This window comes from Polypterus senegalus, chromosome 17 (assembly GCF_016835505.1).
Source record: "Polypterus senegalus isolate Bchr_013 chromosome 17, ASM1683550v1, whole genome shotgun sequence".
NCBI lineage: Eukaryota > Metazoa > Chordata > Cladistia > Polypteriformes > Polypteridae > Polypterus > Polypterus senegalus.
Genome location: NC_053170.1, coordinates 18,930,832 through 18,986,035, shown reverse-complemented (window position 1 = coordinate 18,986,035; position 55,204 = coordinate 18,930,832). Strand labels below are relative to the sequence as shown.

At 39.6% G+C, this 55,204-nt stretch overlaps 1 protein-coding gene across 6 annotated transcripts; it reads right to left on the bottom strand.

Moving 5' to 3' along the window:
* Positions 1-1,938: 1,938 nt before the first annotated feature.
* Positions 1,939-45,032, bottom strand: cacnb1 (calcium channel, voltage-dependent, beta 1 subunit). Of its 6 annotated transcripts, none has more exons than XM_039739575.1 (14): positions 44,861-45,031; positions 26,105-26,224; positions 25,791-25,913; positions 25,552-25,688; positions 23,153-23,229; positions 22,779-22,939; positions 20,176-20,256; positions 18,591-18,649; positions 18,397-18,506; positions 16,837-16,845; positions 11,745-11,896; positions 11,408-11,503; positions 9,812-9,997; positions 1,939-8,081 (listed from the first exon to the last, which is right to left on the bottom strand). In XM_039739575.1, exons 1-14 carry the CDS (start codon positions 44,894-44,896, stop codon positions 7,569-7,571), a joined length of 1,860 nt encoding a protein of 619 aa, XP_039595509.1. In that variant the 5' UTR covers positions 44,897-45,031; the 3' UTR covers positions 1,939-7,568. The 6 variants fall into 6 exon arrangements, with proteins under 6 accessions (XP_039595509.1, XP_039595511.1, XP_039595510.1 ...); XM_039739577.1 differs by lacking the exon at positions 22,779-22,939 and adding an exon at positions 22,390-22,418; XM_039739576.1 differs by lacking the exon at positions 16,837-16,845 and having other exon boundaries at positions 44,861-45,032.
* Between the last annotated feature and the right edge of the window lie 10,172 nt (positions 45,033-55,204).

Genomic DNA, 55,204 nt, shown 5'->3' with positions numbered 1-55,204 from the left:
TGAAGTAACACATAACAGTGATTTTATGACCAATCTCAAAAGAAAGCTGGTTAGTAGAAATGTGGGATAGTGGGTGCCTCTGCTTTTTTGATTCTAGAGTGTAGGTAATGGTTGCAGGGTAACTAACTTGAACAATGAGACAAGCTGTTCTGCTGTTATTGCTGTTGGAAGTATTAAATGGAATGCCATATTGTTTTACAAATATGTACTAGAAAGGTTGTCTTTTTCATACTGTAATGGTAGTCATGACTCTTGCAAATTACATTTCATGCTCTAAGTAATCAAATTTCCCAGTAGGTAGGATTTTATTTTATGAGAGTAAACGTGAAAAAGTCATCAATGAGACAGCTACTAATCCTGATGTGACTCTCTGGATTTGGACAGAAACAGAACACTATTTTGACATCTGCCAAACTACAAATGCTATCAGTATTGTGAAAGTACAGCGTCAAAAACAAAGTCCTGTACATGTTCTTGAAAATAAAATTGAAATGTATTTTTTAATATTTACATGAAGTTGAATTTTTCAGGTGGCGTTGTCTTTACACCCTGTATACCAATCAGCCATTCTTTCCAAGTCACAAATTAACCTGAAAGAAATTCCAGTCCATTAAAAGGCGCGCTAGTTTATATAATGGAATTTAGCATTTATATTTCAGTTTACTGAATGCCTTTGGAATATGGAATTAAGCTGCAGTCCTTTTGTATCATGATGGGTGAGGTAAAAATATATACTTAATAATGAAAGGAGGGATTTAAAGCACAGGCTGCCCTTCCGACTTGACTGAAATGATACATTATTTGGCTTAATCAGGATGAGGATTCATCTTGTTTTGCATGTCATAAATATTATCCACACATAAATATAACAGTGGTGCTGTAATATTTGTGGAAAGTATTCCTTTGCAGAAAAAGCAGACATTTTGAACTTTCACTAACATAGTTGTCTATACAGTACAAGCTTTGTAAATGGCAAACTTTTTCTAGAATTGCAACTTCTGTGCATGCATCCTGTTACTATTTACAAATGCAATGTTTTTGATAGTGCTGAGCCTTTATGAGAGCACCCAAGAAGTAAACTAAATGGGTCTTCCAATAAAACACATGTACAGAAGGTGTTAGTCTAAGAATGGACATGTATGCAATATACCCACCTGTAATGAAACATGGTGAAAGGTGCTATTATGTGATGTCTTGAAGCCTGCAAGCACACCCTATTTGTTATCTTACTTTGAGGAACCCTTTTAATAGTTCAGCAGTGAATCCTTCTGATCCGTTTCTGTTACTTTGCTTAGTGTCTGTGCCATCTTTTCTGTGCCAAAAGTTGACAAATTTATCATGCTGTTAGTGCAATTACACTCTGTCGATCAAGAAGTTTGGATAGACCTTTGGTGCCAGCTACCGATATTTCATGTAAGAGAAGATGGAGTTTCCACATTGCACAGTTTAGCCATCTAAGCTATTGAGATGTTGCTCCAAGTATGCAGAAATGTCATTGCTTCAGCATTTGTGGGGTTTGTAAAATTTGCATGGTAGTAGTGAAAAAAAGGCTATTTCACATTGAAGTTGGGGATTTCAGTCTTTTGAAACACTTGATCTGGCCATTTGTAAAAAGTGCTTTTTCTTTTGTATCTTTAGTTTACAGGTGTTACTGACAAAGGGGTGTACATTATGTAGGTTAAACATTTCTAAAACTAAGTCAGCAAGTTTTAATTGGTTTTTAACTGTTTTTTAAATGAGTTACCAGCGCAAATGTAAATGCGCAATAGAGAGAGACAGAGCCAACAGAGTGACGTGTTATTTCTGATAAGAGAAGTGAGTTATGGGTAAAGCACCCAGGAGTTGACCGGGAAACAGACTAAAGAAGTTCTCGCCTGACATGAATGCATCTCCTTGCATGAGACACACTGAAAACATGCATTTCTCATAGTCACAACATAGCAGCTACCAGCTTTAATACATTCACCATTTCAATAATTTATCAGTATAATACAAACATTTAAGCACATTTTAAACATTCCCAAAGAAAACAAAAATGGCATCCCAAAAGTTTGCTTTTTCACATTAAATAAATCCTGTAAGTAATAATTTTATATACATACATATATACACACTTTGGATTTCAGTAACACACATAGGAACAGAGACAGAAAAACAGCATTTTGCAGCAATGATCAAAATGTCCAGCAGCACCAGTGAATTGTTGGCAGCAGAATGCAACAGGGTGATGTATTGTTGGTGGTAGAACAACGACATGGGCAGTTTCAATCTTGTACCCTGCAGTGTTCTTGGTTTTGAAGCACACATAGTACACACACAGTATTCTGTCAAGTAACCCACAGTACTAATTTGTCATTAGCATACCTTCAAAATACTTTCAGTCTGTCTCTCTTTCTGTGTGTGTTATTAACATCTAATGGGTGTACACTGCATGTACCATATATATATATCTATATATTTAAATTTTGTATACATATATATTCATATATATATATATTTATATAGTTTTACGTGTTTGTGAGTGTGAATTCAAGGTATATTTGTATATGTTTGTGTGTGTGTGTGTGTATGCATGCGTGATAGTGCATGACACTTGCTACTTTTGATTAACTAATTAATTACATAGCCACTGGGCTTGTAAAACATTGATCAGAGGGTTTCTGAAGCAGCATCCAGCTCCATGCTGGGGTTCGGTACTCTTCTGAGTGTAAAGCAGAGGTGTCAAATTGCCGTCCTCAAGTGCTGTAGCAATTTCTGGTTTTCATTCCAGTTGAATCATTAAATTGATTCACCTAATTATTTATTTATTTAAAAAGTATTATTTGTTTAGTTACCCTTGTGATTACAGCACAGCCTTGTAAAATTTGACTATTTATCAGACAGAGCATAACTGTACATACATACAGAAGAAGAGGAGAATGAAAAGCAAATGACACTGCAGCCCTCCAGGAATTTAGCATGACAACCCTGGGGTAAGGACTTATCAGTGGGCAATATGACGCTGGCACTTTGTTTGGGGACAAGGCCAAAACCTCTTTAGCTTGAAACAGAAGAGAGCTTGGCATGATTTACAGAATGTCCATTCAAGTCCGTTCCTTTAGTATAAAAGATTTAAAAAAGTGAAATAAAAAAGCTATTAATAAGCTACCGTTACAGCTTCAATCAGGTGCATCAGATAAAAGACTACTAATACACATTATACAGAATTGCTGCCCTCCCTTAACAATATAATTTTGACCTTGCCCCACAAAAGCAAATATATTTTACAACCAAATAGTTCAGAACCAACTTCAGCAAAAATAAAAGTAATGGTAATAATTGGCACCAAAGTGATGAACTTTAATAGCAAACTTTCCAGGACAGGGCAGTATAGATATGGCAGAATTGTAAGGTTTGTCCCAAGAATATCATGGGTTATAATCACCTTATTGGAGGCTTACAAAATTTAGGGACATCTGTTCAGTCCTTTTTGATTAGCATGCATGCAAAGGCCAAATTAGGTAAACATTTTCAGAACAGGCTTGGGGGTATCTAAACTAATGTCAGACGGACAACCTTAAAAATGTGATTTAGTGCAAGAACGTATTGTCTCTATAGAGAGTGCTAACACTGAGAGCCCAAATTGTCCCTGACTAATTTACTAATGAGTTGTCTGTGTCAACAGATGAAACTAGTGTACTGTTTCATCTCAGGGCCTGCATTTTCTAAATTACTGTATGATCAAAGATCACAAAGAACCATAAGTCTGGGTTCCTAATTTTTTCAATCATTTAGAATTACATGAATCCATGTCACTGACATGACCCCTGTTGTTTTTTCAAAGATCTGAGGATCCTGAGGCTACTTTAAATAGTCAAGCAGTCTGGGTCTCCTAGCAAGGTAAAGTTTGGGCTTTGTATTACATTGACTTAAATTGGTAACGGTGCTTTGAGAAACTCTGAGTATATTCTGAGTCAGTTCAGCTGCTTTAGCTAAGCTTTCCCTCAATAGTAAAGAATTACCCTGCTCTCTGAAGGAGGGCAAACATGCTAAGACTCGGAACTTCCCCCGTCCAAGACAGGGGTTTGAGTGTTTGTTTCAACCTAACATAACATAATATACCACCCTGTCAGAATGCAGCAGATGTGCATTTGTAATGTGGGTACAACAAACCCACCACGCCATGTGCATGGCTTTCCAGGGAAAGGCACCAAATTTAGAAACACTCTACTCTCCCTTCAGGTTCACATACAGATACCTATGCAAGAAGGCAGCTATAGGGTCTTGAAAGGCCGTTGGTGGTAGCAGACACTCCCAGCCTGCTGCAAGAGCCCACCATAATCTCAAGGCTATCTTGCATATCTGCCATTCTCTACATTCAAGGACATTTTCCTATAGACTGTTTCCTTCTAAATTCTGCTTTGTGTGAATGTTGCTGATTACTGGGGAGGTATGGGCTGTTGTAATATTTAAGCACATGGCCTTGGTGTTTTTCTGTACATATGCAGGACAACCTGAGTGCACTTCAGCAAGACTTCTTCATTTTCTACCATGCTTTTAAGGACCTGAGTAAAGGAACCCTGTGTTACAAGTGCACCATGCAGGCTTTTTCAAGACATGCCATTTACAGAAAAGGTGTCCCAAGGCAGCTGGATCAGCTTTCTGGTAATAATCAATGGGTATGCCCAGTAAATGTACAGGAAAGCTTTATCCTTAAATGTGGCTATGACACTACTAATTTACAGGGAGATGAAACAGGAACGGTTAGTGTTCAGGCTTGGCTCTAGCTTTTTTTTTATTAATACCACCCTCTTGAGCAGAGGCCAATTTATGCCATTATTTGAATGCTTGGTTTAATTGGCGCTTAATGTGGTGTTAGAGACACCCAGCAATGTGTGGTCCATGAAGGTTAGCACTCCTCAAGTTGGTTGTTAGAATTTTTCTGTCCTTTTTTGTTAAAAACGTTTTAAAAGTATTTATAGAACTGACTGCTCATTTGCATGATTCATAGTTACCCATCTTCTATCTGCGTATTGTGAGATAATGCTTAAAAGTGCAACTTTTAAAAGAAATATTTATAAATGGGAATTGTACAGGATTTAAATCTTAAAATTGACCAAAATTACTTATAGGACGACTCTGACTAGCTTTCTAGAATTTGTTAGTTTGAAGGCACAACTTTAAAACTTTTTGATGAGGTAAAATCATGTCAAGTAAAAGGAAAAAAAAGGTATCAAATGAAAAAAGGATTGGGATCAATTTCTGTTAAGCAGTGACAGCAACACTCGTCTCTAGCTTAATTCCCCGCAATCAGTATCCTTCACTTAACAAACTGAGAGTATTAGGACATCAGCCAATAAACAGTTGTCAAGTTTCAGGCATAATTAGCCCTATTGTTATGATACAATTATTATTTTCTCGCCATTTGTTTTAATAGTTAATTTGGTTGTTTATGTGTTTATGTTACTTTGGCGCTTTGCAATAATGACATCACCATGTCTTTGTTTTTGTAGCAATTGCTAGCTGCTAGGCAAATGGTTACACATAATGGTGTGTCATTATAGTAGCTGTCTATTTTTAATGACCAGCTTCATGTGTGTATTTTGTTAAAAAGGGAAAGAGTTTAATTAAAAGATTAAGGATTTCACCCTATAGGAGATAAACTGGGAACAATGTGGGATTTTGAGTCTGGGTTCTCCCTTTCATTTTGAACTCTAATTGTTAATTATTTACAGTTTAGAACTTTGTCTCTTGATAGAGAGTTTTGCTAAGCATCTTTCTTTATCTCTGCCCGTTGTATTCAAAAGTAACATATTAGTTCTGTTTAATTAAAGTGGCAGATGTATGAGGATACAGAAACGATAACACAATTTGGCCCCTGTTTAAGACATTGGTTAGAACGAATTAGAGCTTTCACTTGGGCATAAATCAAGACTGAAAGTTGTTGCCCTGTGACATCAGTCCCGTGCCCATCAAATCAAACTTTTCTGATTTATCGCCACCCAACACATGACAGCCAAAGTACACATCTTGTAAAACTGGGGGGTGGTGGGGTTGATATTAGAGGAGCTAGGCATTAATTTACATTCCTTTCATGCAAAGAGCAGTCGTAGTATAAAACAATATTGGGTCATTTGGTGGATTACAAAGGTGACTTCTTTCAAGGTCCGGCTTAATGAGCAGCATAAGGGTAGCCTTCTGCAAAAAGCAAAAAAAGAAAAAAAAGTCTTCCTTTACTCCTCCTCTCCCTGCTGTCGCTGGCAGTGTTTAACTCCATATTGAAATGAGGCACTGTGAGGCTGCCACAAGGGGGCTCCATAGAAAGTCACTCCATCTCATGCTGAATGCCCGCTTGCACATTGCTGTTGAAGCCACAGCGACTTTAGAATCCAGCCAGAAGTAGCTGTCAGGTTTGAAAGCAGCTGGTTGTACGCTTACATGTTAACTCAGTAAGAAAAGTTGTAAAGAATTAAAAACTTGCTACAATCAGGCACCAGAAATTTAGTTGAAAAGATACGAAGACAAGCATGATGTCACACTGGACAGCTGTCACTGACCCAGGGTTGAAGTACTATTGAAAAGGATGTGAGCTTGCTGCAGCATCCAGATCTATCTGGAAAGGACCAGAATGGTCTGACCGATATGTGTAGGCAGTTTCTGGGCTTTGACATCCCTGAACATTGCTCACAGGAGCAGAGGAGCCTACGAAAGAAGTGGCTAGGTAAGCTTGTACAGAGTGCAAGAAGGGAGCTTTAAGGAGCAGGTCCAGATATCCGAACGGCAGTGAAGACGAGGCTGGTGCCAGCTCATTAGATAAGTCCTAAAGGCAATGTACTACTATTTTGTGTTCGTGGCACAAAAGCTCCTTCGGCCTCTGGTGACAAAATGGAAGTACCGGAAGCCAAAGTGTTGGCAGTTTTTTCAATGTCAGGAATTTGAGGATGCAAGAGTAAACAGCACTGTCCCTCACATGGGTGCTTTTGCTTTTGTATGTTACCAGCTGACAAGAGCAAACCCAGATTGTGAGCATGTCTTGACAAAACTGATTTTTCTTTGCAACACATTCTTTGTTTTTGTCACAAATCAGGGAATAAGTTCATGTACATAAGTAATGCACCAGGTCCACGTGCAAGAGGAACAGTTTACAAGAAGTTCACCCATTTAATAAATCCAACAAACCGGGGTGCAGATTCTCATAATGATATAGCTTGGTCACGTGACCACTTTCCATGGTTTTGTCCAGGGTTAATTCTAGATATTTAAAGGCTTATTAGATGGCAGGTGACTGTCAGTGGGTACCTGATCCCAACAAAAGTAAAGATTAGACAGACAGCTGGTCAAGAGGCATCTCCTTTATAGATTTTCCTTTGTTTTGTTTTTGCTGTCTTATTCTGCTGAGGTTTGCTTTGGACATAACTAAGGATGACCTGAAGCTGCATAAAAATAACCCTATTTGCTTCAAGGCTGTTTGTATCTGTGTCCAAGTGCAAGGCAGGATGAGTATTAAGGTTAAACGGGGAATTTGGAAAACATTTTATCTCAGCAACCATTTGTTGTTAATCTCCAGCTCCTTCCCTGCATGGAAGTGCTTAACGGATGTAGACATCATGTCCCCAGTCTTCGACACTTTCATTCTTGTTGCGATTGAGCATTGGCTCCTGACTCTGGCAGTACCGATCCCGGGCCTTGGACCTGGACTGTTGTCGCTGCTGGCTCTGATGTGAGGTTCTGTTAAGATTTTCCTGCTCTGGTTCAGCCCCTTCATCCTCCCAGGATGCCTGACGCTGTTTGTGAACATGTAGTTGATGACGGTGCTGTCCACTTCGATATGGGCCGCTGCCATAGGGCTCTGGTTCCTCATACGGATCAGTTTCAATGTCCATGCAGGAATCCCCTGCCTCTGTGTATGCTGAATCTCGGCTACCTTGAGTTTCAGAATCAAAGGTGTCTTGTCGGGAAAGACCTCTACTAGTTCCTCTGCCTGGCGCTCTCACAGAACGGAGGTAGGGCTGCTTCTCTGGGTCAGTCTGGTACTCATGTAGTCCAGTCCGGTCTGAAAGTGGGCCATCTCGATTCTGCTCCCCGTGCACCAAATACTGGCCCTGGCAGGGTTAGTAACAGCAGCCAGAACACAGCAAACCCAGGCAGATGTAGGTGAGTGTTCACGCCATGCATGGTGATTAACAAGGGAAATAAAAAAGAACACATAAAATGTTTAGGTTGAAGCACTCAAATGTAGACTTTAGGCACAATCATCAGGGAGTATCTGCTGTTTGGCTCACCTAGAAGAACCTCACAGCAGGGCCTCCAGCAGGGAGGACATCATTCACAGTACCAAGGAAAAAACAGCAGAGCTGACAAACATGCATGATTTCATGGCAAACCTACAACAACTCATTAGAATTTTTGGAAAATTTCCCCACTATAAGGATCCTCTTGGGCTATGAGGTTAAGATTACCAAGACAGACATGCGGGCAGGCTCATCAGACAAGTTCACTCTGAAAGACAGAACCACCCAGCCTAGACTATCCATGCAGGCTTACCAGCTGGATCCACCTAGCTTTGCCTTTTTAAGACAGGCTAGTAGGATGTACCAAGCATCTTCACATGTTAAAACACACAAGGATGATCTCCTGGACCACCAAGAAGAGCATCCAGGCTCATGTCTCTACAGAGTAAGCTTTCATCAAAAGTAAAGAAGTGGTGCTGTGAGTTATATCTTGACAGCAAATAGCCAATTGTTAGAGTGACAGTCCAATCAACTGCGCATCACATTAAGTGCATAGTGCAACTAAACTTTGGGTCAAGTGAAAGATGATTAATATAAGCAGACATGTGTGAGACAATCAAGGCTCGGGTTAAAATGTGGCTAAACACAAAGTGTCTAGCAGGATACTGCATGGGGTCCTGTAACCTGAATGGAGGTAAAGCTCCATCACAGGACAGGACTACCCCATGTGGTCAGTCACAGCAAATAATAGCAGACAAGACTTATTGCGAGTGAAAAGGAAGGAAAAAACAGGACAGGCCTCAGCTGGGATTCAGTGGGGTTTAGATTAGAAAGTGACATAACTAGACTATCAGGAAGCTTTTGTTTTTGGCTAATTTTTCTTCTGCCTAATCAGCCAGAAAATGGGTGTCCACAGTCATCCAGACTTGATCTCTCTGAGAACAGGCTTGCTTAAGTGCTGTTGTGTCCACAGTATGTGGTGCCCAGCAGGTGCTCCTGTCCTGTTGTTTCAGCTAACTGTGGGCATGCATTGTACCTAGAGCTAGAGGGTGGCAGCACTGGGGAGCAGAGAGATGTTAAGTAAACTTGGCTGTGTCCTGCCCTGTCCCTGGTGTATAGCAGCGCTGTCCCATGGTTGTATGGACTGTTGAGGAGACAGATATGTATCTGTCCCTGTGCTACTTTGAAGTCTTCACTTTTAAGCAAAAGTCGGGGTACACAACTGTTGCTCAGTGTATTGAGGCACCTGGCATATACTGAAAAAAATGACTTTGCCTTCTGCCAGGGCTGCATGGCAGCTTACATTAATTGCACAGCCAACCTGTATGCCCTGCAAGTTTTTTTTTGTTTTTTGTTTTGTTTTTTTTAACATTAGTTGCGCAATTAAGTAGAACAAACTTTGGATCAGCCTGTGTTTGTGCAGTGCAGAAGACATGGCCGCAAGATGCACTGCAGCTTCATGGGCTCTAAAGATTCTAGACTGAATGTTCCTCCTCCTCCTCCTCCTGTGGACGGTTGCCTCTCACCATCTCCTCCTCTTGGAGCTCACTGTGAGGTCCCCACAGGCCAAGGTTTCTGCGCAATGAGGTCAGCACCTGTACCTGCAGGTTTGAGACGGGCGCTGGGCTGGAGGCTAAGGCTGCCGTGGCCATGGTGCGATTCAACAGTGGATTTGGAGGATTGCTGCTTGGGGGGTGAGTGGCCTTCCAGTATGCCTCCAGGTAGTCTGCCAGGTGTTCACAGGCATCCTCCAGCTGGTTCTCATCAAGGATAATGTCAAATAACTCCTGCAGAAAAAGGGAGGGTAAAACAGCTGACAACATGATCTGACAGATAGGAGAGGTCTAAAATATTGGAAATTGTTTGGCACTGAGAAGCCAACAGAAAGTGCAAAGACTGTGAATGGCTTTGTTCTATGTGTGCTATGGTCACTATGAGCTAATTTCACACACATCTCTTGAAGTGCCTAGTGAGAAACAGCAATTGACATGTAGAACAGCATTGGGCTTTTTATACATTTCTCCATATATCTATACATATAAAAGGCAAAGCCCTCACTGACTCATCACTAATTCTCCCACTTTCCATATAGATGGGAAGCTGAAATTTCGTCACTAATTCTCCCACTTTCCATATAGATGGGAAGCTGAAATTTCGTGTGCTCATTCCTTGCAGTGTACTTACAAAAGTTATGTATGTTTCATGTCATATTGGGCGGGGAAACAGGTGTACCCCATAAACTTATATATAGATAGGGGAAACCCCTCCTCACTATTTCTGTGACTTCCAATATACATAGGAAACCCACATTTCCCATGCTCATCCTTTACACTGTACTTACAAATGTTAAGTATGTTTCATTTCACGCCGTGCCCCGTAACGAACTTTCCAAAATAAGTCTTCTTTTTGGCGGTTCTCACCATTATGCCATAAGGAACTTTTGAAACTGACCTCTCCTTTTGGCGGTTTCTTTTCTTATTTCTGTTAACAGACGATTTATTTCATGGCAGAGATGCACAAGGGCCACCCCTGGTCCCTCTTCCTTTTTCTGCATGGCCGCTGTCCGCGCACCTACCACGTAGTTGGCTCCCGGCCTAAAAATGTGCATTTCTCATACACAAAATCCATCCATCCATTATCCAACCCGCTATATCCTAACTACAGAGTCACGGGGGTCTGCTGGAGCCAATCCCAGCCAACAGAGGGCGCAAGGCAGGAAACAAACCCTGGACAGGGCGCCAGCCCACCACAGGGCACGCACATACACACCAAGCACACACTAGGGACAATTTAGAATCGCCAATGCACCTAACCTGCATGTCTTTGGACTGTGGGAGGAAACCGAAGCACCAGGAGGAAATCCACGCAGACACGGGGAAAACATGCAAACTCCACGCAGGGAGGACCCGGGAAGCGAACCCGGGTCTCCTAACTTCAAGGCATACACAACATTTACAATCATAAATTAAACTCTTTACAATCATCAAATTCACTCTCAATACTAAAATAAGCCTATGACAATTACATTGACAATCATGTTACATTATTTTTAAAATGTTTCCTTTTCTTTTTCATAACTTCTTTAACACACTACTGCTCTGCTGCGAAGCCCGGGTATTTTGCTAGTTGGGTATGAATAGACCTGATAACAAAGATGCATTAATTTCTAATAGGTGTAAATGTGGTCATTAACTCACCGGTGGGCATTGTGCCAGCTTGTCTGCTGCTACCATCTGCACATTGAGGTGTTTAGCTTGAGACTTGCCTCTGGACTTGATCAGCCTCTGCAGCACCTGTGCAGGCCAAGGAGATGGCATGAGAATTAACAGCAGGTTTGATGCTCTAGATGCCAAAAGAATAAGGCTAAAGATATATAAATGTCTAACTTAAGATAGGAATATTACAGGGTTATGACATTGGTAGCCTACTGCTATCCATGCTCAATAAACTCCACTTGAAAAAACGTCAAGGAGCAGATGCCCAAGAAAAGGGTGCAAATCAGATGACAGACTGACATTAGCAAAGCTTTGTTACCTTAGGAGAGGCAATTTTTATGTAAACAATGATTGGTGCCAGGGATGTCTTATTTAGTTGAGATGGGTGGTTGATAGTGTCTGCATCCAAGGCTACAAGCTGCAGAGTCCGGGCTAGCTCAAAGATGCGCTCAATCTCGCTCTGCACCTCAGCTGTGGGAGAATAAAGAAACACAAAACTGAGACATTTGAGGCAAGAAAGATTCAAAGTTGTATCACAGCTGGCTTGACACTTTTCCAGCCCAATTTCTAATAACATCTGGAATGTGCATTGTTATACATAAAATGTCTTCCTCAGATAATGACTTGTGTAAGTATACAGGATCGTGTTCAACAGGCAGAGATTTGTGCACATCTACCATGTAGGTCTTTCGGCTGGTACTTTCTTTAAAATTAAACATAGTTTTCCAGGGCTGTGGCCACACTGAAGGATGTTACTGTGGTCACATGCTGGCACAGGGTCCAGTGAACAATGACTGTGCCAATTGATAGTGTAATGGCTATATCCAGAGTAGTGAAAATGATTTGGCTAAGCTCAGTGAGTAATGGCAATAAACGAATCAGAGAGCAATGAGTGAGGAACAACAGCATCAAGGTTTAGTGATTAATCACTATCCACCTGTTCAACAAACATGGACTGGGTACATGGCTATATTAGTAAGCAATGTCTGTGCCCAGTTTAGTAAGTAGTGACTGTATCAGGCTCTAAAAAGAAAGACAGAGTTCAGTTTTATTAAGCAGTTGCTGCCAATGGGCTCATCAAACAATCACTGTAACCATTTAAGAGAACAGTAACTGTGAGTTTTGGAGAGTAAGGACTGCATCCAGCCTATAGCAGAATAATAGGGCCTGGGGTTAGTGAACAATCACAGCTCCCTAGGTTAATCAATGACTGTACCCTGCTCAATAAGGAGGGAGTGCATCTAATTCATTGGACAAGGGCAGAATTGATGGTTTACTCAGCTTACTGAGCAGTCAGTGCAAAACTCATCAAAGGACTGGGCCCATTTCAGTAAGAAGTAACTGTGTGCCATTTGATAAACAATGACTGCATCCAGCGTAGTGAAGAACAGAAGTGCTCTGTATAAGTGAACTATCACTGCCCTCACATACACGTTATTGGCTGTTCCTAGGTTGGTAAGCATGGAATGCATATGGCCATCTCACCACAGAGTGGTAGTAACAGGGCCAGCCTGTGAAGTGAGGTAAAAAAATAAGTATGAAATTTAAGAGTTACATACACACCAGTGCCTTATTTATATACTACCTTTAAAAATTGTGAGAAACATTTTCATTTTAAAAGATTTAAATTTTGCATAATACACTTTGCAACAAGTTGTTACACTGCTAATGTCCAAGAATCAAAATCATGCAAGTGCATTTCAAAGCCACATATTGGCATATTGTATTGGTGTTTATTTTCCTTATTTTTACATATCAGCATAGATAACATTTACAGGGCAGCAATCCTGGACCATTGCTAGAAAAACGTTGCAACGGTAAAAATGAGTTGAAAAATCACACTGGCTTTATTTGACTGTATATGTTCCTAGTGCCTACTCTAGCATCATTCATACTGCAGTTAAAAGTATCTCAGGTGTGTTTTTTGGCTCATACGTGATTTTCTCCTTTGACTGTTTAAACTAATTTTACAAGCGATTCAAATCTGATATGTCTGTGTACCAATATCTCTCCTAAAAATGCAAAATTAATAAAAATAAATTTATCAGACAGACACAACCTAAAAAAACAAACAGCTACATACTGACTTCATAATGATCAACACATGATGGCAAGTGTTCAAAGGTGTTTTGAGTGGAATCATCACTGCAGAATCTGTTTGCAAGAAAAATATGTGTTTGAGGCATGACATTGCAGAAAGTACTTATTTAAGCTGTTTTTGGCAGGTTTTCTCGAAAATGTTTGAATCTATGTTACATGATTAAAAATATATGTTGAATGGCAGTATAAATGAGTACTGATAGGGTAACTCACTATTTAATCCACCAGTCCATCAGGTAGCTTAAATGATAGTGACAGCACAATTATACGTTAATCATACAGCCCCATAAACTATCATCATATAGATTATATTTAAACCCTTGAATTAAACTGACTATCTTAATACTGTATAATCAGAAAATTCACTAAAATTGTAGTGCAATGATTGTCTTTACACATTTACCCATGATTCCTGTTTGTTATATGCTTGCTAATGTATGCAGAGAATGCAGAATCAACATCCAGTCAATGCACAGTGTCAGTTTTTCCAGTGAGTACTTTTTTAGCATGCCAGGGGCAAATATGAGGAATATTTTTTTCATTTTTATTACTATTTATTTTAATATTGTTTCTTTGTATCAGTATACTGCTGCTGGATTATGTGAATTTCCCCTTGGGATTAATAAAGTATCTATCTATCTATCTATCTATCTATCTATCTATCTATCTATCTATCTATCTATCTATCTATCTATCTATCTATCTATCTATCTATCTATCTATCCTCAGTATCACAAGTCATTGACGGTGGTGAACAACAGAGGTTGGTATTTTGTGGAGTGTTCAGTCAAGATTTAGGCCCATCTGAGAAATGCTTAAACTTTGAATCAAATCAGTATTTAGCAATGCAAACAAATCCTATATTTGTAGTCCTGTTGCTGTGTTTATCGTTTAGTTTTCCTTTGCCACTTGTCTGTCTCCTATACTATGGCAGTTTGAGGATTATTATCATTATTATTGCACTATTTCATATGTTGCAAGTGTTAATTAAAACAGTCTATATGGTAGTCATATTGTATATATATGGATTGTGTAATTTTGTTAAATTTTCCTAATTGCTGGAATCTATTTAAGGTGTCAGTCACAATGTTTGCTAACAGTCTCCTAAGTTCACATCACGTGTGTTTAGTGTGAAAGAGTAGGCCCCTATAAACTTGCAGAACAGTGAGAAACAGACAAGGTATTTAGAGAAGCGTGCAGGAGAAGCAATACAGCTGACTCTCATTTCGCATTCAGTTTCAGATTATGCATCACTATTGTTTCTAATACCTATTTTGTGTTTTATTCTTTTAAAGCTAATCTTTTTAATTTTTTAAAATGTCCCCCAAAATAATAGCATTTATTTATTTATTTATTTGTTATTTTCAGATTTATTCTGTATTGCAAAGCTTGTATAACAGTATGTATAGCATGTGAATTAAGTGCATTATCCTATGCCTGGTAAGGATATATGAGGGTGTTGGTTGGGCTTTGAAAATGTATCTTGCCAGCACTGTCAGATAAGCGTATGGAGCAACTTGTGCCAGGTTCATCATACGACTGGGCTCTCCTCATTGAGTGATGACTGTGCCTCATTCAGTGAGCAATGGTAATATACAATCTAGTGTCAAATGATAGCACCCAGTGTTATTGTTCAGTCCCACCTATAAGACTTATCAAATAATGACTATGTCCAGGTCATTGTGGAGTAAGCACATCTAAGTCAAGGAGGAACAAGTATGACTATGCACATTTCAATAACTGTTACTAGTGTCCAGTTCACTGAAATATCTACAAAGTGTTCAATTAGCACTGACGTTTTGTAAATTACTAGGGAGTGACTGCAGCCACCACAGGAAATAGCGTCAGCCTCCAGTTATGTAAGAAATTATGATGGTCAGCTTAGTGAAGAATGGCAGCAGCCATACTGTGAGTGATGAATGCATTAGCTTAGATTAATAACTGTATACTGGTTTACTGAGGAATGACATCACAAGTTCTCCAGGAAAAATAGCTAAACCTGAGCACAATATCAGAGCTTCCTTTAAGATTTTTCCCAATTGCTTTCCAAACCTCAACTATGTTCTCTGTATTTGTCATTTTGTCAATTGCCTAAATCCACATTCATTTTGGCAATAAAACATTAAAAACTGTTTCTTCTACATGTTGCATATTGGTGGCACTGTTTCTAATTTTGGGGATTAGGTGAAGTTAACTGTGTTTCAGCCCAGAATAAATAGTAATTGCAGGAAAATGTAAACTTTGAAATTAAAAAAATTGCAAAATGAACTTATAAGGCCGGGGAATCACTTCAAGAATTAAGATCCATCCACAAGACCTTTGCCAAGGATTTACCAACAGCATGGGATCTGTGTAGGTGTCAGTTACAGCTCACCCTTGACAACAATTCTTAACGAAATAATAAAACAGACCTGAATTTAATTCTTTTTCAATTTGGTGCAAAAATTCAGAATGAAAGAAATATAACAGAAGTAGGAGTCATAGTAAATAGATGACAAAAGGTAGATCATGCATCATGAAAAATAACACCTGTCACGATGAACACCAGCTTTGTACTTAAGCAATGTGATTCATTTGCATTCATTTGCATTTTCTTCTCTGGTGGAGAGCAGGCATGTGAAGTGACTTGCTCAGTGTCATGCAGTGAGCTAGAAGTGAGATTTGAGCCTGCATCTCTGTGCTTTTCAGTCACGTTCTTCAGCCATTAGGCAACACTGCCCCAGATAAGACATTGTCTTCATTCCTGCTGTTCTGGAGCAAGTATTCATTTGTGCACCTTGCCATGCTCATGCCCTTAGAATGGCTCTTTGCCAGCTACACACAGGAGTAACAAAACCATAATGCTTCTAAAATGTACTAAATTTGTGCTAGTAATATACCAAGAAAAAACACCTTGACTAACACTACTATCAAATGTTTGGGATACAGGGAAGAAGAGGGTCAACCAAGCAGTTTTCTGTTGAGCTTATAAATGTTTTAAATTAAATAAACCACACAGGCATTGGCACCATGCAAAGCCATCAGAGGATCTCAGATGGAGCTGCACATTTCTTAGGGCTGTCAATATCACTCATACAGGGAGGACTACTGCCACCCTGGCCCATTGTGGGAGTTGACATGCAGCTCAAATCCATTCTTGAGGGCTTTTCTAATAATAAGCAACAGGCAACAGGGTGCAGCATCGCAGGTTGGCATACAGGGAGATTGAAAGACAGGCAGGAAGACAGACAAGCAAATAGGTAGGGTGCGTTCAATGGAGAATGCAGGGTAACACTGGGCGACGCTATTCTATATTAGGGATCGATACATACCCAGAACATCTGAGTCAGAGAGGGAGGAGCAGGAAGGAGGTGAAGGGTTGGGTAAATGGGAGTAAAGGGATGAGAAAAGAGAAAAAAAAGCCAAAAATCAGACAGTCAGTCATTCAGTGAAAATGGTAATAATGGCTGCAAGCCAGTTACAAACACAGAAAGACCATTCAGTGCCCTGAAGAAGTAACTGCTTTGAATTCTGTTGATTGTTTTATCAGACAGTCCTGACTTAGGGGTAACGTCTCAAACTCTTCGGGAGTATTAATTTTGTCTGGTGCATTAAAATTGCTGAACGCTACCTGACTTAAAATGCATTTGTCTTGGCTAAAATTAGCTGGGTGAGTTAATCCTTAAAAAGATTATGTCCTCATTATGGGCAAAACTGAAAGATGGAATGCTCAGCATGTTGGATGAACTTGCTTAATAAGTTGCACTCGATGAAGACCACCCTATTATCATGATGAACTTGCTTGACAAATTGCTCCCAATTATGACCACTATCTAATGCCAGCTTGGCTGCTGTAGTCAAAGAACACACTCATATCTAGACCCTATTTGCTTTCCATGTGGACTATGATTATGATGATTTGATTATATACAGTAGGTTAAACCTGTCTGCTGGATTGTTCCTTTTGATTTTACCTACTAGCTTTGTTCCTTGTCATGTAAATCACATATTTTGCTAGGTTATACATACTTGTTAACAAGACATAACCCTATTCAAACTGTTATCCTGGCTAGTCTAAAAAGTAGAGGTGTTGACGAATGACTGGCCTGTTGGGTGCTTTTCCCTGAAGGATGTATAGTTTATTGAATCTGACCAACATCTTTTTACTGGAAGGCACAATTTTGTAGGACATATACCATGCAACTTGCAGCTAACATTTCCTTTATCTGGCACTGCAAGTTGATATTTTAAAATACATAGTCACTTGCACCAGCTGCTAAAACCAGCAGTTTTCTCATTTTTTCTGACACAATTTCAAGATCATAATTGCTAGAATGCATAGACAAATAGTATTGACAAAAAATTTAAATGAATTATCTTTTCAAGAGGCACTTCAAGAAAATTGTATATATTGACAGTCTGCATACTAATGGCTTTCAGATTCTGTTTTTGTGAGACAAAGTGTAGCCGCATTTACTGCAATATTAGCACATTTTTGGAATTGCATGTTTGTAATAAAACATCTTGAACGGAAGTAGCCTAAGGTTATAGAAGGACAGAGACAAGCTGCAGGTCAAGATCTTCACTGATCTACACTAATATTCCAGTAAACTAGGGTTATAGTGAGCAGCCATGCTGGTCAGTTGTTTAGAGTCACTCCATGTCAACCTAGAGGTAAAGCAATAACTTCAAATCCACCTGAAATGCTGCTACTACTCCAAGCACCTCACCTACACAGAGTGCGTGTCCAGCTGCATTGCTGTAGCTGGCCTCAAGGTCATCACTGTGAATGACGGGCCCCACCTAATGAAATAAGAGCCACTAAAGTGTATTGAGATCTTTCTCACTAGAGACCAGGAATATTAGACCTTCTGAAGGCAGATGGTGCTTACCTAGACTGGACCTTGTACTGGAGCGCTCGATGATGGTCAGTTTGCTTGGATTGTTCAACACGGAGCGTTTGGCCAGGGATATGTCAGCTGTCACTCTTGTGATTGATATTCTAAAAATAAAAAAAAAAGATGTCAATTATTTCTAAGGAATTCAGGTATGATATGCTTAATAGCAATGGCATACTGAGCCTCACCTGCCTTCGAACCTGTGTTTTAAGAAATCAAATAAGGCTTTCTGCATCATGTCAGTCACCTAAAGAAAAGGAGAACAAATACTAAGAAGAGATTTCAACCATAAGATCAGGCCTTCATCCCCACCTGTCAATTAGGCAGACTATCCATCCTCGTGCTGTTAGCACAGCTATCAGTAATGGTAGCTTTTTAACATCAAACCATCAAGCTACTCCATCACTATAGACCGAGCTTGCTCTTTTAGGGTAACCTAGGTGCCCTCCTTCTTCCAGAAATTGCGTATATCTGACAGCCAGCAGGTTTGTCTTTCCAACTTTCCATTAACTGGTAGCCAAACTTCCATCACTACTTGTCAGGAAAGATGTTAGCCCTGTCTTCCAACTCCCTATTTTCCAGAAAAACCATCTGCCATTAAACATTAGCCAGGTATTAACATATCTGTCAGTGACATCATCATCCCCTTTATCAGCCACAGTGTTTCCCAAGTCTCCACTGTCCTGTCCACTTGCACATCAATTAGTGTTTCTATCTGTCTGTGACCAAGCACTATGTTAGCCTTCTTGCACAAAATTCCAGTAGGCTCACCTTTCTTCCCACCACTTATTATAACCAACTTGCCCAACCAACCACTCTGCCACATTGTACTATAGTTTACCATATAACCTGCCCTCTCTTACATAATAATTAATTGTTTCAGCTTCTTGTAATTCACGTATTTACTGAAAGCCTCCATCCTTATCCATTAATATTTCACCTTCCTCCTGCCAACCTGTGCACTCTTTTGCCAGGAAACCTGTAACTCTTTACAACCTCCTGATTTCTATCACAAGGTTAGTCAATGCACCTACCCACTGTTGAACAAGTATTAAATTGCCCACCCTTTTTGACAGTTTAAACAGTAACCTTGCTATCCTATCTAATAGACATTACATTTTTTAACCAACAGTTTCACCCCCTTCTCCTCCCAGATACCCTTATAAAGACCAATCATATCCCATTTCCAAACAAAGAGCCACTCTATCCTCCCACTAATAAGTTGATCAACCCTCTTGCCTCACTACTATTTGCAAACCTATTCATTCACTAAAAAAAACATCTACTGCTTAGATGTCATTGTTCTCTTCACACCTTTTGGTATTGTTTGCTGCTTCTTGCAAACTGAAGATGTAATTGCACCTAGTTAACCAATACTTACTTAACTCTATGGTACAAAAACACAACAATTACCTTCCTGACAACTAGGATGCCACTCAGCATATTTGTCTCTTCCCAACAAGATGGTAAAACCATGAGTCCATTTAGTACCACCATCTGCCAAACTTCCAGCTTTATCCTCCATTCAGAATGCCAAGCAAGCAATTAATATTCCTTCCCTCAACACACCAGGTATCAAATCTACTTTCCTGCCAGCCATCACTCATAGCATTTGCCTGCTCACCAGGCAGCCACTTTGTTGCCAAGATTCCAATGAGCCAGCTAACAAATGTGGCATCTTGTAGGTCTGGAAAGCTTGCTATTTTTAGGATAACCTAGGTACCCTCCTTCTTCCTGGCCTAGTCACAGAGACACTCCTTCTGGACCTGTTACCTCATAGCCCTTTAGAGATGGCCCCACAAGGATGATGGGTCTCATTGATGGTACCACGTCATAGGGAGGGATGTGCTCCACCTGCAAGCAGCAGAAAGGCAGGCATAAGTCTGTGAAAATAAGCTTTGCAGACTGAATTCTGCAGACGTCTTTGCAGTTTCCTCACTGTTTCAGGCCTCTGGTAATCTGAACCCAGACATTTTTCCAGATTCATTCACAGTCAAACAATAACAAAAATAGTTGCAGCCAGAAGTATTGGTATAACCTGCATGATGACAGACTTGATAGATCAACAAGTCTACATATGCAAAATATTTCATTCACATGTTTGTTATACTCTTAACTACTCATAGAGAGGTATTCATCAGATGGCAATTGAGCCTGATCACAGTGACTCTAGAAGCTTGTATTATCACTACAATATATCACTAAAGTGTTTGTCAGTTGTATGAATAAGCCAGAACATTACACGGAACTGCTGGACAAACACCTATTGGTTATACACAGGTGAAAGTGGCACAGTGTTGATGGTTGCAGTAAGTTTTTTACACGCATCAGAAACAAACTGAAAGGAGCAACTCCACTGGAGGAAGTGCAGGACATTTGACAAGTTATAACATCAGCAATGCCTTGGCTTTCCACTATCTTTAGGGAAATGGCACACCTCTGTAGATTGCTGAATAATACTTTGGCTGATGGGCAGACTTGTAGAAGTGGAAATCCATTCATTGAGTTCATAACATCTGCCATTAACCAGTCATTAGCACTGAGCTTTCTGAACAGGTGTCCAGTGGCCTAGACTACCACAGGCTGGCATTGGCTCATCATTAGCAATGAGTCATTCTTTCCCATTGAGGCTGATAAACAATGCAAACAAAGGGCAATTTGAAAACAACTTCAAATGGCACACTGCCAGAACAGTGGGCATAATAGTACGTCATGTCATTTCTCATGTTCCCTGGCTCCCTAAGCTGAGTAGTTTGACTTGGGGACAATAAGGAGACTTTATGAACCAATGTATGATCTTTCATGACCAGCCAGCTTGTTGTTATTTTCAGGAGAATGTTTGACCATACACAGCTACAGTTTCCTGGGAATATCTATATGACATTTGTGTCCTACCCTGTTTCAGAGAGAGTATCTTTTGAACATTCCTCATACTCCTGAAAAACAATTGGATTGGATGTACCGTAACATACGATTTTGCACTGAGGGTGTATACCCCAATGCTGACAACCACCTCACGTAGGCCTCTTTTAGCTTCAGTAAATAGCATAACATTTTCAAAGATGCTTAAACTAATTCAAGGTCACACAGAGAGGCCAGAGCCTATCCTGGAAGCACTGGGTGCAAGTTAGAAACCAGACTTTGAGGTGGCCCCAATCCATCACAGGGTTGTTTCATGTTCACACTTAGTTACACTTACAAAAGATGAATTAAACTAACAACACATCTTTGGAGTTGTGTGATGATAACCCATACAAGACACAGAGAGATACCACATGGACAAGGACTCAACACAGGATTCAAAATCAGGTTGTTGCATCCATGAGGAATCAATGCTAACCACTGCACCACCATGCCATTCCTGACTCAATATTACTGAAATAATTTCTTATTTATATGTCTGTTTTCAACTTTACATGAAATGACAGAACTACTTCTGGGTATAACTACTTGTATTTCACAGAATGCATACACTGCAACAAGGCAGTCAGAAATATAATGGAAGAAAGGTAAAAACATCAAGCAGCATGTTTGTGTGGCACTAGTGCACTTGTCTTCTGCTTTCTCTTCATTGCACTGTGGAAGGACTGGATTCTTTTTGGAGGGAATGAAATGCATTGTAATACATCAGATGAAATCAAAAACTCTTTTGTGACTGGAAAAGTTGGGCATAGTGCAGGACAGTAATCAGCTGCCAGTCAAAATCGGCTAGTAAGCCATCGTGCCTTTTAGAGTGCTGAGGATGAGAAGAAGTGGCACAGCAGAGAGTTCACATTTCTCAAACCTCACTCTAACCCTGAAATCTTAAATGTACAGTATCTCTTCCACACATTGAGAGTTTTCATTTTTGTCAGAGGTTACTGATATGAGGAGACATTGAGAGTTTTTCATGTTTGTCAGAGGTTACTGATATAAGCAATCACAGTAATTCTGCAAGTATCTCTTTGCCAGTACAACAAAACAAGCAATAAGAAAACTAAGACTCACCGACTTCTGCTTCTGTTTAGCTGGACCGCCTTTTCATTCCGCAAAATAAAATAAAAGAAAAAAACAAAGAACACAGAGCAGGAGGGTTATTAGCAGGTCAAGACGAAATCATTGACAGGGGTGAGGTGGCCTCATGAGGCATGGCACACAGATGAAGCATCCTTCAGCATTGGCCAGTTGACTTCCTGAAGCTGCTTCCCATTCTGTCTTTAATCAAATCATCACTTGGATTCATGTACCATGGCCACAATCAGCTCACTCCCGCCAAGGCATACAAACCAGCAAAAGCAGTGCTTAGAGACAAGGGAGGGGGGCAATGTTAGTGCCAGAGACACACAGCAGAAGAGGCACGCAGCAGCACCAGCTCTTACTGGTCCACACGGCTTTACCTTCTTAAAGAAGGGCACGCGCTTGGCATTCGCCTGGGGGGTTGTGACACTGCTAACACTGGTTTTGGGAGAGCGGTGATCACCTTGGGGCTCTGCTGCCTCCTCAGCATCTAAATCAAGAGCGTCTATGTCAAAGGTGACATTAGATAGCTCTGCATTACCTGAGGAAAAGGGAGAGAGGGTAGGGTGGTGAGGAGGAGAGAAAAGAAACGTAGGAAAGAGAAAGTGAGCAGGAAAGAAGGCAGTGTGGAAGCATGACGTGAAATGAGGAGTGAAAGACAGCAGGAAGTCATGTGAAACATCAGACTGGCCCTTACTAACCAGTTGCAGTTGTTGTCTCCTGAACTGAAGAACCATAAAAAGGTGACACTTACCTGAGGCAGGCGGAGTGGGTCTGCGTGCACCCGTGGCCACATCACCCAGACTGGAACTGGAGTTTCCGCCAGATTTGCTGTTAAGACAGAAACAATCGGTAAAGCCTCTACTCCTAGGACGTTTTCATCAGTACTGGAGAGCTTGAAACTTGCTCCCAGTAAAGGTGCTATTCCAATCAATATTTTTTTCACCAGTAAAGTGACTTCAAAATCCAGCGGATTCTTGTTTTTAATGAAATGGCATTAGTTTTCCAACTATGCAATTATGGCCTACCAGAAATGGACCTTCAGTCAGTGCAGGTGTTGTTCCTTCTAGCAATCAATTCTTATTAAAGGAACAAATATCCTCAGTACTTTTTTCATCAGTAATGGAGCACGAGTCACTACGTACTAGTTAAAGATGTGCTTCTCCTTGTGTTTACCTACTAGTAAATGAGACGCTAATCCCATGAGCTTTCTACTCAAAAATAAGCTTTCCTCCTGATAACTTACCAGTAAAGTAGTCATTCATCCCAATTTCCTTACTAGTAATGGATCACCAGTGTTTCTCTACAAAATATAATCCATTTCTCACTAGACCTTCCTAACAGTTAAGGAGTCACTTATTGCTAGTGACTCCTGCCTGTTATTACCAACTCCCATTAATAGAACACCAGTGAATGTCTACCAGTAAAAGTTCTCCTTTTCCCCTGGGCCTTTCTTACTAGGAAAGGAGGTACTCATCCAAACAGATTTCAGCCTGTAATAAAGATCCATCCTCCCATTTTATTCTTAAGAGCAATGGGGCACAAGTGATTCTCTACCAATAAAGATTTCACTTCTCTTTATATTTCCATACTTGATAAAAAATCACTTACTTCAACAATTTCTAACCTGTAAATAAGCCACCCTCCTACATAAATCCTAACAGTTAAGGATACACTTATCCCTTCAGTTTTCCACATGTAAATTAGCCTTCCTCAGGGTACTTTTCTGCCAGCAATGGAACAACGGTAACATGCTAACAGTAAAAGATCTTTGTAGGCCTTACTACAAGTTTAGTAGACACTTTCTACCTACAAACGACTCTTCCCTCCCAGTAACTCTTATCAGTAAAGAAATGACAATGGCAACCTGCCAACAAAGAATATTCTGTACTTCTTGCTAATCTTATCAAACAGCTAGGGAACTAGTCACCCCAGCAACTTCCTACCTGTAAATGAGCATTCTTTTCAGTACATTTTAACAGTAATATAGCATCAATTACTTTCTTCCTATAAAAGATTTACTTCACCCCATGCAAGCCTATGTGTAAAGGAGGCACTCATCCAAAACTTGTTTCTATCTGTAAATGAGTCCTCTTCTCAGCTTCATCCTATACGTTTAGAAACAACCCATGCCAGCAACCTCCTTCTAATGAAGGGGGTACTCCTCCCAGTACCTTCTTCCTAGTAATAGGTTCACAGAAGTCTTTAGCCATCTTTTGTTACCAGGGAACCAAAAGGTCTGGAGCCACCAACCAGAATCCTTAAATCTGCATATGTTGTCACCTCATTAAAGAAACACACTCAGAGGACTAGTTGCTTCTCAGTGTATTGATTTAAAAAATCCCCCTGGAATTTTTACTATTGTCAGAAAACACCAAGGAGTTTGCCATGAGATCTGATCCAGAAGAGCAAGAGAAGATAAAGAAGAGGGCTACAAGAACACACTCACTGGAGCTGCTGCATATCTAAGAAGATGATAAGGCCAGGGTACTCTTCCTTCATCATATTTCATAATACATGGGAAGATTGTTTTTTGCTTTTATTTTTAATGATCCCTCAGTGTTTTTCTAGCACATGTGAGGCCAGTGCCTGTCTACCAGTAACATATTTTCAACTCCCATTAACTTCCTTTCTGTAAAGTAAGAGCTTCTTATAGTGATCTCCTCCCTGTAAAGGAGCTATTCCTTTAAGAAACGCCCTATGAGTAAAGGGGACATTTCTCCTAGTACTTTCTTACCAGCAACTGACCACCAGTCTGTCTGCTATTAAAACATCTACTTCTTCCAAGATATTCCTTCCAGTAAATGATCCAATCAACCCAGAAGCATTTTTATCTACACTTTTATCTTTTTCATATTACTATTTGTTTTTCTTTTACCAGTTATGGAGTGTACTCGTACCTTCTTTCCAGTACCGAAGCTATTGACCCGCATCTCTCTACTAGTATAGGAGATATTTATCTCATTATTACATGATCAAGACTTCTCAGCTGCTCTCTTTTATTAAACAAAACCATTCTTTTGAGCGCTACTCACAAAGAATCACAGCTGCTTTTCCCTGTTCACAAAAATTTTAGTCTTACAGATGCCATAAGGCTCACTCTCTGTGTTTCCTAGTCGATCTCCAACACTCTGCTTTTCTGCTCATGGTTACCTTGAGCTGAGCCGACCCTGCCTCATCCTCTGCTCTTGCTGGAGTCGTGTGTTTTCCAGCTTGACCGGACTGGGAATGAAGCCCACTTCACAGCCTTCTTTAACCAGCCGACCAATCCACCACTCATTATTGTACTTCTGTGTAGGTAAAACAAAGGCACAACTCACATAATCATCTATAAAACTAAAACCAGACGGAGGATAATTTCATTTTAGATGGCTGAACCAAGAAGGGCTAACCTCTTTAATGTGAAGGAAGTCTTTAGCTTCAAAGGAAATTGCCATTCCCTGGACAGGAACATCATCGTTTGGGCCTGAGTTGTAGCCAACATTTGTCCGCACAGCAAATGCAACTGGCTTTGTCTGGAAAATAAAGTTGACATTTACCAAATAGTAGGTCAAGTAAGAACATCAGAACACACCAAGTGATTTGTTTAACATTTATGAAACATAAAAGGTATATGTTAGTTTGCCACTGTTCTCAGCCCCATCCCCACATATGCATTTTAACTTAAAAGAAATCTCTTCTAGCATGACATAATTCTGTCACTCACTTTGGCCTTTTCAAGTGTTGCAAGGGCTTGCCTTTCTGCTTCTTTTCTTAAAGCCTCACGGTCCTCTTCCAGAGACACATCCGAATCAGATGGTCGACTTGTATACGAGTCTGCTGAGCCCTGTGGAAGACAAAACAGGTAAGTGTAGGACTTCATACTGTAACTCTACCATCGCTTAGCCCTTATCCAGATTCTGTTCTACACACTCACACTTTTAATTATAAATATATGTGTGTGTGTGTGTGTGTGTGTGTGTGTGTGTGTGTGTGTGTGGCAGTGAGACATGCAAACCCACAGTCCTAAAATAAAATTCAAATAAAAACCAAGTTAAAGATAAGGAGCTGTTGATACTTATTATGTTTTCTAAATAGTTACTTCTTTCTGTTCCTCTAGAAGTCATAATGTACTTTATCACTTCTGGTGGCTCATCTAGACCAAGCGGAACATTTCAATTTTGACAACACATTCTTCTGTTTTCAACATGAAAAAAGTACAGCTTGACATTGATCACATTGCTTATGTAACTTTCTTAAGTAGTGAACTTTAAAGAAATACCAATGTCAGCATGTAAAAGCAATGCTACTTCATGATCTTCTCGATTGTTATTACATTTCTGTCTCTGTGGCATTCTTGCATCCTGCAATTTGCAATGTCTTGCATGTAAATGAACCATAATCTTTGTCTGCTGCTTAGTTGCTCTATATTCAGGATTACCCGTTGCTTATCACTGAAGTTTAACATCTTGACTTCATAATCGTTCTCATTCTTCATCACTTAATTGCCTTATTCCATTTGCCTGCTGCTCAGCAGATGTCACTGCTCTTCTTTTTCTTTTTGCCATTATGGTGCTTGTCATTTGGTTGTGCGATCACTATCATAAACATATGCCACAGCTCACTTTGTTGTCCTTTATTTGCATTTAATAAAGGTTAATGTTCAATCATCAATAAACACAACGTTTACACATGAATATGAATTGTGAACATGTAAGCACAATGTCTTGGGGGATTATCAATAGATGGGCTTACAAGGACTGTACTTTTATTACAATAAACTTTTCTGGCTACCAAAAAAGTGACCACTTGCCGTAAACAATTTTATATATATTCAATATCTCTTCTTGCTTGTGTATGGACTTAAGCGTCTTGTCTTTTTCTTCCTATTGTGGTGTTTTTCATCATGTTCTGGTGCGGAGTGGTAGCTGTGAAGTTAGGGACCTACTCCAGCAATTGGAATGTTGCCGTTTTGAATCTTGTAGACACCAGAAGTGACTCTACTCCGTTGGGTCCTTGGGCAAGGCCCTTAACCTGCAATTGCTTTGTCCTGGGTATGATGTTAATTTGCATCCAGCCCTGCAAGCATGGAAAATTTGGGGTAGGTGCCAAGATTGGCACTCTAGCCAACGTAAAAAAACGTTTCCAGTGTGATGTGAAGGTGTCACTTGTGTGACAACACGCTATATTAGCACATGCTACCAGCCTTCATCACGTAGGCAACCTCTGCAATTTGCTTGATTCTCAGCAGATGTTGCTACCCTTCTTTTTTTCCATTATGTCATGCTTACTTTGCCGTAATAAAGACATGACCACTGGACACTTTGCTGAGGTTGCTGGTACCTTAAATAATTTAAATTTCTGAAACCTATCAGATCATAAACTTTAGATTAAGTCAAAGATCAAGATTTTACCTCCAGTATTTCATGCTTATTTGAAAGACAGATGGACAGATTTTAGCATTTTATATATATAAATATATATTTTTTATACATATATATATATATATATATATATATATATATATATATATGTATATATATATATATATATATATATACAGTATATATATATAGATAGATAGATAGATAGATAGATAGATAGATAGATAGATAGATAGATAGATGCTGAGCATTTTGCAGGGTGTCTTCAGAACATTTATTTAATATTATTTTATTATACATTTATTTAACATTATTTTTTTTTAAAGAAATCCACAACAGTTTATATTTAATATTGCTCAGAATTTATTGCAATTTCCCCAAGATGTCATGACTCCTCAGGTCTGGATCACTCTACCTGCAGCTCTAGTTCTTTTTCTTCAAATTTTTGTCAGTCTGCATTGAGTTCTAAGGGTATTTTCCTTATTCAGGATATACTACAACTGTTTTCCAATAGGTTCTTGTGAGTGTTTTATAAGATGAGTTATACAGTTTCTAGTTCTTCTTTCATCTCCAATCAGTGACCTCCAGGTTTTAACATTCCAGAACCTATTGTTTGGGCCTTTCACAGATTCTGTGATTCCAAACTACATTTTCCATATCAAATATTCTTCTCAAGGTTATAAGATGAAAAGGCAGTTCAGTTCACTTTCATATCGTGCTCTTTACTGGGTACAGGCTCAAAACACTAAGTAGTTTATAGCTGTAATACAGATGACCTTATTTACATTCATAAAAATACAAACTACATTAAATGCACGATAAAACAAGTCCAATTTAGGAAGTACTGGTCACTTTTCATTAGTGCTAATTAGCATCCCATGGGAGCTAACCTATAGTAACCCAACTCTAATCTTCTTTCCAATCTAATTTGTCCTAGGATTCAAAAAATGTCCCACAAAGGTCCTCTTTTTTGCCCAACTGTTCATATCTTCTTATATAATGCGCTACCGTGGCTGTCAGTTTGTCTGTCCAGGATTTTAAATCACCTGTAGCTCACAAACTGTTTGAACTATTGACCTGAAATTTGGTACACATATACTATGTGATGTCTACTATCTGCTTTCGGGGTGATGATTGACCTCCAAGGTTATTCCTCTTTTTATTTTTATTTTATTTTATTGTAGAATCAACTCTCGGCAGTGGCCAGCAGGGCAGTCTTGTGGCATATGCATACGGGCACCGTTCTCATTCCCTACCACCTTCGCCATCACTTCCCCTGCCTCTTCATATCTTAAACCATTCTTGAGGCAGATTAAGTGAAAAGTTTTAATGCAAAAAGATGCAGACGAAAGAAGAGAAGAAGAGGGCCGCTAGGGTGGAGAAAAGAAGAGCTGCGCAGCAAGAGCATGAACCTCTGAACAAACTAATCCTAAACATACAGTATGAAAACAAGGAATGCTCAAGTCAAGTGTAACATGAAGTGCGCCATTACTAGTATTTTCATAATACATTTAGTAGTTCCCTAGTTCTCAAATTAGCATTTTTGGCAGGTTGGAATAACCATTGTTTCCAACTTACTAGAATTCCAAACCTTGTTCTTTAAGATCTTCTAATGTCAAACAGATTTTCAAGTTCCCTGTGGCTAGCATTGTTTTATGCAAGCTAAAGGTGATTGCTTAGATGTTGATCTCTGTTCTGCGCAGATCACCTTATTTCTAAGTATTTCATAGTTTTTCTTCAAGATATGATTATGTTCCCAGGTTCTAGGATTTCAGTTTCAGTTTCTGAGGATCTAATTTTCAGGTATTTAAATTAGCATTTCATAGCCTCTAATATGTGTTGCCTTTTTCTAAGCGTTAGCCTCTTTATTAGGTCCAAATTTCAAGTTCTGTACAGAGTCCCCTTTTACCTCCAGATTAATCTTAATTCTTTGAGGTGTGAATTTAACAAGATGCTACATACATTCTTTAGAGATTTTAGCCTGTGATGACTTGATAGTATCATGCAGTTCCTGCGAACTGTTCCCCACTCCAGTGTTTCTCCACTAAATTGAGATCTGCGTAACTATGTAGGCCATTGGGTTAAAATGACACCACTGTCATGTGTGTAGAACCAGCTTGGGATGATGCGGTGCATTATCAAACTGAAAGCATCCATTTGTGGCTATAAAGGGAACGCACATGGTCAGCAATAATGCTTATGTCCACTTTAACATTCAAGTGATGCTCAGTTGGACTAAAAACAAGCCTAATGTGTCTCAAGAAAACATTCTCCACACCATTACACTATAATCACCAGCCTGTACCATTAACGTAATGCATGATGGATTCATGCCATTTACTCCAAATATTTACCCTACCATATGCATGTTGCAATAAAAATTGGATTCATCAGACAAGGGACATTTCTCTAGTTTCCAGTGATTACATGCACATTGTACTCTTACTGATAGGAGTGATAGCCCAGCATAATGTTTTGCTGTTGTTGCCAGCTTCAGGGTTCAACATGTTCAGAGATGTCCTTCTGTACACCTGTGTTCTTATTTGAGAATCTATGACTCTTTCTTTGGCTTGAGTGAGTCTGGTCATTGTAGTCTGACCACTCTTATTAATAAAATGTTTTCACCCAAAGAACTGCCATTCACTAATGTTGTTTGTTGATTGTAACATTTTCAGTAAACACTAAAGACTGTAGTTTATGAAAATCCCTGGAGGGTGGCTGTTTATATGATGCTGCAGCCACCACACCTGACATCAACAATCACAGCACCAAGTCACTTAAATTATGCCTTTGTCCACTGTGATAATTGTTCAAATAACAACTAAATCTCGTAGCCGGGTCTGCATGTAATCTCAAATACTGAATTGCAGACACATGATTGGGTTGTTTTGGAGGAGCTGGCTCTTTCTGTTAATGTTTGGGCATACCTAATAATGTGGCCACTGAGTGTGTGTTCTTTACTATTTAGTAATTTATCTATCCATTTTTGAACTTGCTTAGTTTGACTAGGGGTCACATAGGGTCAAAGTCTATCCTAGCAGAACTGGCAGCAAGGCAAAAACCAATCTTGGGCAAATCAAAATGTAATAATTAAATGCATTATACTCTAAGTTCACTATCCGTGAGTGACTTTCAACTCTCCACCAGCGGTGCAAGAACTGAGCTATAGCAGGCTTTGACCTCACACTACGTAGGCTCTTCCAACACAATAAAGCATGTGCCTGTCAAAGTAAAAGAGTGCCCATTTAGCACAGAAGTCAAATGATGACATTATTTATTCAGCAGACCACTTAACCACTGCCACAATGACATCCGAAATACTGTTATCATGCAATTTGTGACAGCAGTATTTTACTGTGGGTTTTCAAAAAGATTATGATTGTTGTTTTTTCATTTCAGTCCATGCATTAATTGGTGTTTAATCGATGTCTTCTTTAATTCACCAATACCAGGAGCAAATTATTTTCCTAAGAAGTGCTAATTAGACAAATAATAGCTCATTATCATATTTAATGTTTCTGCTTCCTTTTAATTTAGTTGTGTTTTTGTGTTTTGCCACTTAATTGATTAAAATACCAAAGAATGAACAATATAGACACTGTAGTGGGACTATTGATGCACCCTGTTCACCACTGTTCCCATGCTTATCCAGGTAGCACTGTACCCATTCTTATCCTGGTAGCACTGGGGCTACAGGGGAAACCAAAAGTGGAAGGGATGTCACTCCATCATCAGGTCACACCCATGCCCATGCCTACACTCATTCTCAAATTGTGCATATTTAGGTTGCAGAAACAAAGAGAATGTGTAAACTCCATACACACAGTTGCCAGGCCTGGTATTCAAACCCAGAACTCTATAGTTGTGAGTTAGCAGCTCTGACTGCTGCATCACCATGGCACTCCACTATTTAGACTTTTAATTTTTATTTATATAGCACATTTCTATAGTAAATACAACCTCTTGGCACTTTACATATAATAGGGTTGTCTGATTACAGATCAAAATCCAAAATTGACAAGAGAGTTCAATTTAAGGCTGGAATCAGCCTTAGTTAAGAAATTAATTAGAACAAAACCAGCAGCCACAGGAAGACTTGAGACATGTCTAAAATGTTCAGTGGTTCCTGGTCTCTTCTTGATATTTGCCACAAGATACTCCACAGCAGTGGTTCTCAACCTGTGAGGCAGGCCCCCTAGGGGGGCGCGAAGTAACAAAAAGGGGGGCACGAAGATGTGAAAAAAAGAAAACAAGAATTGAAAATATGAAAAATACATCTATTGAAACCAAAACAAATTAACTTAAACTACATTCTGATACTAGAACAATAAATATAGAGTTAGATAAATGTCGATAAAACTTAAGTAGGTATAATTAAATATGCATCTATGCTATATTATTAATTTAAAAAGAACAATTTGGTATTAGTGGGCTCCTTTAAAAAAAAAACGTTTATAAAACTGTTATGAAAACTCGGGTCGCAAATACTTAAAGGCTGAGAAACGCTGCTCCACAGAATAGGTTTAGAGACAACACCATCAAATTTAGACACATTAATATTGGTAAGATCTTTCAGATTTATAGACTAAAAATGTTTCACTTCTCACAATTTAACAAATCCAAATAGGTTTCTCTGTAGTCTAAAGAATAACTGAAGGAGCTTGGAGTTAGCCATGAAAGTGGTGTCAGTTACAGGTCAATGATAGTGGGTAAAGAAAATATTTTATTGAAAAAGTCCATCCATTTTCTATCTCACTTATTTAGTTCAGGTAAGGATACCGGAGTCTGTTCCAGCAGAACTGGGGGCATTGAACCAACTCTGAATTAAGTCTCAGTCCATTACTCATCCATGCAGTCAGGCCAGTTTAGAATCTTTAGCTAGTGTAACACAAATATTCTTTGTCTTCCACAGATTACTCTAAAGTGCAGCAGCGACACAGAGAAGAAACTTGCAGGTTTTCATCCCTATAACACTAAGGTCTGATCTTGGAGAAAGCATGGTAGCCCATGTTAAACTTTGCTGGACCATCCGGAAACCCTGTTTACGTGACCAAGTTAATATAAACAGGGACTTGATTAGATGTTCCCCGAGCTTCACAGGCTCTTATTATTTTTTCTATAGGATCCCAGCTCTGACTTAAATTGTTTGGATCCTGGCATTCAGTGTATTTCCATTTTCACTCAATAGTCTGATTGTCACATTTCTTCTGTTCCCAAGAGCCCGAGAACAAAAGAAATTCAAAGACACACGTATTGCTGAGCTTTCACTAACTGATATCACAAACGGTGCATGGCATTGACGGGGTTAATGGTGTAAGTGTGTGTTCTGTGCAGCTGTCCACTCTCTCAAGAGTATAAGACAGAAATAAACAGAAGCATGACATTTTGTAACATTCTTTTCATACCCCTTCAGACCAGTAAAGGTGTTAGAGTAGTATTATACCCTCTTGGGACCTTTGACCATTCTTGGACATACCTAAAGCACAACTGTCGAAGGATGCAGAAATGACAGTGTGTTTGACAAATGTGTTGTGACGGTGCTCGCCATGAAAGGTCCTGTATAACAGGTAGTGCTTTACTAGAACAGCAAAGTGCATCTGTAAGGCTGCACTAATGTCTGAAGAGTAGTTTTGTTTACTTTGTTTGTGGTGTGCTTTAGTTTTGTGCTCCCCTTCGGAGTTTCATTGCCTTTGAAATGGAAATGCGATTTAGAATCTACATAAATGATGCCAGTTCTACATTCTGTCTATTTCTGACTTCATTTGCAGTAACCTATTTTCAGTTTTACTCCACATCATCAATCCATAAAAACAAACTGTGCTCAAGGTTCACCTCTGCATCCCGTTTCTTACTAGTTTTGATGGTCTCATCGCTGCAATGTGCATCTACTTTAGCGCACACTGAAAGCTGAATGGAAGAAAGTATCCACCAAACACACCCCCCGCACACTTTACCCCCAAGAGAAAAGGCAACTCTCTACTGAGTGCAGTCTCATTATTTAAGTTAGGAGAAGCCCTGAAGTGCCCCCTTCACAACAATGGCCAAAGCCACAACTGTGGGCTTCCTACAACTGCACTTTTGAGAAAGCTGACGCTACTTATATTAGCACCATCTTAATAATACAGTGAACCTACCGGCTCAGAGTCGTCCAGGCCATACAGGTACATCTGTGCATCCACAACTGGTAAAACAGCGGAGCAGTATCGGCTCTGACAACTCCCAGGTGAGGCCAATGAGGGGCTCCTCACTGCCTCATCTACTTCCAAGCGTGGGTTTATGAAAATGTAGAGCGATTCGCGGCAGACAGACCACTCATACTTGTTATTTGGCAAGCTCGCTCCAGAGAAAGCCCCCAAGAGGGTCTCGTTTCCATGGGAGATCTGCCTTTCTAAGACAATAGCAGTGGATTTCAGTGGCTGCCGTGTCCTCCCCCGCTAGGAATGGTTTTCATCTAAGAGGGAGGAGAGGCAATGGCTCTAATTTAGCTGGTTGCTTCACTTCTCGGCTTGGTTCAAAATAGCTCTGCAGCAGCTGATGCAGTCCGTGTATAGCGATTGGCTGCTTGAGAGCAGGGGCCCTTCGTGTATCATAGTAACGAGAACAGCTGTGCGGGGGGGGGTTACTGTGTACTGCTAAAGCCAGCATATATGTGCAGAAGACGAACCTCGTTGTCTTGACTTTTTTAAATAAAGAAAGCAAGGGTCATTCACTGAAGAAGGCAGCTCTAGGCTTTTGTCCATCGGGGGAAACATGGCTCAGAATTCCTCCCATTTCAACTACTGTTCCATGCCATCAGCTCTTTCTGATCTTTGACCCCAATGCATGTCAGGTCCAGTGACAGCTGCTTGCTGAGGACGGATATCCCATCATAAACAGAACTCTCTGCTGTCATCTGCCACCACCCCCTCCTCCAAAACCTGACTATGTCCTTATGTCGCACCGTGATTGTCTGGCTAAGCCAAGCTAGCATACACAGTCAGTGACAGGTGGAAAACATGAAGAACAAAAAAGAATTTGCTTCCTTCCTTTAACAAACTTCTTGGGATCTAGTGACATGATACCAAGTCTCTAATATGTGAGGCTCTGCAATATTTGCAGCCCCCATGGTTTAACAGGAACAAACTAAAGACATCTTAGATATAAATCTCTGTTATTTGACAGAAACTCTCATTAATAAAGATGTAATAGTTACATGTCTCTGAAGTGTTTCAACATTTGCATCTGTAAAGATGAACGCCTCTGTAATCTGATCATCATAGTAACATCCAGGCATCAGAGGCTAGACACATGGGTCTATGAGTTGATCTGAAAAGTGTTTTAACTGTAGGTAAATTAGGAATGAATGACCTAATTAGACTCCAAAATAATGCTGAAAATCTCCAAAATCTGAAGGGACCAAACTTTGCAGTAGCATCAAAGATCTAAACATGACAGCGTAAACATCTATGATGGAAAGTCTGTGGGATTCTAAGATCTTACCTTAAAGGATTTATAAATGCAGGTGGATGAGTAAATCAGACTCCAGAATGGTATGAGTGAAAGCCTTTGAAATCCAATAAAACCAGCCTTTATATAAACTTCATCTAAATTTGTGGGGCATGAACGCATATACATTTATTATTGCAAATCCATTGGCTTGTAAGATCTGAACTCAATGGTCATTTTGAAATGATCAGATTAGATTCCAGGATGGTAAAGCCGAAATCCTTTGATACTTGATGGAACCAGCCTTTACCACTATAATGGCAAATCTTTAGTTTTCTAACAACTGACCTTATATAATTTTTAACTGCAGGGTACTGGTAACTGATCAGAATACACTTCAACATAGTATAGGTATAAATCCAGGAAAATCTGACGGGATCAGTATTTGCTGAAACATCACTGATCCAAGCTTCCGAGACTTGATTCCTCATACATGTATGATGGCAAATCTGAAGATTGCTACGATTTAAACTCAAAGTTGTTGTAATAACAACGGACCAATTACAACTGTCCAGATATGATTTAAAGGGTGAAAACATGTGAGATCTGATACAACCAGTGCTCATAGTGGCATAATAGATCCAAGCCTTTGAGATATTATTCTTTTTTCCAGGCTTGATACATGTCTCTTTATGCCTCTGTGATGGCTAATATGCAGGCCTCTAAGGTATTTTATAGAAGATGGTATAACTTCAGGTCAAATAGAGCTGATAAGATCAGACTCCAGTATGATGAAAATGAAAACCTATAAAATCTGATGGGACCAGTATTTGTAATGGCATCATATCACTAAGCATCTATTAGCAAAGCTGCAACTCAATGAGAACTGACTGACTCAGACCCACAAGATAGTAAATCTACAGCCACTGAAATGCGACTGGGAAAAACTTCAGGCTGACATAACATTAGTCACCCACGATTTCTTTGCATTAATCTCATGAAATAGAAATATTCAGGTCTCAGATATATTACTGAAAGTAATTCCAAATGGATATTATAGCTCTAAGGCTCTTTTATTTGCTTGGCCCTCCAATTGCATCATTGAATTGCTGCATGCTTTTGAGATCTGACTGGACCAGCTACAAAGTTTTTTGCAATCTGAATGTACCAAGCTTCTTACTCTTGACAGCCTTTTTTAATAGCAGGCCTTTGAGAACTTACTAGATCAGACTCAATGGAAGCAAGACTATGAGGTCTGAGAAACCCAGGCTTTCTGGAATTTGCCAAAATAGGACTGGACAACTCCTTGATATGTCTGCAGATTTTTTAGACTCAAGATCCCCAAGCTTCCAGAATAGCATTCCTACCAGCATTTGAAGCCTGAAAGAGTGAAAGGTTTTGTAATGATATGAATAACAATAATTAGACTGAATCATCCTCCACAGAAGCATTATGACTATAAGATCTAAAAAGAATCTTATTTCAAAGAGGTAAAACTCCTGGCACATGGAAGCTGAGAGATAGACTTGACAGGTGTAAGCGTGGCAAAACTGCTGGCATGTGAAAGCTAAAAAAAATCTTACTCCAAGCTGTTAGAACAATAGTATGCATCCTTGTCAGGACTCAGGTGTGCCGACGCAGAACAATTTTTAATAATATCCTCTTAATTGCTCCTTGCTGGCTTCCGAAAGACACATATAATTCGCACAAATAAATGACAGCACTCTCTGTTTGGTTACATACTGCAACCCCTGCTGAGCTTTGTAAATTGCCAACTAAATTGCAGTGCCAGTGTTAAAAAAATATAGGTATTTTGTCAAAATAAACTTGCCTTGTTGATACATAGCTTGGGAGTGTGCTTTGGAAATTTGAATGAATTGCCTATATAGTGGAGAAATCAGAGTTTACCATAGCCAATTTTACCCAAACCTTAAACACAACCCAAATGCATACATTACATTTCGATTGTTTTCTTTCTATTGTGTAGTTAAAAAAAATCAAAAGTCTGTCCCACAGGACAGGGATGAACACAGGATGGGAGAGAAGGTAATCAAACAGCACCTACAGGGCACCTAGATGCACTATACATACAGAAGGCGCTTTGTGATGTTTAAATGGATTGTTTAGAGAGGGAAGAAGCCACTGACAGATCCAATCCATCCATCACACTTCCAGCCTGCCTATCCAGTTTAGGGTCACGGAAAACCAGTACCTATTCCAGCAGCAGTGCGCGCAAGACGGGAAAAAACCTTGGAAGGGACTATGTATACACACCGAAACAGAGCCATCTTAGCTCCTGCTTTACCTGAAATGAAGTCTTTGAGTCATTGGTCAACCAAATATCTAACCAAAAATGAGAACATGCATACACCACATAGAAGGCATGACAACCAGGATCTGAGACTTTCCAAGGAATGCTTAATTGCACACCCACATACCCATTCATAACAGGACTACCAATGTTTAGGATCTGAGAGGAAACAGAACAACTGGAGAAAATTCACCAGAATGCAGGGAGAAAATGCAAACTCCACTCAGATAATAAATTAAACTCAAATCCCCAGAGCTACATTAGCCACAGGTATAGTGACTAAATACATTCTGATGTATTTTCCTCCCGAGATTAGACACAGAATTAAATATTTATCCGTCACAAATCAAAGGATTTAACAGTCCTATTCCCGGAAAACCAACATACAGAACAGGTAGACAAGAGAGTATGAAATAACCAAAAACACAGGAAAAAATAGCTTAATAGATGAGAATGAGTCTATATGTAACAATCTTTAATATCAGACAGACATTTATGTCTGGAAGCATAAGCAGCTATATGTTACGTCTTGGAGACTTATATTGAATGGTGTCTCAAAGCATTGCAAAACTACCCCATTGAGACTGACTTAAGATGGCCTCCTAAAATGAGATGAATCAGAAACAAAGAGGAATGCTGGTATAATGAAGGCATTACCTGAATAAAGCAGTCATTGGCCCTGTTGGAAAATGCCACTAGGCAGACATGTCATGGATGACAAGGTCTTGGGTCTTACACGGTCAAATTACTTCTAATGCCTAGATTTGGACCTGGGAGATATTACAGTTATCTGCCTCTCTTTCCTAGGCTAAGGGGTGAGAGATATGAAGGCAGTGGGGCCCTTAAGGCTCACCCTGTAGTTCCAGATGTCTGGTCCTAGCACCTGGTGTTGAGACTTGAACAGGTTTGGTTACCAGTTGCAGGTCATTGTCACACACAGACCTGTATTTAACATCCCTATCCCTGCTTAGCCCATCAATATAACTCCTAAATTGACATTCCCCCTCCTCCAGAACAAGGTAAGATTAATAATAATAACAATATTTTTATACTAGTGCAGCAAACATAACACAGACTCAGAGCTACCTTTGTATAAAACCTATCTTTTTTAATTTTCATTTGGTTTACATCAAACATACAAGTTGCACAGATCCTTCTACTTCCTAACTTCTGACTCTCTCTGGACTTTTCTTGCTGATGATGCATTACTTCTTTTAATATGAACAGTCTAACAATCCATAACACATTTCTTTGCACAAATAACTTTGCTTATTTCTAATGTTTTATCTCTACTTTTATGCCTTATAAGCTTCACACTAATATTATCAAATCCTTTAGGCAGATCTTGACACAAAAACCATCATAGTTCAAACGTTTTACATCTTGAACAGATCTTGAAATAGAAGACTAAAATAAGATTTTTAGTTCAAACATTCAGGACTTCCAGCAGAACATGACAAGAAAAATGGTTTTAAACTGATTTTTATTCTCTTGCTCAGTTTATTGCTTAATTTTCTTTTTTTTTTTTGAAAGCTAGAAGCCACATTGTCACAAGCCAGTTTCAATATGTTTGCACCTGAGTCTCTCCAGTCCATTTTTGGCCCAGTTCTGCTTTTAGGTTGAGTCTTTGCTACTAGGCCAGGGTGGTCTGTTTTCTTGACACTAACGAGCAGCAGAGGTGACAAGCAATAATATTTCATACCATAAAACCTGCTGTTCTGGCAGGTTTCCCAGTGGGAAAAGTTGATTGGACTGGGCTCATGTCCATGTAGTCTGAATCCTGTTGTCATTTTTCCCAAGTCAGTTGCTCATTGCTAAGGATGACCAGACAACAGTCCACAGCAGTTCAAGCCTCTTAACTCTAACACTACTGCAAATGCAAAAAACAACAGCACACATTCAGTGATAGACATGGTTAGTTACACTAAGTCTTTAACCAGTGGTCCAAAACATTATTTAGCAGACTATGGAGGATGCTGTTGGTAGGAAGCTTTGATGGAAACCATGTGATGCCCTGTCATGCAGTCCAACTATATGTCTATTGCTCACGTCTTTCCATATAGTTCCAGACAACCAGACAGTCTTGCTACAACCATTATTGCCAGTATTGTCTCTTTGTCATGTCTGTTCAGCCATCGCATGCTTCACAAAGCCTCCCAAAGAGTAAAATTTATGCTTCTGTTACACTCGCTCCATTGTTACGATGACTGACTAATGTGGTGCCCAATCATTTTTGGTGTGTTATAGTACCAATACAGGTGTCCAAGGTTCAGCATGCTTTTTTATAATGTTAATCGATACATGGCCCTCTAGAGGCAGTTATGAACACAACATACACACAGATCTAATCATATTCACACTTGACCTTGCTGATCTCATAATTGTTTTTTATGTATTTAAAATATTTAAATTTTCCAATAAAGCTGGCTTCATGATGGAATATTTGAATTTTTGGTGTCAGCAGAAAATCCACCTAAATTGGAGGTTGAACCTGCATTTGCAGAAGACAGAATATTGACCAGGCTATAAAGTATAACATATGGATACAGAAGATGATTCTAATTCTGGAATATTCATCTTGACTAGATTATGGTAACATATAGTTCAGTCAGTGCAGAGAAAGAATAAATGATGGCAGACTAATTAGAGTGGAGAATCAGAGGCCTAGAAAGTTTTCAAAAGTGGTTGGTGGATACTGAGGCTTTTAGAGCAGATTGATCAGAGAAACATCACTAATCTGAATTGCATATGGTGCTTTTTACAGTCAACACTAACACAAAACTGTCCATTATCAAACAGTTGAGAGTCACACTAGCCTCCACATATCCTGGCAGCATTATGAACAAAACAGGAAACAAACCTGGACTTGGCAGCAGTGCCTCACAAGACACCATCATACTGAGACAATTCAAAATCTCTAATTAACCTAATGTGCATATCTTTGGGATGTCGGATTTAAGCAAGAATACCCTTAAAAACACTCACGGGGAGAACAGTGACTGGTCCCAGGATTCAAACCTATGACTCTGGAGCTGTGAGGCAATGCTAACCACAGCTCCACTGTACCACTTTTTTGAATGGGATGAGCATCAGTGCCAATGCTAGCTGAGCATGAGGAGTACAGTAAGCACTGAACACTGATGTATTAGCCTGCGTATGCTGCAAATGTTAAAAATATATGTGAACAATTGTAAAGTGTCATTAGATAGATTACCTTCTTGTTGATACAAACACATAAAGAAAATACAGATTTTTATATTTGCTTATATCAGTTAGAAGGTAATGATTTGGTCAGCAATTGGATAGCTTGTTCACATATCTTACCAGCACAAACAGATCTTGATACGGGTCATGACAGTGTCTTGGTGGCAAAGAATTCAATGAGGCTGGCAATGCAGATGTTCATAAACGCTAATTATTTCGGCTACATGGGGGAAACCCACAGGAATGCTGGAATAATTTATAAAGATCACTTTGGAAGAGTCAACTGCTTGCCTCTCAAAGAGCACACGCTGAGATGCAATTGCCTCCCATTTCCGACCTCCTAGCCTCTGCTGCCAAGCTGTGTCAGCGTCCTTTTCTACCCTACCAATGCCACACACAACACGAGTTATGCTTTAGTTTATTTTTACAAACTGTTTCCAGAAGTGCCATTTATTTATCCAGCCATTCATTACCCCATTTGCTTAATCCATTTCATGGTTATGGAGGACACAATCTATCCCTAGAGCATGAAGTTCAAGGTGGGATACCCTGTTCATAGCAGGGCACACTCAGTTTGCATACATATACACACAAGTTCTCACTGGGCCAATTAACCTAACCCAAACATTTCACTCACAGGTGAATTCCAATTTAATGTAACACAGCACAACATTCTCAACCTGCTCACTTCAGGGTTGGGTGGCACGCTTGATGCCTAACATGAAAGCATCAGGGCAGTGCAGGAGCCAACATTGGACACTGCATTAGGACATCAGTATACCTGTAGATTAATGCAAACCAACTTAAAGTCTACCTAGCCTTTTCACTCACAAGCCTATATTTTGCATTAGGCACACACTTCAAACCTTGGAGAAAACCAGACACAAACAAGATACAAATTCAACACAGACAAAGGCCGAATCAGAATTTGAACCCTGTACTCTGCACCAGTAAATCAGTAGCAACAAACACTTTCCCACCATGCTGCCCCACTTTTGTTTATTTACTTATTTTAGCTTAATTCAAACAAATTCAGCCAGCTTGCCATTCACTTAGCTGATATTCATCATCGTCAAACACATTATGATAAGTATCTTAAGCATACTGCACAAGGAGTGTGCTGTGTACGATGCAAAATGTCCAATGCCAGGCTACCTGCACCACTCATGCCAGCCGTGGCACCTTTGACTCAACTATTGTATGTCAACTTTGTTTCTGTTTTTTCCTCTACTCTGTTTCTTTTGTATTGCCATAATCATCCACAGGAGCACTAAAGAGTACTCAAACTGAACAACGGAAGCCCAAAACTTGAACTCAAAGTACCATTGGGAGAGGAAAGCCTGCATACACACATCCCTGGAAGTTAGGGCTTCTGTACTAAATGCAAGATGTCCATTTCATTGTGGACTGCTAGACAATAGCCAGAAAACTCCATACACACACCACAAAGCAGTCTGCCTCTGGTTGTTTGACCTGCACTCCATATCCACACTAATCAGACTGAGACCTGCTCTTTGCGTACACAGCAACAAGGCCTGGACAGGTCAGGTCAATTCAAGATATCCACTGCAGACCAGAATGAGACACAGCTCCCCTCTCTCATCTGAAAGACGTTTTGATTAATTAGAAATTCTAAATTAGTCACATGTAAGTATGCCCTGAAATGGACTGAGTCTCCATCCTGGGTACTTGATGCTACAAGTATGGGCTTGTTTGAGCCTTCATTTTCATTATTTTACTTTAAAATCAGATAATTGATTATTTTTTAAATTAGAAAATATACAATAACACCTTATCATGGGTCACTTACCATCTTGTAACTGTTGTTGCTGAGAAAGACGCTAAACACCTAAAAATGTAAGCTGGCTTTAAGGGGTTTGAAAATAGATGGATGAATAAGATTAAACTGTCAACAACCTGCTAGAGCAATAAGAAATTGAAAGAACTTTACAGAACTTTTAATTTGATAGAATAGTGAGAGTGTGGGATCCTAAATGATCAAACTGAAGCACTTGCCTTTCTGAGTGCTGTAAAAATATTGACTATGGGTAGGTTCAACAAGTGTTGAATTTGTTGTTGTTGTCTAATTGCAGAAAATTAATAAACTGAGTGTAAGCTATTCCTTTAAAATTTATTTTATAGCCAATTGATTGTGGAAATTCCCATTTAGCATTTTTGGCTTAAAGGAATGTGACCAACATTTAAACACAGTGAATGAATACAAAAATCTTATAGGCACCGTTTGCAGGCAGTGTTAGATGAGTCATATCACCCTGATACTGGAAGGATGTACATAGTGGGCATCACGCATTTTTAGTGTACCTGTTAATGTGTAATGAAACGTAACATGCAACATACAATTGATGTTTGTTTACATGCATCAGCATAGGATGAGTGAGTCTTGGGGGTCATTAGTTCCTTTTCCCCTTTAACATAATGATGCGACCTGCCTACCACCATTTAGAAGACACTAATAGCCCAGCAGCAACAAGGAAGACTTGTGTTTCAAACATATTACATTCAGGCAATTTTCATTTTTTTATTTAGGACTATAAGTGACAGCATTTGATTATCGGTTTATTAATAATTCAAATTCAATCATCTCTAGTAGCCACAAGTTGGTCTCCAAGAAGCGACTGTATTTGTATATTGAGAGCTGAAATCTCACAAGACAACATGAAGTTACCTTTTCACCAAAACCTACAAATGTGGTGATAAAAGAAATGAAAACCATGTTTACAAACTTGTTATTGAATACTGCAGCATTAATTAAACAGACAACACACATAATGCACAAATCTGAAAAAGTCAAGTGAAACCTTTTATGTGTCTGAAGAGATTATTGTCTGTCTGGGTCAGGTAAAGCCTGCTTTCTTTAATGCACAGGTCAAGTCATGCCTGCTGTTTTTTTGAGTTGGCCATGTGTGAGGAATGCAGTCTTTCTGGACATGTCAAGTGAATCCTCAAATATGTCTGGACAGTAAACCCTGCTTTCTTTTTGGATGAGTAAGTGAGCCTAATTACCTGTCTGGACAGGACAGATAAGACATGATCTTCACACAGGTCAGCTTAGTGACACTTTTGTTCATACAGGTCAGCTTAGTGATCTGCTCTCAGTTTGAACAGGACAAATGTAATGTCCACTGTCTGGACAAGCCAGTTAAGCCCTGCTGTCTGTATTTAGGCAGGTCAAATGACACCTGCTGTCCATTTGGACAGATCAGATGATGTCCCTTTGTTTGTCTGGACAAGCTAGGTAAGGCTTGCTGACTCTGTTTGCTCAGTTTTTCTGTTAGACCTGCAGTCTATCTGAGCATGACTGATGTTATTTCACTATTGTGTGGCAGAATCTTTATAAAGGAGGTTAAGTCTATAGTGACATGAAAAGAAAGAAAGAAAGAAAGAAAGAATTGTTTATAATATACTGTCAGCTGAGACTTATTGTGATTTTAACAGCATGGGTCGCATCATGCAGATGGCACTCAAAGTCTCATCAGAAGCTAGTGTCATAGTAATAAAGTCATTGGCATGTATGCCAATACCCACTTGTTTCTATCCAGCCCAACATTAAACTCATGCCCATATAAAATATACAGTCCTTTTGGAGTGCTAAAAATGTGTAATGGTGTTCAGATTTTCTGCCAGCTGTTCTCATGACCCCATTGTGGCAACCAACTCCTTTTAAGCAAAGCTGGTACCATTTTGAAAAAGATGTCTGGGATGAACACAATGCAACTGGAAGTACAGTGGGGGATTCCCCCTCCTGCCCACAACCTTGACAGTCAAAGACATGAATGCAAAAGCTGGTTGCCTATACCCATAACAGTAGAGGTTTCATAAAGAGAAGCCACAATTGTTGCAGGAGAGGTGCATCCCAAAATGGAGTAAGCCCTGTCTTGCAACTGAGTCCATGTATCAGAGGAGGAGTTAGATAGTGAATCATTCGTCACACGGCAATAAGTTCTGTTGTGCTGCTCACTCACTTCTGTCTATCTCTCTCTCTCTCTCTCTCTCTCCCTCCTTCTCTCCATCTGTCCAAAAAAAACAGCTGACGCTAGGGGCTGCTCCTAACAAACGCTCCCAAAAACACATGCAGGGCCGAAGCCAAAAACGAGCGAGCGAGCAAGCCACACAAGACTTTCCCCCGGCAGGTGCTTACCAGAAAAGGCCTGTGGATTTTCTCGACTGTCCCCATTCCTCCTTGTCCGCCTTTGCTCACAGGTGGCCAACTACGAAGCCCCCAAGTCCAATCAGGGCGTGTGCAAGCAAGTGCTGTAGAAGAGCCCCCCGCCTCAGCCAGCTAACGCCAGGCGCTGCAGGCACAGCGGCAGAGAGACTGGGGTCAGGTTGCAGGACTCTTGCTACATTTGCAAACTGCTAATTATATTTAGCCTCAGTGCTGAGAAGCAGGGGCTCCCCCCCACAGAAAGAGGCTCGGAATGCAGCCTGCGGTCATTCAATCTTCTGCTTACGTTGCTGGGCTATGTGAGCAAAGCTGGGACCCCCTCAGAACTGGAGGGCGGGAAGGGTCATTTAAACTCTGTGGTTGATATCTTCTTTTGTTGGTTGGTCTGAGGCAAATGGAACTCAACACTCTTCCTCCTCCTCCTCCTCAGCCACAGCCAGGTGATCTTAAAGGCCTGCAAGGCTTTGGGGGGATTATTGCTTGCACAAATTCACTCTTCTTTATGACTGTTTGAGTCAAATGAAATCAACCACTCTTTCCAACCACATCGTTCTGCACTTTTTCTTTGAGGTTTACTATGGATACAATTGCTGTCACCTATATGCTCCACACTCTTTTGGGACCTTATTTAATGAAGAGTTGGCTTACTTGATCTCCATGTAACAAGGATATGAGTGTGGGACTGCTTTACAAGTGTAAGAGTTTACTTGAACAGGAAAGAAACAAATATGCCCAAAAACAGAAAGAAATATACTCATGTGTCTTATGAAATACATCCATTTGTCCAACTATTTTTCAAGCCTGCAGGGTTTTGTGAAACTGAAGCTAATCCTGGTTGGAACCTGCACTAAAGAGTCCATTTATGGACACAGTGGAAAAATATGTGCTTAGAGGCAAGCTGATTTATAATTATTGACTGGGAAATTGTTCTTTGAGTCAATCCTAAAGCTTCCAAGCCGCATGTAGTGTGCTGCTATTTTAAATAGTTGCTGCACCCTGACATGAGGAACCAAGCCCACTTAACCAGCAACAGGCATAATCACTAAGAATGTTATGGTGGTGCTCAAGAGAAAGTAATCCAAAATGGCAGTGTTGTCAAGAAAAAAAAAACCATAACATCTCACAATGATGTCACAAATATACGAAAAACAAATTAATTATAAGTAATAAATAAAAATAAAATCCATAACAGTCCAAATGAATTATGATAGGCACATTTCTGTTCAAAATTTTCTCCTTCAGTTCTGGAATTTACTTTTTCTTTTTTGTATAAACTTTAAAAAGGTAGCTTTATTAAACCAGACACTGATAGCGTGTGTTTGGAGGGGTCAACTTGAAAATACCATACAGAATCACAATTAAGGAAGACAGAACATAAAACAAATCTGCCTGGGTTTGTCAGTGGCTAAGTGTTAGGGTGGGTTTGTTTCCCTGTTTCCCCACCTCCCAAACACCACAGTGAGTCTCCTTACCACTGCATTTGCTTTTCCGATCTCTATATCTCTCTCTCTAATATACTGTCTGTGTGTCAAAGTTCTGGAAGAACCAAGTCTTGTAGTCTGGCTGAACCCTTCACTTTAAATTAACTGCCATACTTCCACATATTCTTCCAAATGAGCAGGCATTTGTCAGCCACATAAAAGAAAATATAATTTAAAAATCGCTAAAAAGATGTTTAAACAAACAAAGGTGTTTAAGAAGAGAGGACAGCATTAAGGACAACATTGAAACCAAGACACAATGAAAAGAAACCAGCAAAAAACTGTCAAAATAAAGTAACCAGAAAAGAACAGAAGTGCCACAGCATTCAAGTGCCTTCAAGTGGCTGTATTGTAATTGTAGTTGCTTAGTATAAATGGGGGGCGTGTCCTAGCTGAGCATTTGACCCCTCATCTCTTCCCACTTAGTTCAAACAGACTCTTGGTGGGTGCAGCCATAAATCCTGCAGGTTACTCTGAATTTTTTCATGGGTAAGGAGACTCTCCAATATCCAAGAAATGCATTTTAAATGACACATCCTACAGGCACCATATGTGTTACCTGTTTTTTATAATGGACAGAAAAGACCTGTTGTAGAATTCTTTGCCATCAGTTGGCTTGGGGAAACTGCTGACTTCTTGCCAGTCCACCTTAGCCTTTCAATCACTCTAGATCTTTTAGCCAATATATTTCCAAGGATGCTTCTGTAGGGACAGGACCTGGTGGCACCCTGTACCCATGTTGGCAAGTGGAATAGTTCATGAATCAACAAAAAAAGCATTTCTGCCAGGCCTAACTGTTATCCCAAGTCCTCTTTGTATACCGTAAGTCCCTTTCATCTTATTTATCCAATACATTTACAGTGGATATAGAAAAGATTCACCCCCTCCCTTTACAATATTCACATTTTGTTGTTTTGCAGCCTGAAACGAAGACACACACAAAAATATTTTCCAGCAGTATTTACTCAATGTAACTTATAACATGCAAGTGAAAGATATAATGGCATCCAAAGCCTTAACCACTATACTACACTACCTATACTTCCTTTTACACAAGATTAAGACTTTATAAAAGGTGTAGCTTTACACAGACATAGGGATTTACACAGGCAAGAGGCTTTACATTATGATGTGTGTCTACCAAGGGAATGACTTTATACAAAGCTGTAGGGTTACAAAAGGACATGGCTTTACGTTGTACATGGTTTTATGTTATTGTGTCTTCTCCTTAGGAATGTTGTTTTTCTAAATGGTATTGCTGTACACTAAAGTGGGACTTTATTCTAAGGTGTTTCTTTACAGTTATATATGGCTTTACACTAAATTTTGGCTTTCCTGAAGAGGTTTTACTGTATTGTCATTCAAATCATACAACAAGGAATGCACAGCTAAGCAAAATTACATTTCTCCAGGCTCAGTGCATATTATACACCAACGGATAGGCATAATAGACAACATAAACAAACATAATATATGTATAATCTAATAGATGACATTGGTGAGTAATTGTAAAGTGTTCAAGTAATGAAAAACATTAACATAATGCACAGACATAACAGCATTGTAGGAGATATAAAATTTAGAATTTTTGTGTTCAAACAGGAATTTAACAGACCCAATAGGTCAGCATGTTGTTTATTGTTAGAGGGAGTTGAGTAGTCTGATGGCCTGTGGGAAAAAACTCCTACTGAGTCTGGCAGTCTTGCACTGCATATTGTGGTAGTGTTTGCCAGAGGGCAAAAGTTTGACCAGTCTGACTATCTTTGTGGTTCTCCTAAGGCAATGTGACAAGTACAGATCTTGAATGGATTGAAGGGTGGTTTCCTCTGCCTTCCTCACCACTCTCTGGAGGGACTTCTGATCTGAAACAGTGCAGCTGCCATACCAGACAGAGAGGCTGCTGGTCAAGATGCTCTCTATAGCGTCTGTGTTGTGAGTACAGGAAGGGGGAGGTTTACACTCCTTATCCATCACAGAAATTGAAGGCACTGCTGTACTTTCTTGAGAAGGAAGGTGGTGTTTATAGTCCATGTCAGGTCATCTGTGATATGACCCCCAGGAACTTGGTGCTTCTTCCTGACTCCACAGCGTTGCCATGGGTTACAAGTGGAGTATGTGCCATGTGTTTCCTCCTGAAGTCAACAATGATCTCCTTTGGCTTGTTGACATTCAATGACAAGTTGTTGTTGTCACACCAGGCAATGAATTGGCTCACTTACTCTCTGTAGGCCAAGTCATCATTGTTGCTGATGAGGCCCACCACCGTTCTGTTGTCTGCAAATTTGATGATATGATTCAAGTTATGTCTGGCAAAACATTTGTGAGTCATGAAAATAAATAACAGAGGGTTAAAAACTCAGCCCTGGGGGACCCCAGTGTTTGTGTTAGGGGTATGCTTTTGCTATAACAGGTGTGTCTTTACACTCTGGACTATGGTACTTTTATACTTGTCATTTTTTTCTTTTCTTATATTATAGATAAATATAATACACTACTGTCAAGTGACTTTAGGATACAATGGGATCTTACTTTATATAAGTAACTAGGTTAACACACATATGCAATATTTAGCTGTCATTCTAAAAAAATAATTTGTCTCACACTCCATTTGCCAACCACTGTTGTAAATATTTTAATACATGCATACATATATATTTTCAGGATGAAAGACCTAGCATCTAAGACACTTGGCTATAAACTTTGAGACTAATGAATCAATTCCCAACCATATTTGACCCTACCCTGCACTTAACCTACCAACATATCAATTTTAAATACATTAAAATAATTAAACAATGCACCCATGATTGATATGCCACTTTCCACACCAGCATGACATCTGTGTCATTCAAATAGGAGCAATGTTCTCCTGATACCATGGATGCCAACTTACCCCTTCTCTAAGACACAAAATTTGTCTTGCAGCATTAATTTGAACACTTTCTGCTCCATTTGTTGCTGAAAACCTTTGTTTTGCCTCTACCAGCACTAACAACTTTGATGAATGAAATAAACTGCTTGGATGGCTCAAGCTGTTCTTGGCTAAGGGGCATTTGAGCTATATAAAGTAGTCTGAAATTTGCATCCTCTTTCTTTATAAATTATAAGCATATTTCCTGTGCTGTCTGCTAAATCCTTGATCCCTTGGGAGACCCTCACTGTGTATGAACAGAGGGAAGCTAAGAAAGGAAGTCACCAAGGGAAGTGGAGGTGCAACCCTACTGTGAAAAAAGATTCTAGAGATGGGGTAAAAGAAAACAGACCCATTAATATTTCAGAATCATTCAGCAGGGCTCTGGGATGCAAAAGAGAGTAACCTTTCAAAGCCGTGCACCCTCCTGTCAAAGGACCGCAGAGTACACATCTGTCACACAGCCTCCTCAAAGGCAGCAAACAGTAAGGAGTAATTATAAGATGACGAGTACAGTGGATCAGACAGAGTGGTCCCAGAAAGTGCAAAAACTGGGTACCTCTTAATTGCATCCTTTGATGCTACTTGTAACATGCCATCTAGTGTTTATGGAGTAAAGGTAGACTGGACCTGAAGGTCTCAATAAACTGTAAGTCAAGCATTTATACTTATATTTGTTTGAAACGTGCTTTTAATATCCCCTCTAGGAGTCACCACCTCTGGTTCTATGACAGTCAGTGAACATTTTGTGTCTGTAAAGGTACACTTTTCTTAAATCTGCTCCTTGATCTATCTGTTCAGGTATTTCATGGTGTCAATTTTGGTTTTCTCAAAAATGTAACTGATTTGTAGAGTTTGTGGGATGAGAGATCAACATTTAAGTTTAGTTAGACCCTCTAAACATTTTCTGCTGTGTGAAGAATTTCTGTTCAGTAGACCCTGACTAAGACTCAAACCCAAATTAAGGAATGGATAAGTGGTGACTGGTTTTAAGCAAAAAGGCTCATTAATACATGCCATATAAGCATTGTCACTGAGGCCCACCATGGCAAGAAGGTTTACATCCTGAGCTTAGGCATTCTATTAAAAAAGTGTAAAGGTTAACAGTTCAAAAATTGATTTACTTATTTTACTCAGGTAAAGTAAAATACTGCACTGGTAAATACAGACTCCTTATGAATGTGGCCACTTGGTATGAATCCTGTACCTGGTCATCAACTGTGTGGAGTTTCCACTTCTTCCCCATGTCACTAGGGACTTTGTGTCCAATGCTGGCAAGATGAACACTTTCTTCCTGGCCTGATATTATTAAGGAGCTTTGAGAAATGTATGTTAAATACAATGTACACCAATTGGAAAAACAGAACAAATTTAACCAATTGTTACAAATGTTGTAAGTCACCCTGGATAAGGGCATCAGCCAAATAAGTAAATGAAAATGTAAAATACATTTTAATGGGTTCAAACCCTTGCCCAATCAATTTCTGTGTGATTTCTGCATGTTCTTCCCATGTCTGCATGGACTTTTCTCCTGCATCCCACAGAAATATAGGGTACGGATGTATGATTGGGCTCTGCTAATGAACTCACACCTCCTATATTAATTTTTTACAGGAATAGCTTCCAGCTCACAATCTTGAATTGGATTAAGACGGTTCAAAAATGGATGGGTAGATGGATTAATATTTCACATAGCTCTCAAAAACATGGTTTCATGTATTAAATGATTTTGCAGATTTATTGTTAGCCATGGGGTTCTATGCTTATGTATATGTTAAAGACCCTGTAAGAGGGTGATATTTAAACCCACTGCACCAGGTGTTACATCACAAAGATGGCTTTTGCTAGTGTTTATGAGCTCTTGTATCTTTAAATGTGTATTTTTTATAAATCAATCGATACTGGTCTTAGATAGCTACTATTTAACACAACTACAGTGTGCTCCCCTGTCAGCTACATGTTGTATTTACTTATTTTACATAGTGATCTCATACTTGCAAAAATACTGTGCATGCATATATTATTAAACCTGGTTAACTTCAGTCAAGGTCGCAAGAAGCCAAAGTCTCCCTCTGCAATACTGTGTACAAAATCACTCGAAAATACTTTATGGTTTCAATTTTGATTCAGCAATTTATTTGACATTATAGCATGTACTGCAATATCATATTGGTTGTTTTTTACTTTACAACTTAATATAAAATGAGACCTCACATCTTTATTTTTATAAACTAACTAGGGGGCTTTGCCCCATGCTCGCTTCGCTCGTCAACCCCTGCTTTTGTTTTTCCGGATACACACTTTTATTATTTTTTTTTCTTTGAATTGTTGCTGTTTTATTAGTTTCACTTTTATTTCAGAACTTCTGTTAAACAATATTTGGAATCTTTTGAGTCCCAACATGCTGAATCTTTTTAATGAGGTCAGTGAGACATGTGTTTAATGACTTTGTACCATAATTCAGGATAGGTTCCTCTGTTTGGAATTTCTGCAAAAACAAAATGATCTACATCATCAGCAGTTAATATTTTTTTTGCAAAGTAACCAATAAATGCATGTGAGGTAAACTCTGTTTTTGAAATTCTCTTGACTTAAACTTCAAAGCTTTACAATATTTACATACTTCTGACATATCACCTGTGTCCATATATTTGATCTCTGTTCGCCTTTTCGGTATTTCTCTGAGTAATCATTTCTTTCTTTGCGCTAATGCGATGTTTACTTTCTTTTTTTGACACTTTCGTTTTTTTCTGCTTTCATATTCTGTATCTTGCTCTGCATGTGTTTCATGCCTATGTTTTTTTAGTCTTTTGAATTCCAGTTTTCATTATCTCTAACCTGCTCTGCATGTGTTTGGCCTCCTTGTTTTTTAACCTTTTTATGATGTTTTACTTTGTTTTCTACTCTCTTTTATTTGTGACCTCGCTTTATCCTGCTTTTTTTTTAATGAGACCTGGTCTGTAGTGTTTATTTTCCCATTTTGAGTAATAATTTCTGTTTGTTTGCACTCCTGCGATCTTTACTTTCTTTTTTTTATACTTTCTAATTTTCCTACTTTCATATTCTTAATCTTTCTCCACATGTTTATCGCGCCAACTATTTTTTTTTTTTTTGAGCCTTTCGAATTCCACTGCTTTCCTAATCTCTAATGTGCTCTGCATGTGTATAGCGCAAATGTCCCGATTGGACATGCTTTTTTTTCCAATTCCACTTGTTCCGGGCTAATAATTACTTTCCTTATTTTCTGAATTTGCACCGAGATTATTCTTTTTCTTTTTTATCTCCAACGCTTTTGTGTCTCTTTTCTCCGTGCTGCTTTCTTCTTTGATTAGTCGTCTACGTTTCATTTATAACATATTGTCCTTATACGCTTTATATGTGCTGAGAGCCCTGGATCTGTGTGTGCTCAAAGCCAAAACACGACTGTGCTGCTGGCTGCCTTTGCTCTTATTTATTTGTAAGTAGGGCATGTCTTGCAAGAATCTCATGTTCTACGTCATCGCAAGACGGTCCTGGGTCAATCTCTTGGCACAAAGTCTCATGTTTAAGGTCCCCGTGGCCAATCTCTCTAGTCTTGCGGGTCTTTTAAGTGTCTTCCGTGATCTTAACGTGAAGATCACGTATTGTCGCCCTACTGTTTCTCTCCAGGATTTTTTTTATAATAGAGAGATATAAACAGTAATCATAGTAAGAATGATGTAGACTTTCAGTTCAGGGTCTTGGGTGACAAAAAAGCCTATCCCATCAACAAGCACAAGGCACGTACCAAACTTTCATGAAGTGCCAGTCTGCCATAGAGTACACTCATGGGCCAGTATAAAGTCACTACTTAAACAGACATTTATTTGTAAATTCAAAACTCATCCAATATGAGTGTTGTGAGAAAGCCAAGTAATGATATCATCCAGGATTAGTTCCTGCCTTGGGCCAGTTGCAGCCTGGATTGGCGCTGACCCTCATAACTTTGAAATGCATTGAACAGGTTTGAGAATATTATGTTAAGTAATCCAAAGCACACAATTTTGGGATTTGTGATGAAAGTTGAAATAAATAGTGAAAAACCCATCAAGACATGCTGAGATCATGCAAATTCCACACAAATAATGGCTGGGTGCCGGTTCTGAAGTCAGGCTCCTTGTGGTTTGGAGAAGCAACAGTAAACTCCATCCCACCCTGCTACAAGATTTCTTATTTTTATTTATTGGTTTCACATTATCATCTACACTGTAAATTAATATTTTAATCAATAATTTTACAAAAGCCCTGTAATAGGCAGTCACCCTCTCCAATGTGGGGCCTGTTTTTTTCCAGAGTGACAGGGACCCCAATGCTGGATTTAGCTGGCCCTAGAAATGGATAGATGCATAACTTTACAATGTGACATACACCTTGAGCTTATATTTTTATTTCTTTACAATCATGATATGCAATATAAGCTCAAATTGTTAACTCTCTTGAAATAATTAATGTGCATACTTTATTTTATAAAAAGATATAGGCAACAATTTCATATTTTTTCATATTTATTCTACTAGATGATTACATAGTGGCATATAGGTTAGTAAAGATGTCTCATATGTAGTGTAAGTGCCCAGGAGGACGGGCGGGCAGCCAGGCCAGGATTGTGGAAGATTTCTTACTCAGCTGGGAAGCCATAATGGAAAGATGGCCAGGTTGCAAACACTACCTGGCCGAAACGTCTTATAATTCTCATCATGGCTGGGATGACAGAAGAAAGGATGGACTCATAAGAGCTTGAAACCAGAAGCACTTCATCCCCCAAATTAATAGGTGGCAGTGTCCCTCACAAGTAGTCCCAGTTTGTACACCAGCATGGCTGCATGGGAATCAGAGACCGAAAGCGCAGAGCTGTAGGAGTCCTTGGATGACGATAGATGGTGGTGCCATGGGAGCCTGGTTTCCGTATGACCGGGAAATGCTTCAATAAGTCATGAAGTGCCACTTGAAGGAGCTAACTACCATACCTCAATGAGTCAGAGTCAGGAGGCAGCGGGCAAAACTCAACTCAAGGAGAGAAGGAAGAAGAGAAGGCATTGTTTTTTTTATTGTTTTGGTTCTGATCATTGTATTAATTAAGCTGTGTGGACTAAACATCCATTTTATTGAATCCAGACTTGTCTTGTCTTGTCTTGTCTTGAGTATCTGGAGTTTGAGGGCTCGGTGGCACCCACTACTGTTCACAGGAGGAAGATGATTGCCAAGTTTCCAAAATGTTTCAATCATGCTCAAAATATAACATGCACTTACAGAAGGCATGGTGCTTGCTCATTGACTTTTGTGAGTAATCTAACTCTATAGTCTCCATCCATCCATTTTCCAACCCGCTGAATCCAAACACTGGGTCACGGGGGTCTGCTGGAGCCAATCCCAGCCAACACAGGAACCAATTACGGGCAGGGTGCCAACCCACTGCAGGACACACACAAACACACCAAGCACACACTAGGGCCAATTTAGAATTGCCAATCCACCTAACCTGCATGTCTTTGGACTGTGGGAGGAAACTGGAGCGCCCAGAGGAAACCGACACAGACACAGAAAGAACATGCAAACTCCACGCAGGGAGGACCCGGGAAGCGAACCCGGGTCTCCTAACTGCAACACAGCAGCGCTATCACTGTGCCAATGTGCCACCCCCTCTATAGTCTCAGAGCTCCAAATTCCTAACCTCACTCACCGAGTCGCTGTCTCTGTGAAGTTTCTCCTCTTGTCTGCATGCCTTTTCCTAAAGGTACTCTGGTTTCCTCTTACGTTCCAAAAGGTTAATTAGTGATTCTGAACTGGCCCTTTGTAAGTGTGTACAGTATATTTGCATGAGTCTGCTCTGCTATGGATGCTTACTGTGTTGCGGTCACTGTTGTTGAAATAAGTTTTGGCCAAACCAACTGTATATATGATTATGGA

Excerpts from the sequence above, each read along its gene's own strand:
- cacnb1 (XM_039739575.1), bottom strand. The coding sequence starts at position 44,896 with ATGGGGACAGTCGAGAAAATCCACAGGCCTTTTCTG. Across the intron at positions 22,940-23,152 it reads ACCCACTCCGCCTGCCTCAG|GTAATGCAGAGCTATCTAAT; the intron begins GTAAGTGTCACC and ends CCTTTTCCTCAG. Across the intron at positions 20,257-22,778 it reads GCGTGCCCTTCTTTAAGAAG|GTGGAGCACATCCCTCCCTA; the intron begins GTAAAGCCGTGT and ends TGCTGCTTGCAG.